Source organism: Nicotiana tomentosiformis, chromosome 10, assembly GCF_000390325.3.
Source record: "Nicotiana tomentosiformis chromosome 10, ASM39032v3, whole genome shotgun sequence".
Taxonomy (NCBI): Eukaryota; Viridiplantae; Streptophyta; class Magnoliopsida; order Solanales; family Solanaceae; genus Nicotiana; species Nicotiana tomentosiformis.
Window position 1 is genome coordinate 47093001 of NC_090821.1, and position 72089 is coordinate 47165089.

Genomic DNA, 72089 nt, shown 5'->3' on the forward strand with positions numbered 1-72089 from the left:
CTGGCATAAGGCCCAAACATGGCATTCAGCCCAATTTACAGAAACTCTTTCTAAAACATATAAGTATCATATAGTTTCAACAAAGCATGCAACTTTACAGATGCTACGGGACGAACCAATTCACAATCCCCAACAGTGCACGCCCACACGCCCGTCACCTAGCATGTGCGTCACTAAAAATAGTAGAATGATACAAAATCCGGGGTTTCGTACCCTCAGGACTAGATTTACAATCGTTACTTACCTCAAATCGGGCAAATCTCTACCCCGCAATGCTCTTGTCTCTGGACTCGACCTCCAAATACTCCAAATCTATTTACAATCAGTACAATACCATCAATATACGCTAATGGAATGAATTCCACAAGAAAAACTATCAAATTAGACCAAAACCCAAAATTGGCTCCAACCCAGCCCCCGGGCCCACGTATCGAAATCCGACAAAATTTACAAAACTAGAAAGCTCATTCACTCACGAGTCTAACCATACCAAATTCATCAAAATCCGACATCGTTTGGTCTTTCAAATCCTTAAATTAAACTCTTAAAAATTCCAAGCCCTAACCCCTCATTTTCACTAATTACAATGATTAAACAATAGAAAATCACCATGTATACAAGTATTAGGGCTCAAGCAACTTACCTCACAAATAGCCCTTGAATCACCTTTCGAAAATTACTCCAAAAGCTCCAAAAACCGACTTGAAAATTGTGGAAATGAACCAAAATTCGCGAAGTGCTATCTATATATTCTGCTCAGATTTTCGCACCTGCGGCCTATTCCACGCGCCTGCGGGACCGCACATGCAGTCAAAAATTCCCGCACCTGCGAGAATCACTTAAACTCTCAGCATCCGCACCTGCGCCTAGGTCTCGCACCTGCGGGCTCGCAGGTGCGTCCAAATCCTTCGCGCCTGCGCTCCAGCCTTGGCCTCCCATTTTCCGCATCTACGCTTCAAATTCTCGCGCCTGCGGTAGCGCACGTGCGCATTTCCTTCTGCTTCTGCGAAGCCTGCCCAACGCCCTCTTTTCCGCATCTGCGGACTCCCCTTGCGCACCAGCGACCTCGCACCTGCGACTCCTCCTTCCGCAGGTGCGGAAATAGCAGTAGCAGCAGCTTCAGCTGCATTTTCCAACTTCGACAAATTCGTTAACCACCCGGAATCACCCCGAGGCCCTCGGGACCTCAACCAAAAATACCAACAAGTCATATATCAATATACAAACTTAGTCGAACCTTCGAATCACTCAAAACAGCATCAAATAACCAAATTACCCTTGAATTCAAGCCTAAGAACTTCTAAATTTCCAAATTCGGCAACCGATGCGAAACCAACAAAAACCACGACCGAATGACCTCAAATTTTGCACACACGTCACAAATGACGCTACGAACCCATTCCAACTTCCGGAATTTCATTCCGACCCCGATATCAAATTTTTCACTGCCGACCAAGAATCGCCAAATTTCGCCAATTCAAGCCTAATTCTACCACGGACCTCCAAATCACATTCCGGACGTACTACTATGTCCAAAATCACCTAACAAAGCTAACGGAACCATCAGAATTTAAATTCGAGATCGTTTACACATAGATCAACATCCGGTTTACTTTTCCAACTTAAGGTTCTAAATAAGAGACTAAGTGTCTCATTCCACTCCGAAACCACTTCGGGCCCGAACCAACTAACCCGGTATATCATAATATAGCTTAAGAGCATAAAGGAAACAGAAATGGAGAAAACTGGGCTATAACTCCCGAAACGACCGTTCGAGTCGTTACACATACTTTATGTTCATCTCTTACACTATTTTACTATAGTAGTCTTCACTTTTTTGCATATAAAAGACTGTGTAAATGTCAGTGGAAAGACACACAAAAAAAAAGTGAAATACTCCTTCTTTCTATCTTTGTTTCTTATTTATATTTTACTAAATTACTTTTATTTTATAACACAAATATAAAAGAAAGACAAAACAAAACAATAAAAAAAACACAAAATGGAACCAAAAACAAAGAACGAAAAGAAAGATAGGTAACTGAAAAAGAAAAGACAAAATGTAAAGGGAAACAAAAAGGGGGATAAAATTACACGACAGGGGATTCAAACCCATAGTCTAGACAATCAAGGGGACACACAACAACAAACGGACCAAAGTGGTGTCTTGGCATTGGTTCGCTCAGGTATATTTAAGAATTTTATCACAAGAATTATAGTGCTATACACAATCTAGGGACGGGAGCATTTACACCTCCATGTAAATCCGCCCGTCCGTAATATTATATTTGTTTGTCTTTGTTGTACGTGTAATCAAATCTCGTGAAAAGAAAAGGATTGCAATTAATTAATAACTAACTAGCTTAAAACTTGCTAATTCATGAAAAATCCTCACAATATAAATAATGTTAGGACATGCAGTGACGCAAAATACGCTATGGGTTCCATCACATTGCACCTGGAAGTGAGAGAGCATGAGCTGGGGTTCCCACATCATGGACGGATGTGAGAAAAGTATAATCAATCCCAACTTAAGACATAATTGTTATGAAGCAGCGGAATATACTATATTTGCGGCTATATAGTCTAAAGAGGCAAAATCAAATGGAAACAAAAAGAAATAGTTTTTCCATACGAGGCACCTATCACTTCATTGAAACAAGAAACACAGACTAGAAATATTAGGGGCTCGAGTCATTTGCTTGTCCTACTATGTACATGAAAGTGGTAGCAGATAGACTGACTACTTTCAAAACAGTTGCAAAGTTAATAGTAACACATTAGTGCTACTACTACTAGATTTCACTAAGTTTCATTTTTCGGTTAACTAAGCTCGAAATGCTCTGTGAAACTTCAGGTCCTGAAGAAGCAATCCCCTGCTCTGCAAACCCTTTTAGATTAGCTACTATCATGCTATCTAGAACAGAAATATCGGTACTTTTGCTCACCGCATCATCTTGATTAGTAGTCAGCTCGGAGTTAACTAAACTTCCATCAAAAGTTATCAAATCCTCCAAAATGTTAGCTACCACCGGTGATTTTGCTGATTCTTTGCTTTCAGAGTCATCAAAATTTAAGAGAGGAGCCAGTTGTCTACGAGAAGTCTGGCATACTACTACTTTAGGACTAAACATTAGGCGCAGATGGGAGAAAGTAAGCAACACGAGCTTCCTTAAAAGTAAATAGATCTTTGAGTCAACAACTACGCTTCTGATGCCGAAGCAGAACATCAGAACTTGTCTCTCCAGACTGATTAGGAAGTGCTTCCATGTCATGTTGCGCTGAAGACGACTGCTGTGTTCCTGTCTAGAAAGTTCCATTAGAGAATATGTGAGCATTTGTCACATCACTGGAACTCAAAAACCGACTACTATTGATACTTACATTTGGGATAACATAAGGACGAATGACCAACCCGAGAATCAAGCAGACCAAGCAGGGAAGCCCCACGGTTAAGAACCATGTAGAAACTGCTCTTAGAGCTGGAAAATGTTACAAATGTTAAAGTATCTTATTTCAGGTAAAAGGAAAAATTGGCATTCAAAATCACAATGTAGAAAGTGAGGAACATCTAAGAAATGACACTAACAAAAGGTTTATGGAACACTCATAGTCATGTTGTGCACTAACCAATCCACAAGCTTTTAGACTGCAGAAACTGATGAGCAATTCCAACCTCAAAATCACAATAAGGGGACAAACACAATTCAAAAATGAGCAATGTATGCTTAGTTGAATGTATTACCAGAATGAGAATTTCTTGAGCAATCCTCGGCCTTAAGCTGTATTTCGCGGACTAACTTAGTGCCACGGTCAGAGATCATTAAAGTGCATCTCTCAGGAACAAAAGAAAGTTCAAAATCATCTGAAAATGAGGCATTTAATCCAGGTCCATCAGCACGGCCTGGTATTAGTGAATAACCTCCTGCTATTGTAGTAACACCTGATATCATCATTGATTAAGGAGTTTCATTCAGAATCCAACATGATGATAATAATAAAACAAATATTACTGAAGCAGCTTAACTTATAGTTACCGTGTAATATCACCACCATTTGACAGTTACGCAAGTAAACAAGCAAAATAATACACAATTGATCACCTTCCCTGAGGAAAACTCTCTCTGTACTATAACTCCCCCTTAATAGAAAAAGATTGTTGAAGAAGAGAAACACCAGAGAGTCATAGTAAGAAGTTGCTAAATAGGACCCTTAAAGGCATGCTTATAAACCATAGTGTACAGCATATTTTCAACCAACATGAGAAGCATAAATTGGGGTTGATTACACATTACACCACTGGCAGCTAACATGGATTAAAATTATAGTCAACAACTAGTGGCTGCATGCCCAACTTCTTTGTCCAAACAGTTATATTTACCCAGCACCCAGTTGCTGTCCTGGGGGGCATCATCTCTTGTCGCTTGAAATCAGCAATTCCAAGTGTATGCCTAGAAAGCTGTGTTAGAGGGCGAATAGCCAGCTTTCCAAGTAGTCTTCGAACAAGAAAGTCTGCATTTCCTCTTACTCATCCATGAAGTTTGTTGTTTCCTTTCCGAAGCAGTACTATTCTTGACCTTCAACAAACATGAACCAACACCATCTGACAGCCACACCAATTTCTAAAGACATACAGAAAATGTTCTAATGTTGTTTTTATCAACCTCATCGTTTTTCATAAGCCTAGCATATGGGTTCCCCTCAAGTCTCTCCACCTTATCCTGTCACTTGCGAATAGCCTGCTTTCCAAGTAGTCTTCGAACAAGAAAGTCTGCATTTCCTCTTACTCATCCATGAAGTTTGCTGTTCCCTTTCCGAAGCAGTACTATTCTTGACCTTCAACAAACATGAACCAACACCATCTGACAGCCACACCAATTTCTAAAGACATACAGAAAATGTTCTAATGCTGTTTTTATCAACATCATCTTTTTTCATAAGCCTAGCATATGGGTTCCCCTCATGTCTCCCCACCTTATCCTGTCACTTGTTACCCAAAATACGAAGATCCTATTTAGTATGACAAAATGTTTCCTGGCAGAAATGTTGCCATTGATGAAATCATATGTTGGGTTGAAGAACTCATTGAAGATGTTATCGCCATGTAAAAAAACTTACACTGACCAGGAATGGATAGCTTAGTGGTAGAGACCTCCACATTCAACCATAAGGTCGAGGGTTTAGCGGCCATCAAGGAAGCAGAGGAAGAAAGAGTCCCAGCAATAGGCTCTCGGATATAGGGGCTTTAGTGGTGGAGTTTAACATATCCCCCAAGAAATAATCTTCAATCAAATGGGGAAAACAACTTAGAGCGTTAGGTCATTTTTCACTTGCCCCTCTAAGAGCCTATTTTGGATAGGTTTAAAAGCTGGTCAAACTTAGTGTTTGTAGCTTATTGGGGTGTTTGGCAACCTTATAGCCCATTTGGCTTAGCTGAATTAAAGTAGCTTTTAAGTATCAAGTACTGAAAACACTTTTTAAGTGATGGTATTGGTTCTGTAAACAAACAGTTGCATGTTGGGATAGTATTGGTTCTGTAAACAAACATATGTACTTATTTGCTTATGCATGTAATGACCATTCTAGGAGACAATTGATATCAAATTAGTTTACATAAAAAAGGTGCACCTAAAATATATTACTAAATTGATTTTTTTTGATAAGGTAAATTGTATTAATCAAAAGGGAGAAAAAACTCCCGCATACAAGAAGTATACAAAAAGTAGAGAATTTACATCAGAACATGATTCCCTACAAATGACGCCCAATCTTCTACACAAGTAAGGGCTACATGTGCGCACCAAAAAGCGATCAGAGATAAAAGACTATTCTTAAGATGTGAAAACGAAGACTCAATCCCCTCAAAACCTCTCCTATTTCTCTCTCCCCAGACTAACCACATGAGAGCTAACGGGGCGAACTTCCACGCCTTTTGCTTGCTTCTTCTACGGAAATCGGCCCAGCTATATAGCATTTCCTTTACAGTGTTTGGCATCACTCATTGAACACCAAAGAGATTCAGGATTGCCCTCCATAGACCCCAGGACACAGGGCAATGCAGCATAAGATGATCAACTTCTTCCCCTGAGCTTTTACACATGTAGCACCAACTAACATGTGTAATTCTTCTCTTTCGCAGATTTTCAGATGTCAAGATCACTCCCCTCGCTGCTAGCCACGCGAAGAAACACACCTTCGTAGGCGCCTTAGGAATCCAGATCGATGAGTATGGGAAAGTAGCCTCCTGTCTCACCAACATACTCTGGTAGAAGAACTTTACGGTGAACAAGCCATCATCACGCAACCCCTATCTCCAAGAATCATAAGATGGATGGGGCATATCTTGCCCGTATAGCAGTGCTAATAAATTTTGGAGCTCCGCAATCTCTCAATCTTGCATGTTCCTTCGAAAAGAGAGGTCCCATACTATCCCCCCTTCATGCTTCTTGCGTATTTGTTGGACCATCAATTCCTTCTGGTTTAAAGCTCTGTAGACGTGTGGGAAAGAGACCCTCAGAGTAGCCTCTCCACACCACTTGTGATTCCAAAAGCTGATTCTCCTTCCATCTCCCACCTTGTAAGTGATGCTGCCATAGAAAGCTTCCCAGTTCTTCATGATGTTCCTCCACATGCCACACCCGAACGGTGTTGTGATTGCCTTGGTCCTCCAACCCCTCCCGTGGAATCATACTTTTCTGCTATGACCTCCCTCCATAGAGCATGCTCTTCTACCCCGAATCTCCACAGCCACTTCCCCAGCAAAGCTCTGTTGAATACCCTGAGATCTTTTACTCCAAGTCCACCCCACTTCTTTGGGGAAGTGACTGTCTGCCAATTCACTAGATGAAACTTTCTAGTTCCATCTGCCGCATCCCAGAGAAAATTCCTTTGAAGTCGCTCCAGTTTTTCTGTGATGCTCACAGGTGCTTGCAACAGGGATAAGTAATAGGTAGGGATACTTGACAAAGTGCTTTTAATAAGCACTTCCTTACCGCCTTTTGACAAATACCGTTTCTGCCAGCCTGCTAATCGTTTTTCAACCCTTTCAATGACTGGATTCCAAACAGTAGTATCCTTTTTCAAAGCACCCAACGGTAGACCCAGGTAAGTAGTGGGGAGAGAGCCCATCTTGCATCCGAGAACATGCGACAAAGCATCAATGTTAGCAACCTCACCCACCGGGAAAATCTCACACTTGCCGAGGTTGATTTTGAGTCCTGATATTATCTGAAACCACTGCAGTACCTGCTTCAGGCAGGTCAACTGATCCATATCGGCATCACAGAAAACTAGGGTGTCATCCGCCAAAAGCAAATGAGAGACCCTTCGGGCACTGAGCACCCCGATCGGAGCTGAGAAACCTCTCAAGAAGCCTCCACTCGCCGCACGATCCATCATTTTACTCAGAGCATCCATCACTAAAATGAATAGCATGGGGGATAGGGGGTCACCTTGCCTGAGCCCCCTGGAGCTGCCAAAGAAACCACACGGGCTACCATTAACCAGGACAGAGAATCTGACTGTTGAAATGCAAAACTTGATCCATCCCCTCCATCTTTCCCCAAAACCCATCCGTTTCATAATGAAGTCCAGGAACTCCCAATTGACATGATCGAAAGCCTTCTCAAGGTCCAACTTGCACAGCAATCCGGATTCTCTATTTTTCCTTCTGGAGTCTACAAGTTCATTTGCCACAAGAGCAGCATCCAGGATCTGTCTACCTTCCACAAACGCATTCTGGGAGGACGAAACAGACACGTCAAGAACCTTCTTTAGTCTGTTGGAAAGCATTTTAGAAATAATCTTGTAAATGCTCCCCACTAGACTGATAGGCCTATAGTCTCTGATACAAGATGCGCCTTCTTTCTTAGGCACAATGGTAATAAAAGAAGCATTGATGCTTCTCTCGAAAGCACCATTCACGTGGAAGTATTCGATGGCTTCCATCAACTCCCCCTTGACAGTGTCCCAACAGAGCTGGAAGAAAGCCAGGGAGAAACCATCAGGCCCAGGGGCCTTATCACCAGCACAACTCGATACAGCATCGTGCACCTCCTCCTCCTCGAAAGCTCTTTCTAGCCACTCATTGTCTCCCTCCCCTATGTGGTTGAACTCTATTCCCCCAAAGTAGGCCTCCAGCTAACTTCCTCTTTGTATAAGTTCTCATAAAACCCCACTATCGCCCCGTTTACCTCTTCCTCTCCCTCGATCCTTACCCCATCTACAACTAAGGACTCTATGAAGTTTCTCCTTCGATTTGCAATCGCAACCCTGTGGAAAAACTTAGTATTCGAATCCCCCTCCTTTAACCAGAGCGCCCTTGATTTTTGTCACCAACTAGTCTCCTGAGCTATTGCTAGCTCGACTATTTCACTTTCAACCTCCCCCAATCTCACTTTCTCAGTTTCATCTAGCTCCCTCGCTTTGAACTTGGGAGAAGAAGACTTATGAGTTGGATAGCATTTATGTCCAATCTATGATCTCTTAACCTTGTAGTAATTTAGCTTTCATATGTGCGCCATCAAATTCTACCCTGCAATCCTGTAAACATATACAAATTTAACTTAAGTATGTAGAAGTGAATGACAAAATTGTACAAACATAATAAAGTATGTTTAATTCAAAATCGTTGCTTATTTTAAAGAAAGTGAGATGTAATTACATGGCTTACGATCTCCACAATCATTATAATTTATGTATATTCTAATAATATCTCTTGCAAGATTGCCAATAACCTTTAAAAAACTATGAAAGCGTCTATGAATCATCTCTCCTGAGGTATGTCATCCTATTCTAAACTTGTCACTCCTTTCTCAACGGCTTAAAAAGAGTTCATTCGGGTTTCATGTAATCCGAATGGTAAAAAGGGATTATATGAAAGCCAAATGGATTCTTTTTAAGCAACTGGCGAAAAGGAGACAAGTTTAGGATGGGATGACATCAACAGAGAAACAATTCATAGACACTTTCATAGTGTTTTAAAAGACGTTACTAAGCTTGCAAGAGTTATTATTAGAACATATAAATTATAATGATGTATAGAAGATCACAAGTCATGTAACCGACGATATCTCCATTTCTATAAAGTAAATAACGTTTTTTAAATAACTATACTTTATTATGTTTTCATAATTTTCACACTGCTACAAACTTAAGCTAAATTTGTACATATAAATTTATAGGATTACAATGGAGTACTTGATTACACACATGTGAAAGCTACAATAACTTAAGGTCGAGAAATACCATATATTGGACATAAAGGCTACCTAACTCAAAGTATTCTTGTTGTTGTTGTAGACTTTAATATGTGCTTTATATTTGCGTGGGCTGGGTAAAAGTAGCTCACAATAGTCGCATATTTAGTGAGGCCCTTCATAGACCAGAGCTCAACTTTTTATATTCATTGGGAACAAATATTATCTAGTTGATGCAGGATATCCGCACATGAGCGGATATATGACTCCATACAAAAGAGATAAGATACCACATAGCAGAATTTTGTTATGTTGCCACACAACAATTGCGAACACCAATAGAATGTAAAAAGAATTTAATTATTTTCATTCTTCCTGTACAAATATTGTAGAAATATTTTAGAGCATACATTTGAGTTCGGAAAGCAAGATAGTCTATCTTAGGACACACGCTTTACTATCACATTGACACTCAAAACATTCAAAGGGATATCGCACTTGCTACTATGAATATTCACAATTATACGAGAAAGAAATATGATGTGAATATGCATTCCGAGCAGCTGAGGATGAAAGATATATTCGCGATGTTGGTACATCTACAGTAACTAAGAATATAAATGTGAAAAATTTGGAAGAACAAAGCGATAACTGTTAGATGACTTTTCATGGTATGATTATTAATAAAATTTGCAATGCTTGATGATTGTAATCATATGAATATTTTTCGTTCTTTGTATTCGAATCAATTTAGAAATATAGGTGCACCTTTTACGAAAACAAATTTGATATTCAAATATCTTAAGGTATCTGAATAGTCACCCCAAAATGATCATTATCACCCCATTAGCATTACAAGCACTAGCAAATATGTAATTGAACTAGACACTCGTTTATAAAATCAACTACAGCACTTAAAAAGTATTTTTTAGCTTGCTGCTTAAAATCTACATAAATTCAGCTAAGCCAAACGGGATATAAATGTGTCAAAGTTATTTTCACCGTTTGTTACAAATAAGCATCAGTAAACACCGGTCTAATGGCTCCCCACCCTCAACCCCCATCACTATCACAGTCTTACAACTGTTTACCCTAACCAAACACCAGATATGAATCTCTAGTATAACATTCTTACAATGGAAAACACTTTAAGCCAGATCAAACATGACCAATAAGACTAGACAAAATACCCCAAATAAGAAATTATCACGAGTATATCTAGATACCTGATTTGCTAATCTTTCTAATTGCATGTTTGTTCCTAATATCAGCAACATAAATATTCCCTTTTGAATCAACAGTAATGCTTTTCGGTTTGTTGAACTTAGCCTTATCCAGAGAACCATCCACATAGCCCGCAGTCTCAGTACCGGTTAACTTCGAAATAGAAAATTCTGCAAAATACCCAAATATTTTATCTAGATGAAATAACACAATTCTGCAACAATCCCACTTCTTAAAAATCAACCCTTCCCCCAAATAGAAAAAAAAAGTTACAAACTTACAATCTTTATCACGTTTGCATGAGTCTTTGTTACATGAAGTATACCCAAAAACTGTCCCAATAAACCAAACTAACCCCAAAAATTGTTCCAATAAACTGAACTAACCCAACTCAGCAACAATCCCGCTTCATAAAAATCAACTTTTTCTCCAAAATAATTTAATCAAAATCTAATCTTTATCACATTTACTATTTTTGGTACATGAAACATAGCCATAAATTACCCCAATAAACTGAACTAACCCAATTCTGCAACAACCCCCACTTCATAAAATCAAGCCTTTCTCCAAATAGTTCAATTAAAACCCAATTTTTATCACATTTACTATTTGTGATATATGAAACATACCCATAAATTATCCCAAGACACTGAACAATCCCACTTCAGAAAAATTACCCCTTTTCACCAAATAGAGGGGAAAAAATTTAATCTTTATAAAATTTACCAGAGTTTTTGTTGTATGATAATGTGTAAAAAGTACTGGCAGCAGAATCAAGAATGATGAAATTGCCAGCACCCAGTACAGGAATTATGGAGTGAGGGTTAATTTTGATCTTGTTGCCATCAATCACTGTCTTAACTGAGTAACCATCTTCAAAGATCACTTGAGCATGAACTGTAAAAAAGCAGTCAAAGTTTAGCTTTTCTTATTTTTTTTATTTTTTGTCTGAAATGTAAAGAGTAAAAAAAGTAAACAAAACTTACCTGGGTTAAGAATTATATTGAAGAAGAAGAAGAAGAGGATACAGAGGGTTGAAACCAGTGAAGCCATGAGATCACAGAGGTTGATGAGGAAATGGATTTTTTCTTTCTTTTTTTGGCTTAAGGGTTAAGGTAAATTTCAAATAGGTATTGGTTCAAGTGTTCAACAGAGGAATCCAAGGAAAGTTTATCATAGCGCGGAATACCCTGAAACCCCCTAAACCTTGGCATGAATTATTACTCAAGTCCCTAAATTATTGGTCTTAATTATCCCTTAATTTGGCCTTTTGAGAGTTATTAACCCGGACTTAATTATCCCTTAATTTGGCCTTTTGAGAGTTATTAACCCGGACGTTGATGTGGCAAAGAGTGTCTCTTTTAAACGCGTGGGAGTGAAAAAAAATTGAAAAATAAGTTTTCAAGTAAGTTATTTTTTAACTTTTAATTGTCATATAATCATATATATAATGATTTATTTTGCTACAACTATGTATTTTTTCTTGCTTCATCTTAACATACAATATGGAATTTTCTCTAACTTTTATTCTTTTTAATTTCTTCTATAAATATAATGTCTATTTGTTCCAACTGTATTTTTTTTTGGGTCAAATGTAAAAATTTTGATTGGAACTCCATCATTTTAGCCGGATGAAAAACTTTTAGCAAAAATAATGAAGTACTAGTTATGTATTTTCTGTTTTTTCTTTAGATATAATGTCTATTTATTTTAATTATATATTTTTATTTTCGAGTCAAATCACTAAAAAAAATTTGGCTACAACTCCATTATTTCTTACAAAATAAAAAGGTATAGCCAGAATAGTGATGTTGTAATTGTACTCTCTTTTTATTTCTTCTTTTGATATAATAGCTATTTATTTTAACTGTGTATTTTTACTTTGTCAGGTAAAATCTATCCCCAAAAAAATATATATTTTTAGAGCTCCATATAATTTAGAACTATATAAAAAATTATAGCCAAAATAATAAAGTTCAATATATGTATTTTTTATATATGTTTAAATGCCTTGACTATTTATTTCAACTGTATAAATCTTTATTTTCAGGTCAAATTCAATAAAGAATAACTAAAACTTTATTATTTTTAGCCAAATAAAAAAAAATTGCCTAAATAATGTAGTTTTAGCCAAGTTTTACTATAAATATTATCCGAAAAGGGATTATCTAAAAAGGAACACGCTTACAAAGGTAAAAAATATATTTTAATTTTCAAAAGTTTTCAAAAAAATGCCACATGGACAGGAAAATTCACGCGGCAGACGAGCTCTTGCCACTTTCCTGGGATGAGATAGTCTAAGGGGTAACAACTATCGAATAACTAAGTATAGGGGTAATTAAGATTACAGATAGTTCAAGTATGTAACCGATAATGCATACCAAATTTAGGGGGTTTAAGGTATTTTGCCTTTATCATAATGTCCGACTAGTAAAATTTATTCTTTTGTCCCTCGAAGTCACGTTGTTGAAATATTAACCCTATGATCTATTTTGTTTGACACGTTAGGACCACTTTGGATTTGGTTTAGAAGTTGATATACGATGTTCAACGGGTGTTAAAGAGAAGGTAAAATTCTTTTTGGCAAAATTTAACGGGAGAAGTGCACAGTTAACCACTAATTAGAGATATCTTTACTCTTTAGCCACTGTTTAAAATGTATTTACTCTTTAGCCAGTGCTTAATATATTTTTACCAGCCCGGGCAAAAATACTCCTATGCTAGACATGAGTGTTGTGTAAATATCAAGGACATATCGTCCTTAACTTCATGAATGTTGTGTAAATATTAAGGACAAAGTGTCATGTATTTGCACCTTCCGTTGTTAAACTTTAGGACATCATGTCCTTAACTTCATATGTCCAGTGTAAATGTTAAGGAAATGGCGTCCTTGACTTCATATGTGCAGTGTAAATGTTAAGGACATAATGTCCTTAACCTGTATTTGCACCTTCTGTTGTTAAACTTTAGGACCTCGTGTCCTTAACTTCATATGTGTTGTGTAAATATTAAGGACATAGTGTCTTTAACTTCATGTGTGCAGTGTAAATGCTAAGGACATAGTATCCTTAACTTTATGAGTGTTGTGTAACTATTAAGGACGTGGTGTCCTTAACTTCACGAATGTTGTGTAAATATTAAGGACAAAGTGTCCTGTATTTACACATTCCGTTGTTAAACTTTAGGACATCATGTCCTTAACTTCATATGTGCAGTGTAAATATTAAGGACATGGCGTCCTTAACTTCATGTGTGCAGTGTAAATATTAAGGATACCATGTCCTTAATATTTACACAGCACTCATAAAGAAAGGATAAAACGTCTTTTCTTATTAATTTTAATACAGTAGTGGTTATTTTTGCTCAGCATTAAAAATACTGGATAAAAATTAAATACTGTATTAAAAATGGCTATCCCATGCCATTTCTACAAATTTAGCTTTGGACAATAAGAAATTGTTCTTTTGAGCAACATTAGCACATGCAAAACTTATAAGTTAATTAAACATAAACAATTAAGTTACTAGTGGTCAATAATAATAAAAAATGTAAGATTTCAAAGAAGAAGACAACCCAAATTTTATACTGGTTCTATTCACCAATATAGTGCTTAATCTAATGTCTTTTCAACTTGAAGGGATTGTACTGTGATCAACTTTTTGTTTTATTGAGCACAAATAACATCTGATTTGATACACTTTAAAAAAAATATCAAAAATATATTTGTCCATGATAGTTTATAAGTTTTTTGAATATTTTCGAATTGAGTTTTTTCATACCACTTTTTAAAAATCTTCAGAAAAACTTTTTTCCGTACTCACAAAATTGCAATATTTTTCCAAATGAAACACATGTCCAAATATAATGTCAAATTTTAAATACTATTTTTCAATTTAACTTCAAATTAGTGTTAGAACCCGCGCGATGCGCGGATAGTTTGACAGAATATTAATCTTATAAAATTATGATCTAATATATAATATTAATTTAATAAGTTTTAGTTGTTATTTTATTATTTAATATAGTGTCCATAAATATAATAAAATTTATACAAAATCTAAAGATACATCATATAATAATCAAATAAATTATTTGTTCCTTATTTATTCTTTATTAAATTAGCAAGTACTTAGTATTATACATTTACTAGTGTAACTTTTTATTAACTTGTCAGTTGGCTTAATATCTTGATACTACTTCTCTTTTAATATAACATAAATATATATATTTTTACTCTAAAAATATTTTTATTTTTAAAAAACTTATGTTATACTGTTTAAAATTCTTCAATGGTCTAAATTTATCAATAATTATTTTAAATTTTATTTATTTATTTATTAATTCAAAATATAAATATCATAAAATTATCATTATCCCCATCTTTTCGTACATTCTTTTCTAGTGTAATATTTGATTAGTTTCTCATTTGTAGTTTATTGAAAATTTAAATAACGTAATATTTTTTTACTAAATTATGATTTTGAATTCATCAAAAATATAAAGAGACAAGCCTTTAATTATTTTTATAAAAAACCTACCAATATTTTTAATAATTATTAGTTTGTGTTATATACATAATATGCATATCTTATGTATAATATTCTAATAGTATCTTTATATTTTTTATATTTTTCATTATGAAATTATGAGTTCTATTTATTACCAGTATCTTATGATTATCTTATGTATCATATCTTGAATTTATCTTGTATGACTTTCTCGTAATTATTTCAATATTTAAATTTATCAATAATATTTTCGAATATTATTTATTTACTAATTAATTTTATCAAATAAATTTAAAGTGACGTTAGAGTCATATTATATCTATTCTCCTCTATATACATTAGTTTTTATTCTACAATATTTTAATATTCCATCTAGTGTTTATCTATAGTACGAATATTATTATATTATTTTTCTAAATGAATGGTGTTAAATTAGTTCAAATGTTAAATAGAGAAGTTCTTTTAATATGTCTTAAATCTTCTAATAATTGTAATTATTATTATTTTTGTATTATTTTAATTAAGAAATAAATTGAATTCTTCTTCCCATCTGTACTTAATATGAAAGTTTAATTTTTTTTACTACATAAGAAGTTAAATTATATCTTTATATATTTTGTTTATTTATTAAAATTATTTTTTAGTTTTGTCTTTAGTTTTATCTCATCCATATAGCATACAACATGACCACATGAATTATTATTAAAAAACTTTCTCATCTCAAAGAATAAATTAGTCTTATTATTTTATATATCTCTACATTGAAGTTATATATATATATATATATATATATATATATATATATATATAATAGTTTCCTTAAAATTATATAGATATTTATATTTTAAATTCAAATTCAAAAAGAGTAACTAATTATTAACTAAACTAATTAATTTTGTCCTAAATTTTGACACATGGCATCGTCACATTGATTTGCTTCTCCATTTGTACTTGATATGGAGGTTTAATTTTTTATTAAGATTACTACATAAGAAGTTAAATTATATCTTTATAACTTCTATTTATTTCTTTAAAATATTATTTATGTTTTGTCTTTAGTTTTATATTATCCATATAGCATGACCATATGAATTGTTGTTCAAAACTTTCTCGTCTAAAAAAATAAATTATATATCTCTACATTGAAGTTTTATATATATATATATATATATATATATATATATATATATATATATATATATATATATATATATATATATATATATATATATATATATATATTTTATAATAGTTTTCTTAAAAGTATATAGATATTTAATTATTTTAAATTCAAATGCAAAAAGAGTAACTAGTTATTAACTAACTTACTAATTTTGTCCTAAAATTTGATACTTATTGAATTTTAAATTGTGCCATTTGGAATCATCACATTGATTTGCTTCTCCAATTCTATATAGATATAGATTTTAAAACTCTAATGTGAAACTACTCCCAATTTGAATTGATAATTTATTTTATTTTTTTAGTTTCGTGTTTTTAAAAATAATTTTAAAACTCTAATTTTGTTGGAGTTTTGTCCTAAAAATATACACTTGTCGTCTTATGGTTACGCCACTTGGCATCATATAATTATTTTACAACTACTGCCCATTCAATTTGAATTTTTATTTTTTTATTTTAAAATTATTTTAAAATTTCAACTTGAAACTACTCCATAATTTGAATGGGTATTTTTTTTTATATATATTTTTGTTTTTTATTACAAATAACTATAAGATATTTATATTTATTAATTCAAATAGAGTAACTAATTAATTCAAAATTTAAAATTCAAAAAGGTTTTTAGTTAAAAATGTAGTTTATTTTGTCTTAACAATGCCACTTGACTTTTTTTGGTTATGCCACTTGGCTTAATGAGATTTTGTTTTCTTCTACATTTAATTATAGATAGATTTTTTCTTATTTTTTATTTTTAAAAATTATTTTAAAACTTCAACTAGAAACTATTCCATAATTTGAATGGGTAGTTTTTTAAAAATATTTATGTTTATTATTATAGATAATTAAAAGATGTTTATATTTATTAATTCAAATATAGTAACTAGTTAATTCATAATTTAAAATTCAAAAGTTTTTTTTAGTTAGAAAGTTAGTTTATTTTGTTTTAACAATGCCACTTGACTTTTTGTGGTTATGCCACTTAGCTTAATGAGATTGCTTTTCTTCTACTTTTAATTATAGATAGATAGATACTACTTTTTCCAAAAATTATAATTTTTATTTCCAAACGCCTACTTAGTTTCTTGATCACCGCGAATGAATATGCATCAAGTGTGGTTTTATATTTGCTTTACCACCAACAAACTCTTGCCTAACTCTTCTCAACGGTAGAGAGACTATAACTTCACATTTTTCTAATTACAATGAAGGGGTTTTACTATTCTAACAGATGAGATAGTTTTCTAAAGCACAGTGCTGAGAAGTGAATGCAATAGTGATAGAGTTGTGAGCTTTGGAATGAAAAAGTATTTTAGAATTTTTATGCCCCAATGCTTCAATTGTTGCTTTCTTTATTCTCTAGTATCTCCTTTTATAGTTGAGTCTTCGAGCTTTAATCCATCTTTTAGCAGTTGAAATTTTCATGTTTATGTTAATTTCATAACAACAAAGAGAGAAAGTAAGGAAAAAGAGATATAAGCATCAAACAGACTGGGGCAAATTTAGGGTAGCGGAAGGGGTCGCCGGAAAATTATGTTGGGCTTTTAAGCTTGGTTTAGCTTAATTTTAAGCTTGGTGTAGCTTAAATAGGGTGAATGGGAAATGGAGTGAAAATAAAATATTTGAGTTTCCCTCCTTGACAAAGGGACATTGTCCCATATTGGAGGAAGAAAAGGCTTTTGATGGGTATATATATACAAATTGCTCTTCTTCTAGCTCTTAAAGAGTTAAGAAGAAGGCAAGCCCCGCGTCGTCGTCGTCGCTCGCTCGGCTTCGGTCAAAGATCAATTAATCTTTTTGGACAAAATTCCTTTCAATTATTTATTTAATTAATTAAATTAATTAACGAAAATTCAATCCGGAATAATCCATGACCCGCGACGATTCAGATTCGGATTCAGATTTGGATTTGGATTTAGTCAAAGATCGATTAATCTTTTTGGACAAAATTCCTTTCAATTAATTAATTAAATTAATTAACAAAAATTCAATCCAGACAACCCATGACCCGCGACCCGGTCCGGTCATGCCCGTTTTCTTTCCCGGATTATTTTAAATTTGTTTTTCCGCAATATTTCAAACAGTCTGTTCCAGCATCCATGGTTGTTTTCTGAAAGGTTGCAAACCTTTTCAGAAACAGTGCAAGAAAGTCTATAAATATGCTTTGAATCCCATAATCTTTCCTTACGAAATTTTCTGTTCTTCTTCTTCTGCACAGAATCTTCAGTGTGTTTTATAACCTTCGAGTGGTTCGCTGTTACATCATCGTTTTTGGTACTAACACTCCGGTGAGTTAAATCGTTATATCCTGAGAGTATAATATTCCAGCACATCGGACACTTTAGGGGAATAATTTCCTTAAGGACACACTATGCATTTAGTGGGATAGATTTATTCCGAAATTATTTTTTCAGAAATTATTTCGACATTCTTTTCTTGCTAATTTTCTGTTTTTGTTTTCCTGTTTCAAAAAGTTTATTGTTTCATTATTTACAGAAAATACATATTGAAAAACAAATTACACTATACGTATAAGGCAAAATCCGATTTGTACCTCTATATTTTATATTTTAAATCCTGACTCAGCCCAAAAGCATAGTTCAATGGTCAAGGAGCTTCAAAACCTTTGTAAGGTTGTTGGTTCAATTCCCAGTGGCCACGGTGTCTTTTAATTGAAAACCTGTCTCCACCACCGCACACAAAATATCAAAGATCAAACATATATAACAATATTAAAGAGATAACAATATTATGATAAGAAGAAAACAAATGATAAAGTTAACAGATGCATTAAACAAAGAAATAAGAAGAAGAGAAAAGGGATAAGTAGCTACGCACTCAAAATGTTTTTTGACAATATTTGTACACATAGCTTCAAACTGGTTTGTTTTTAAGTTATGTTATTAACTCAACACTTATTATGATAAACAAAGTTGATAAATTCTTTTCTAGCATAATAATCATAGCTAGTTAAGTATGATAGTAATAAAAATCCTATTCATTCAAAAGAAACATAAAATGGTCAACAAAGAACATGCATATACAATGTAAAAACTAAAACATTCAAGCTTGAAGCTTCTATAGTCGCTTTTTTTTTTTTTTTTTCTTGTGAGGTTCGGTATTCGTTTGGTGATTCGACTAATTCAAGTATAAAGCTTATTAAAAGACTTTAGGATCCGATCAATTTGAATTTAATTTACATAAAACTAATCATGTCTAATTAAGAATGTATGAATCATGCCCGCCCCTCCCTGATTTTGTGGTCACTTATCATATTTCTTTGTCATCAGTTCAGAGGTTTCTTAACCCTTTTAAAGGTTGAGGGGAAAAAAACCTTTTGGAAAATATATCCGTAAAAGAAAATTGTTTGAATAGTTATTACTTAAAAAAAGATTCCTGCTTCAAAACATAAAAAAGTGCCTCAAAACTGACCCAAATTTCCTTTTTTCCTAAAAAGAAAAACATAGTGCTATACTAAACTTAATTAATTCGCACATATATATATTTTTCCACTCTGTAATACGTTCTCTCTCTCTCTCTCTCTCTCTCTCTCCCCCCCTGTTCTTGTTCTTATTTTCCATTTCCAGATCCAAAACTCTGCCAAGAACCCCACTGAATTCATTCTCAGATCCTTCAATTTTCATCTCCAATCCGAAAAATTTCCTTTCATCTCACAGAAACTTTTTCAATTTTATTGAGCCGTAATGGCGGGAGCCTAAAAACTCCATTTATTATTGTGGGGTTGATCAAGTTGGAGAGAAAACAAAACAGTTAAAAGAATCTATACACTTTCTGGATCTGATCGATAGATTTCTCTGCAATTTCACCAATCATGAATCCCTTTTCCTCCGGCACGCGTCTTAGGTACCAACACCCCCCCACCCCACCCCACATTAGAACTCCCTTTTCTCGTATTTGTTATTCGATCAAGTTTGCACATTTCTATCTGGCTCATTGTTATTTTGATGAATTGAAATGATTTATATGGAGTAACATGGTCAGTGAGGATTCATATAGCTGCCCCCAACTTGTTTCAGACTAAGATTTTTTTGATGTTGTTGTTATTATAGTAGTGTTGATATTTGTCTGTTTTCATTTTTGTTTTTGAGTTTCGTCGAAAGTTGCTATTGAGTATTGGAATGAAAGGGGTTCAAATGGAGGGAAATGGGTATTGAGGATTCATATTGTAGAATTCTAGTTAGTGTGGGATTGCAGGATGGTTGTTGTGTGAAAGTATTGGATTGTTAGTAATGGCTGGAAGATATTTTTGGGTTTGATGGTCCCACTTAGCTATAGATATTAGTGAGAATATGTTTTAGACTTAGCACTTTTACGGTCTTATGCTTTCTAGGAGTGCTTTAACCTTTTCCGAGATATTTATGTTTAGAAAATATATATAACTTCGAGTACTTATTATTTATATTTGCTTATTATTGGCATGAATGATTTAAATGGAGTAACATGGTCAGTGGGGATTTAAATAGCCGAACCGAACTTGTTTGGGACTGCAACAACTGCTCATAAGGAAAGGTCTCATTGATCACACCTCCCTCAACCACATGATTCCGAGTTTCCAACCTGGACATGTGATCGACCACTTGATTCTCTGTTCCTTTATGGTCTCGGATCTCCAAGTCAAATTCCTGCAAGAGTAAAACCCACCGAATTAGCCTCGGTTTAGCATCTTTTTTTCAAACAAATACCTAATGGCGGAATGGTATGTGTAGACGATGACTTTGGTGCCAGCCAAGTAAGCTCGAAATTTATCAAATGCCTTAACTACAACAAGCAACTCCTTTTCGGTCATAATATAATTTATTTGAGCAGGAGTAAGAGTCGTGCTTGCGTAGTAAATGGAGTGAAACACTTTGTTCCTCATTTGGCCCAACACGACCCTAATTGCACCACCGCTGGCATCACACATTAGCTCAAATGGCTCATTCCAGGCCGGAGCCACTCTAATTGGTGCACTCACTAGCTTCTATTTTAGCTCCTCGAATGCCTTCAGACAAGCATCGTCGAACTTGAACGACACATCCTTTTCTAACAACCTGCACAATGGAGATGAAATTTTTGAGAAATCCTTAATGAATCAGCGATATATACCTGCATGTCCTAGAAAACTTCGGACTCCTTTCATGGAAATTGGTGGTGTAACTTTTCGATTGCTTCCACCTTAGCCTTGTCAACTTCCAGCCCGTCTTTGTACACCTTGTGCCTCAACACTATGCTTTCGCACCATAAAATGACACTTCTCCCAGTTCAACACAAGATTAGTCTCCTCACACCTAGCAAGTACTTTAACGGGATTGGTTAAACATTCATAAAAAAAGGACCAAACATAGAAATATCATCCATAAAGACCTCAACAAATCGTTCCACCATATCGGTGAAAATTGCCATCATACACCTTTGAAAAGTCGCAGGTGCATTACATAACGCGAATGACATTCTCTTAAATGCACAAGTGCCATAAGGGCATGTAAAAGTGGTCTTCTCTTTATCCTCCGGGGCAATAACAATTTGATTATACCCCGAGTAGCCATCGAGGAAATAGTAGTATTCTTATCAGGCTAACCCGTCAAGCATTTGATCTATAAAGGGAAGGGGGAAGTGATCTTTACGTGTAGCATTATTCAACTTCCTGTAGTCTATGCATATTTGCCAACCAATTACCGTCCTAGTTGGGATTAATTCATTTTGTTCATTCACTACAGCAGTCATACCTCTCTTTTTAAGTACACATTGGACAAGTCTTACCCACTTATTGTTGGAGATAGGAAATACAACATATGCGTCGAGCCACTAATCACTTCTTTTCTTACCACCTCTTTCATGATCGAATTCAGGCGGTGCTGATGTTCCACGCTAGGCTTATGTACTTCTTCCCTGAGTATTTTGTGCATGCAGAATGCGGGCTAATACCATATATGTCAGACATTGTCCATCCAATGGGGTGCTTGTGCTCCCTTAGCACCCTCAACAACTTCTCTTCCTGGAAGTTAGACAAATGAGAAGAAACAATCACAGGTAAAGTGTTAGAACTTCCCAAATATGCATAATGAAGATGAGAGGGTAAGGGTTTAAGATCCAATTTCGGAGCCTCCTCAACGGAAGGCTTGGGCGGGGCACCACTTGACCTATCTAGAGGCTCAAATTTTGGTTCATCTCTAATGTATTCACATAATGCATCCAGAATGTGCATCATCTCCTCAACCTCTTCTTCAAGTTTCATGTGATTGAACAATATCAGTATTTTTTCTAGTGCATCATCTTTAAATGCACTCATCCTCAGGGCTGGTTCGTCTACTTTCACTACAGAAATCATAGCAAGATCCTCGTAATGACGAGGCAACTGAATGGCTCGGTACACATTAAGGACTACTTCATTGTCAGCCCTCATGATTATCTTACCTTCTCGAACTTTGATAATTGCATCTCCACTGGCCAAAAGAGATCGTCCCAAGATGATAGGAACTCGCTCATCAGCCTCATAGTCAAAGATGATGAAGTCTACTGGGAAGATAAACTTTCCAAATTTGTAGCAATACATCCTCAATTACTCCTTCGGGGTATGCATAAGATCTATCAGCCAATTGTAGCATTACCATGGTAGGTCGTTGAGCTCCTAAGCCTAATTGCTTGAACACTGATAACGACATCAGATTTATACTTGCACCTAAATCACATAACGCTCTGCCCATATTAACCTCTCCAATCCTCACACGGATGGTAAAGCTGCTCTGATCCTTAAGCTTTTGTGGAAGCTTATGTTGGATCCTAGAAGTGCACTCCTCCATGAGTGCGACGACCTCAAACTCAGTTAACCTTCTTTTCTTCTTAGGTGCCTCTACCAGTTCTCTCCCATTTCTCAAAGTAACTGCATTGACTTGAGGATTTTTTTTTCTGTATTGCTTGGGAGAGCTCCCGCAGATTTAGTGTTTGATTATTCGCCATCTGCCCGATTGCCTCTCTAGATTTCTGAACTTTGTTCGCAACTGTTGATTATTAGACATTATCTTCTGGTTATCGAGCAAGAGCCTTTTCATCATATCTGTCATACTTTCCTTTGCTTGTTGTGGTGGTTTCACCTTGAGGCCTGTTGTTGCACTGATTTCCACCCATGAGAAGTTAGGATGGTTCCTCCAATTCGGATTGTATGTGTTACCATACTGAGCGTTTTGATTCATCGAACATCTAGTTTGTTGTCCCACATATTAGATGGATTTGGGATTTATAGGACATTGGTCACCCGTGTGGCCTACAAAACTCATAATAAACTATTATTTGTTGCACATGCGGCACCAGTTGCACTTGTGCTTGAGAGAGCTTTCCAACATGATTAGCTATCTTGGCTACATCGGCTCTCAAAGCTGTGAAGGCATCTATGCCGATCATACCATCCGTCTTAGTCCTGATTGCTCTACTTGGTTCTCCCTCTCCTTGCCAGTTCCGGTCATTTGCAGTGAAATTGTTCAGCAAGGCCTAGATTTCCCCGTATGGTTTCTCCATGCACATACCTCTGCAGGCCGATTCTATGTACATTTTGGAAGCTTCATCTAACCCTTCTACGAAAGTATGGCCCAAAACCTCATCTGTCTGACCGTGGTGTGGGCAGTCTCTGAGTAACTTCTTAAATCGCTCCCAAGCTTGGCGAAGAGTTTCGCCTTCTTTTTGTTAGAATCCACAAATCTGGCTCCTTAGCGATTTTGTCTTCTGAGAGGGGAAGATTTTAATAAGTATTTCCGTGCCAAATCATCCTAGGTTCTGATTGAATTCACAGGCTCCTTTTGTAACCATTCCTTTGCTTCCCCCAACAGTGAAAAGGGAAATAATGCCGAAGAGACATTTGGAAAATTGTAGGTATCTGTTATTTCCAAAGAGTTCTGAATATGCCTCTGCGGATCCTCATTTGTCAATCCCACATATTGACCTTGGGATTATATCAGTTGCACCATGTATTGTTTTAGCTCAAAATGGCCGGTGATGGCCGGCTTAACGATGACTTGTGTCATATTTGCAAGGCTAGGCCTTGCAGCTGCGATCACTGGTAGTTCTTGATTTTCTGCCATTTTTACTGGTTGTGGAAGTTCAACAAGTGCTTGTTGGTTCTCGCTTTCCTTACCCTGTGCTGCCACCCTTGTTGCTTCTTTAGCCTCCTTCTTTTGTTGCGTTCTTATTTTTGTGGAAGAATCGTTCAAGTTCGTGCTCAAAGGGTTCAAGTTTACCTTTACCTTCGTCCTTCTTCCCTGATATTCACTCCACAAGCACCTGAGGTAGATCAGGTAAATCAAAAGATGACTTGTGTCATATTTGCAAGGCTAGGCCTTGCACTGCGATTACTGGTAGTTCTTGATTTTCTGCCATTTTTACTGGTTGTGGAAGTTCAACAAGTGCTTGTTGGTTCTCACTTTCCTTACCGTGTGCTGCCGCCCTTGTTGCTTCTTTAGCCACCTTGGCTTCTTTTGTTGCTTTCTTATTTTTGTGGAAGAATCGTTCAGGTTCGTGCTCAAAGGGTTCAAGTTTATCTTTACCTTGGTCCTTCTTCCCTGATATTCACTCCACAAGATCACTCCACAAGCACCTGAGACAGATCAGGTAAATCAAAAGGTCAAAACTTGAACAGAAAACTTGTAAAAATTAACTCAATTAAACAATCAATTGTTAAGTCCTCGGCAACACCGCCAAAAACTTGTTGATTCCCTAAGTACACGCAAGTATACGTAGCCGTCAAGTAATAAAGTGACTTGAAAGTCGGATGTCGAACCCACAAAGACTAAGAGTAATTGTTAACTAGGCTTAACTAATTCAATTGACTGCCCAAGGTAATCAAAAGTAATGATTTTTTTTACTAATCTACTTTTGCGAAATTAAACAAGTAATAAACTAAACTAACACGAAGCAAGAGATTGTGATTTGGACTTTAATCAGAGGAGATGAAGATTCCAGGGTTGTGGTTGATTTATCAATCCTATTGAGTTCGTAACTACACCTGTTAATCCGAATTATCTATGGTTACTAGTTGACCAGATCGTTTATATAAATAGCATATTCCCAAGTACTATCCGTCTATCCGCAATATATCAACCCTATATTCCTATAGTATTGAATCGGTCATGAACCAATATAATACGACATTCAACTGAGCAAGACTATTAGGTATATTCCTATCCTAACCGCGAAATCATTTCCCGAGCCACGAGTTCATAAACAAGCTCTCTCTAATTCTACTCTAATCTAAACATAGCTTTTCCAAGCATAGCAAAGATAGTGGGCAAATTGGTGGCCACACAATTCACAAATTGAAACTAGAATTAGAGAAACAACCAAAGATGATAATTCGTATTAACTAAGATGTAATTATAAAACTTCAATATTCATGACAACCACAACCCTAGAAAATAGAGTGCTTAGCCATTTCATAGTCATAACAAAAATCACACAAGTGTTTTGCATAAATAAATTACTAAGAAAGGATGAAGGAACGAAGAACTCGATGTTTTTTGCCTCCAAAGTTGCTCCACACGGTGTTCTTGCCTCCAAATAATGTCCAACCTCCAAATATTAGGTTTAGAAATCTTTTTATACTTATTAGGGACGTGTATGACCGAAATAACCTTCTCCAAGTAGAAATAGAAGAAGTCCCGCGGTTGGGTGCCACAGCTGGCGCGAGGCGCCAAGCTGGACTGTGAAATTTTTTGCCTGCTGCCTTTGCCGTTTTGAGGGGCGCCAGGCTCCCACCTGGACACCCACTTTTCTGCATTTTGGTACTTGGATGCCATCATTTTAGTTGGTGCCTTGCACCTTTCTGGACACCAAACACTTAATACCTCAAAATTCTTCCGTTTTGACTTCAAATCGCACACATTCTTTCCAAATCATTTCCGATTGACTCCTACACATATAAGCACCACAATTAAGCTCGAGTCATCCCATAACACGTTAGAATTAACAAGAATAGGGCGAAATGTAAGGCACTTCACATATAAAAACATGGATTTTTAGCCAAACATCAGGCATTGTTGTTGTTGTTATTATTGTCTCACTTTGCTTAGGGATATTATTAGGTGATGGTTTACTTGGATTTAAGCTTAAAACCTCAGAAAAGATTGATGGTTGTGCTGTTTGTTATTGGATTAATTTTGAAAGGTTCAACTTGGCTGTTGATATTTTGGAATGAAAAAGTGGACTTTGAGGATTCATATAGCTTACCTCAACTAGGGATTGAGGCTTACTAGTAGTAGCAACAGTAGATTTTTGTTTTTACTATTTTCTTAATTGAGATTAAGGCTAAGTTGTGTTGGTACACTGCATGAAATTTGGTTTTAGCCAGGAGTTATTTTAGTTTGTTTAAATATTTATCTCAGTAGAGAGCCTAGAGTACCGCTAGGTTTAGAGAACTTCTAGAATAGCTTAAGTTAACAAGTTTTGGATTGAAGCATAGTTGTCATTTGCGTGAGTTCTTGTTGAGTTTCAGTACTGACTTGCTTTGAAGATAGTCTGTTGGAAGACATTTCTGGTTTTGATGGTGTCTCTCAGTTGAGGGTCATGTTACGGAAATATTTTGGTCACGATGGATTTAAGATTAGAACATGTTTTCTAGTGACATGTAAAACGTGTTGATTTTGTTCAGCTTACTTGGAAAATATACTTTTTTTTACAAGTGCTTCTTGGAATTCTTTTTGTTTATATATATATGTATATATATATATATATATATATATATATATATATATATATATATACTGAATACAATAATTCAATGATCGTTCATCAGTTCATATTGGCTCCCGTACACGGTAAATTTTAAAGCCTAGAATCACTTAAAGAGGTCTGCAAATTAATACAGTGATGGAGGATAGAAGAAAAATAGAAATTATTGTTGTTTCTTAGCTCGTATTGCTTTCTCATAAAAATATGTTAGCTCGCACTGTGCTTATTTTATATGCCAAATCTTGAAATCCATGATTACTATTTTAAGAAAAGAATTCCGCGAGTAAATGACATGTGCAGCGTGAAAGGATGTATCATGCAAGTGTATGTGTGAGGTCACTTGAATACTGTATTAGAATGTTTAGTAGCATGAAATGCCCTTTCCCACTGGGAAGTCTAGTTATGAAGCTGATCACAGGTATTTCTTATTTTTTGATAGCCTTTGTTAATTTACAGCATGTATATAGTGTAGTATTGTCCCATATTGGTAGAAGAATAGTATGTCCTTGTATAATATAGCTATAAATAAGGACCTCTTGTATTGTATTGTTCATCCAATATCAATAACATATTTTCTCCCGTGCCTTCTCACATGGTATCAGAGCAATTGTGAGAGACTTATCGCTGTGCATAAATTCCAGCGATTCCGGGAAAGAGAAATCGCTGTGCATAAATTCCAGCGATTCCGGGAAAGAGAAATCAGTACTTTTTTAAGGCTGTTTTCTATCTGCTTCATTTCTGTTAGTGTTGTGCAAAATCCAACACTACCACAAGAGTCGTAACTGTCCGGCGACCAAACCCCAGTGAAAAACTCCGGCAGCAGCTCCTCACGCACCTCCACGCGCCACCAGAAGCTCACGCGCCGGCGCGTACGACCACTTCCGGCCGTTTTTTTTGAAAATTCCTTCAGAACAGTTGGGTCGCCTGGTAATTCCGATCCTACCCCTACTGTTTTCATTTCATTCCGACAACTTTGAGTTTTTTCCGGCAGCTACAGTACTATTCCGACAGCTACAGTAGATTCCGGCAGCTACAGTATTTCAGTATTCTATTTTTGTGTTTCCGTACACTGTTTCAGTGGATTACAGTTGATTCTTTCTCCTTTTTGGTAATAATTTACAACGTCTTTGGGATTTGATGCTTTTGGGTCTAGAAACATGAGTTCTGGAAGCTCTAGTGCTATTATTACCTCGGAACCTTTAATGGGAGGTTCAAACTACTTAGCTTGGGCTTCATCTGTCGAGTTATGGTATAGAGGTCAAGGTGTTCAAGATCATCTAATCAAACAGTCTAGCGATGGAGATGAAAAGGCAATAGCACTTTGGGCAAAAATCGATGCTCAGTTATGTAGCATCTTGTGGCGATCTATTGATTCCAAGTTGATGCCCTTATTTCGTCCATTCCAGATATGTTATTTGGTTTGGGCAAAGGCACGCACCTTATACACTAATGACATATCTCGCTTCTATGATGTGATATCACGGATGACAAACTTAAAGAAGCAGGAATTGGATATGTCTACTTACTTGGGTCAAGTACAGGCAGTCATGGAGGAATTTGAGAAGTTGATGCCAGTTTCTGCTAGTGTGGAAAAACAACAAGAGCAGCGACAAAAGATGTTTCTCGTTCTTACTCTCGCTGGACTTCCTAATGATCTTGATTCAGTACGCGACCAGATTTTGGCTAGTCCGTCTGTCCCGACAGTTGATGAATTATTCTCTCGATTACTCCGCCTTGCTGCAGCACCAAGTCCACTAGTGATCTCATCACAGATACTTGATTCCTCTGTTCTTGCATCCCAGACAATGGATGCTCGGGCATCTCAAACTATGGAGCATAGACGAGTAGGAGGTCGTTTTGGAAGATCTAGACCCAAGTGTTCTTATTGTCACAAACTTGGACACACTCGTGAAATGTGCTATTCCTTACATGGTCGTCCACCCAAAAATGCTTACATTGCTCAGACCGAGACTCCAGGTAACCAAGGATTTTCTTTATCTAAAGAAGAATATAATGAGCTCCTTCAGTATCGAGCAAGTAAGCAGACATCTCCACAAGTAGCCTCAGTTGCTCAGACTGATACTTCTGTTACTGGTAATTCTTTTGCTTGTGTTTCCCAGTCTAGCACTCTTGGCCCATGGGTCATGGACTCAGGCACTTCTGATCACATCTCTGGTAATATATCACTTTTGTCATATATTCACAGTCTCTTCCCACTGTTACTTTAGCCAATGGATGTCAAACTAAGGCAAAAGGAGTTGGACAAGCTAATCTCTTGTCTTCTATCACCCTAGATTCCGTTCTTTATGTCCCTGACTGTCCTTTTAGTCTTGCATCTGTTAGTTGTTTGACTTGTGACCTCCATTGTGGTATATATTTTATTGACGATTCTTTTATTATGCAGGACCGCAGTACGGGACAGACAATTGGTACAGGGCGTGAATCAGAAGGCCTTTACTACCTTAACTCACTCAGTCCTTCCACAACATGTCTAGTTACAGATCCTCCAGATCTAATCCACAGACGTTTAGGACATCCGAGTTTATCCAAACTTCAGAAGATAGTGCCTAGTTTATCTAGTTTGTCTACATTAGATTGTGAGTCGTGTCAACTTAGGAAACATACCCGAGCCTCCTTTTCGCGTAGTGTTGAGAGTCATGCAGAGTCTGTCTTCTCCTTAGTTCATTCTGATATATGGGGTCCTAGTAGAGTCAGTTCATCCTTGGGATTTCGTTACTTTGTCAGTTTCATTGATGATTATTCAAGATGTACTTGGCTTTTCTTAATGAAAGATCGTTCTGAGTTATTTTCTATATTCCAGAGTTTCTGTGCTGAAATCAAAAACCAATTTGGTGTTTCTATTCGCATTTTTCGCAGTGATAATGCCTTAGAATATTTATCTTCTCAATTTCAGCAGTTTATGACTTCTCAAGGAATTATTCGTCAGACATCTTGTCCTTATACCCCTCAGCAAAATGGGGTTGCTGAGAGAAAGAATAGGCACCTTATTGAGACTGCTCGCACACTTCTAATTGAATCTCGTGTTCCGTTGCGTTTTTGGGGCGATGCAGTTCTCACAGCTTGTTATTTGATTAATCGGATGCCTTCATCTCCCATCAAGAATCAGATTCCGCATTCAGTATTGTTTCCCCAGTCACCCTTATACTCTCTTCCACCTCGTGTTTTTGGGAGCACGTGTTTTGTTCATAACTTAGCCCCTGGGAAAGATAAGTTAGCTCCTCGTGCTCTCAAGTGTGTCTTCCTTGGTTATTCTCGTGTTCAGAAGGGATATCGTTGTTATTCTCCAGATCTTCGTAGGTACCTTATGTCAGCTGACGTCACATTTTTTGAGTCTAAACCTTTCTTTACCTATGCTGACCACCATGATATATCTGAGGTCTTACCTATACCGATCTTTGAGGAGTTTACTATAGCTCCTCCTCCACCTTCGACCACAGAGGTTTCATCCGTACCAACCGTTGAGGAGTCTAGTGTTGTTCCCCCTAGTTCCCCAGCCACATGAACACCACTCTTGACTTATCATCGTCGTTTGCGTCTTCCATCAGGCCCAACTGGTTCTCGTCCTGCACCTGACCCTGCTCCTGCTGCGGACCCTGCTCCTAGTACACCGATTGCACTTCGGAAAGGTATACGGACCACACTTAACCCTAATCCTCATTATGTCGGTTTGAGCTATCATCGTCTGTCATCTCCCCATTATGCTTTTATATCTTCTTTGTCCTCGGTTTCCATTCCTAAGTCTACAGGTGAAGCGTTGTCTCATCCAGGATGGCGCCAGGCTATGAGTGACGAGATGTCTGCTTTACATACAAGTGGTACTTGGGAGCTTGTTCCTCTTCCCTCAGGTAAATCTACTGTTGGTTGTCGTTGGGTTTATGCAGTCAAAGTTGGTCCCGATGGACAGATTGATCGACTTAAGGCCCGTCTTGTTGCCAAAGGATATACTCAGATATTTGGGCTCGATTACAGTGATACCTTCTCTCCCGTGGCTTCAGTCCGCCTTTTTCTATCCATGGTTGCGGTTCGTCATTGGCCCCTCTATCAGCTGGACATTAAAAATGCCTTTCTTCACGGTGATCTTGAGGATGAGGTTTATATGGAGCAACCACCTGGTTTTGTTGCTCAGGGGGAGTCTCGTGGCCTTGTATGTCGCTTGCGTCGGTCACTTTATGGTCTAAAGCAGTCTCCTCGAGCCTGGTTTGGTAAGTTCAGCACGGTTATCCGGGAGTTTGGCATGATTCGTAGTGAAGCTGATCACTCTGTGTTTTATCGGCACTCTGCTTCAAGTCTCTGTATTTATCTAGTAGTCTATGTTGATGATATTGTTATTACTGGCAATGATCAGGATGGTATTACCAATCTGAAGCAGCATCTCTTCCAGCACTTCCAAACTAAGGATCTAGGCAGATTGAAGTACCTTCTAGGTATTGAGGTTGCCCAGTCTAGCTCAGGTATTGTTATTTCTCAAAGAAAATATGCTTTAGACATTCTTGAGGAGACGGGGATGATATGTTGCAGACCTGTTGACACTCCGATGGATCCGAATTCTAAACTTATGCCAGGACAGGGGGAGCCGCTTAGCGATCCTGCAAGCTATAGGCGGCTGGTTGGAAAATTAAATTATCTCACAGTGACTAGACCCGACATTTCTTATCCTGTGAGTGTTGTAAGTCAGTTTATGAATTCTCCATGTGATAGTCATTGGGATGCAGTTGTCCGCGTTATTCGATATATAAAATCGGCTCCAGGCAAAGGGTTGGTCTTTGAGGATCGAGGTCATGAGCAGATCATTGGATACTCAGATGCTGATTGGGCAGGATCACCTTCTGATAGACGTTCTACGTCTGGATATTGTGTTTTAGTAGGAGGAAATTTGGTGTCCTGGAAGAGCAAGAAACAGAATGTAGTTGCTCGGTCTAGTGCAGAAGCAGAATATCGAGCAATGGCTATGGCAACATGTGAGCTAGTCTGGACCAAACAATTGCTCAAGGAGTTGAAATTTGGTGAAATCAGTCGGATGGAACTTGTGTGCGATAATCAAGCTGCCCTTCATATTGCATCAAATCCGGTGTTCCATGAGAGAACTAAACACATTGAGATTGATTGTCACTTCGTCAGAGAAAAGATACTTTCAGGAGAGATTGCTACAAAGTTTGTGAGGTCGAATGATCAACTTGCAGATATTTTCACCAAGTCTCTCACTGGTCCTCGTATTGGTTATATATGTAACAAGCTCGGTACATATGATTTGTATGCACCTGCTTGAGGGGGAGTGTTAGTGTACAGCATGTATATAGTGTAGTATTGTCCCACATTGGTAGAAGAATAATATGTCCTTGTATAGTATAGCTATAAATAAGGACCTCTTGTATTGTATTGTTCATCCAATATCAATAACATATTTTCTCCCGTGCCTTCTCACAGCCTTTAATTCTCTTTGCGAGATAGAGTCTTAGTTATTGCAATTTGGACCGATAGACAACAAACAAGACTAGCCACTTTTCTCCGAATTTCGACAAGAGGCATTGTGAAACTTTGTCAAGTATTTTGTTCTAGCACAAGAAGCTTCTTAGTAATCCTTACTTTGCTGCCAAAGTGATATTCATAATATATTCCCCCGGTTCCACATTAGCCTATAAAGTCAGTAAGAGTGGTATAGATCTATGGTTTGGTTTTGGTGATTTGACTTGATATCTGTAAGTTGAACCAAAGTTTGGATGAAATTCTGACACAATATCAAACCATTACACACAACCGAAAGCAGAACCCTTAAGGTTTGGTTTTGCATGTCATGTTTCCTTTGTCATATGCTGTGCATTTTTTATTTTCCAATTTTCTTTGGAACCTTAGAGAGAATTACTAAGTTCAAATTTTGATACTGCATTGTTTGTTTGGTACTTATAAACTTATGATTTTGTTTAGCTGAGTTGTCAGTTTTGCTGTTTTCATGAACTCCCTTTAAAATTGGAGTTTTTGCCAGGGACTGGCAGACTGCAGTTCTGCATATTTTCGAAGCCAACCCAAACCGATGCCATTTTAGACATTATCAGCGACCTGATGATCAATCTATAACTATGTATTCTGATCTAGCTTAGTGCTGTTTTGTCATAAATAAAGATTATTATCACTTGTCCAAAAAAAAACAAAAAAAAAACACCAAACCAAACAGTCAAGCCAAACAAAACTGATCTTTTCACTCTATAATTAAACCTTTATCTTTGATACACCCTTGATCTACAAAATCATCTTTAGGATCACAAAGATGAGAAGCATGAACGCCTTAACTCATCATACTAATAATAGTAGTAGCAGTAGTTACTAAAAGCTGATATAAGCTAATGCATATGCGTACAATTCCCAAACTCACCACCATGACTATGAAATTCAGTTTGTTCGATAAGTTTAGCCAACTTCAATTGCTTGCTACTCCAAGCCTCCATTAACTTTACCTCTTTAGCATATGCATCTCTCTCTGTAAGGCATTGAGTTGATCTCTGTGTTCCCTCTCCATCCTTTGAAGAAAAGCCATTTCCTTTTCACATAAACACCTCATCGTTTCTTCTATTTCCTTCATTTCCCTCCTTTTTCTACCCTTCCCTGACTCTAGTTGTTACTCCAGCCGGTTCAGCCTCCATGTTGTGCCTCCTTCTTATGCTGTACCCAGTTCTGTCTTCCTTCTTACATCTCTTTGCAATACTGGATTAAGGTACCCCGTTGCTGAATCGAATAGAATCAATCCTGTCAAACCCAAATTCGAGTGAACCACCTCATCCAAATGTAACACAGATTCAGTGTGTAAGGGCGAGAGTAACAGAAGGGGATATATCAGAAGATGATGAAGTATGATATCCACATCGGAGAACAGATGAAGGTGGTGGAGTAGTGGTGGAATTCACCGGTTCATTCACAGCCACTGGACTTGAAGATAGAGCTGGTGGCAGTTCAAGATTTGGCATGATATATGGCTGGCAAAAGCAAGGGGGGTTGAAATTTGAAAAGCAAAGATCTCTGGCTGCACGTATTTCTCTGCAAAAGTCTCCAATATGTGATCATACTTCCCTCAGATTCCTCCTTGCGGTGACCCACCACCAAAGACGGCAGGAACAGAAGGCGGGTCATGTATTCTTGACGTTGCTGGGATTTCTGAAGCTGCTTAAGCTATTTTTCTTTGAGAACTTCAATCCCTTGCCTAAGTTTTAGCAGTATGAGAAGGGACTTCAGTGGGAATTTTCTTACTTGTTGTCGTGCTTTGCTTGAAGGCAGATGACAAGATTTTGTTCTTCAGGATTTGAAGATCCCTTCTTGATCCCAGGTTTCAAGTAGTTTTTCCAGTGTTCAAGGCAAGATTTTGGCTCCCTGTCAGGAGTTTTTTCCATGCGTTTAGAAATGATATTCCATTCTTTGGGTTAATATTGCTTCATGTAGGCACGAAGTAGTGCAGCTTCTTCTGGCCGCCACCTTTGACTCTCCTTCATCTCCAAGCCGTAACCATGTCTGCTATGTGCCACAGTCTTCCACAACCCCAAATGGCTTAATACAAAATTTGTTGTTTATGCATTTACTTCTAAAGCTAAGGTTCATGTATAGTCTCAGTTAAAGAGTGGCACTTGTGACACCTTTATACCCCTGAAGCAGCATTGGTGCTTTGCAAATTATCTGTACCAGAACAAAATTTTATTTTTGATTTTTTTTCTTTTGCATAAGATAAAATATTGTAAAGGGCGAGGTGGTTCAGCCATATAAATCTTCTTAAGCTCTTCCAGAGGGAGTATTCACAGGTTGTGAACTGCCTCGATTACTCTATTTGTCTGCTTAGAGAAGTTTGATATTTTTCGTTTCTGACAATCCCATTTGAATTTCTGCTCCCTTTTAAACTCACTACCACAGAAAAAAATGTGGGGTGGTTCCCAAGTTTCCCTGTCAGAATTTTATTATGTCAACTGATGATGTCATGAGATAATAAGAGCTTATAATAGAAGATTCCTGAAAAAAGCCTACAATAGAAAATTATATGCGCTTATTGGTCTAATGCAGGGACATGATTCGGGCTATCCGTGCTTGCAAAACTGCAGCAGAGGAGCGTGGTGTAGTAAGAAAAGAGTGTGCTGCTATTAGAGCTGCAATCAGTGAAAATGATCAAGATTATAGACATCGTAATATTGCGAAGCTAATGTTCATTCACATGCTGGGTTACCCCACACACTTTGGTCAAATGGAATGCTTGAAGCTGATTGCTTCTCCAGGATTTCCAGAGAAAAGAATAGGATATCTTGGCCTAATGTTGTTGCTTGACGAAAGACAAGAAGTTTTAATGTTGGTTACCAATTCTATAAAGCAGTATCCTTTTCTTGTGTTTCACTATTTCCTCTTCAAAAGATGTCTCTTTATATGTACTCGAACCAGATTAAAGGGCATATATGAAGAAAGAAATACTGGTGAAGGTCTTTTTCTTTTACCTTTTCTTTTTCTTTTTTCCCCAAAGCACTTTCAGTTGATTAGGCTATTGCTCTTTGATCTGTACAACTTTTAAAGGTAATAGCTATTGTCGCTCAGTTTATTTCAAATTCACAATTACATTCAGATACCTTAACTTTTGAATAGAGATCTTAACCATACCAACCAATATATTGTTGGACTTGCTCTTTGTGCCCTGGGGAATATTGGTTCTGCAGAAATGGCTCGTGACCTTGCACCTGAAGTTGAAAGGTTGCTAAAGTTTAGAGATCCTAATATCCGAAAGAAGGTAAGTCTCTTAAGAAAAGGAGCTGCTATTAACATTTCTTCTCCTTATATCATTGTGCATTTATGTATTTCTTTCCACAATCAGCTCATTTAAAGTTTTCATGTGAACTCTATACTTGGCCCTCATTGTTGTTGTTGGCTCTGCCATTTTCTCTATGGGTATTCACTTAATCATGCATTTGTTGTTTACACCAAACTAACTTCCAAACACTCTTTTTCAACTTTAACTTCCGATACTCTTTCAGTCTTTCTTTTCTACTTCAACCAACCAAATATTGCCCAAATGCCTACAAGTCTTTTAATTTTTCTCATGCCATGAGTATTTGACTCAGTAGAAATCTGATGTTTCTTTTGTGCTCACTGGCAAATGGTTGCTTTTTATCAGTGTATTCACTCTACTTTGGTCTACTGTAGGCAGCGCTTTGCTCTATAAGAATTATAAGGAAGGTCCCCGATCTCGCTGAAAATTTTATAAACCCTGCAGCAGCCTTGTTAAGTGAGAAACACCATGGGGTTCTCATTACAGGCGTCCAGCTTTGTATAGATCTATGTAAAATTAGTACAGAGGCTCTTGAATATTTCAGAAAGGTAAGTCGACCACTCATTTAAAGGATGTAATCAAAGAGCTTCATTCCCAATGTACTTGTTCCAGCCTCCTTTTAACTAAAACAGCATTAGTGTAAGCTGCACCTACACATGCTGGAGTAGATATTTGAAATTTGATAAAATCAAGAATCAAAAACTTTATCTTCTATTTGATGTGGCATTCATATTATTTTTAATTTTCTTTTTTTCCATGTGTGGTTCTAGAAATGCACAGATGGTTTAGTCAAAATTCTCAAGGATCTCACGAACAGTCCATATGCGCCTGAGTATGACGTTTCTGGCATTACAGATCCTTTCCTCCATATAAGATTGCTTAGGCTCTTGTGTGCTTTGGGACAAGATGATGCCGATGCCAGTGATGCTATGAATGATATTCTTGCTCAGGTTTGTTGTGCCTCTTTGTGTCTTGATGTGTATCATATCATGGAGTTGTTAGATCTTGCAGTTTTTTAAATGCCTTCCTGCTAGTGATTTTTGTCAATGCTTTAGCAGTGCATCACTCAACTCTTGTCCTTAGCATAGATGAAATTTAGTTAACAGTTTACTCTATGAATACAGAAGCAAGAGTATGGTTAGTTTGTGCACTGTGTAGTTTAGGTTTGGAATTGTCTTTTTTGGTAAATAAATCTAGACTTTTTTGTTTTTCTTTTCGTATTCTTCTGCGTGCAATATTGACTGGCAGAATTATACTCCTCTCAGTTTGGGCTTAGCTTCACTTCTTTTGAAACTTTGCCACGGCAAAGGCTTCATGTGGTCCTTGGCCCGAAAATATCTGAATACATTTAGGTGCCGTTTGCTCCCCCCCCCCCCCCCCAAACTTTTTGTTAAAACTGTGTTCAACCAAACACCAAGAAGGAAAAAAATTGTAATTTATGCAAAAACTGAAAAACTTTTCTTTTTGGTCTTTGGTTGAAAAATAACTTTTGCCAAAAACTGTTTTGGTTGAAACTCTTCTTCAAGTTTTTGAAGCAAACGCTTACTTGCTTTGTTGTGGAGATCTAATGAAGTTTTCTCAAAGAGGCTTGTACTATTTAAAACATGCAACAAAGTGAGAAATTCTCTTTGATAGGTATGCAACAAAGTGAGAATATTCACAACAATAATAGTGTGCCTGAATGGGTCTATAAGCTTATGCAACACAATAAGGAGAATCTTTTTTTTTTCCACTTCAAGTGCTTGTTCTCTGCTTACTATCACGGTACAATCATATCAGATGTATTTTATGAGTAAGTAGCAGTTTCTCTGGCCGTATTTCAACCCTTAAGAAGGTTATACTGTATGATGAAATATAGATTTCCCTAACAAGTCTGAAATCTTCTCTAGGTGGCAACAAAAACTGAATCAAACAAAAATGCAGGCAATGCTATTCTTTATGAATGTGTTGCAACTATCATGAGCGTTGAAGATAATGGCGGCTTGAGGGTACTTGCTATTAATATTTTGGGAAGATTTTTGTCCAACCGTGATAACAATATCAGGTTATTCTCAATCTTCTATTTTTGCATATTTCACCCGCAATATGCTGGGGTTATCTTATTTGGTGACTTTTTCTTGTGGGTCCTGGTGTGATGACCAGTGGTGTCATACACTTGAGAAATTGCTTAACCAAAGCAAAATTCAGTTGTTATAAACAGCCTCTACATTCAATATGCACTTCTGTGTCCAAACCCTATTGATCTCGTATGTATTTAGCAATTAAGTGGTTTATACTATGCTTCTACTTGTTGTGTGCCTTCAATCTATAGGGTATTCTTGTACTATAGTTTTCCAGGTGTTAATGGTGATTAGAAATTCTATTGTCTCTTTGAACCCCTTGTTTAGTGTGATTGTGATATACAGGTTTTTCTTTTGGATGAGAAAATACACGTGGCTGTTCACTGCTTATATTTGCAGAATTTGGTGCTGTGACAGATCTTTGGCATGCCCCTAAGTCTGCACCACATGCTAAATACAGTCGCCTGTTTATTTCTTTGTTTTTGCCTTTTTCTTTTGAGGCGATAGAAAGGAGGGGTTTCTTTCCTAGTCACTTCTCTATATGATTCTTGTACTGTTAGATATATCTGTGTGATAGTCTGTTGCTATTTGTCTTGCTAGCATGGGTTCTTTTTTAAACTTAGTGAGTGAGGTCCAATTATTTCAGATATGTTGCACTGAACATGTTGATGAAAGCTCTGGCTGTAGATAGTCAAGCAGTGCAGAGGCATCGGGCAACAATTTTGGAATGTGTGAAGGTATTTGACCTTTGCAGTCTATTCTTTCTAATAGTTTTTCCACTTCTTCGTACTCTGTGTTCTTTCCCTTTGACATGTGAACTACCTCTGTTCAAATATTTCTAGAGCATAAATTGTAAATGATACCCCGACTAGCCGGATCATGTATAGCATGTGCTTCCACAGATTGATAATGGCATTTCTACTTGTCAGATTATGTGGCTTTTAAACTAGCATATTAGGAAATACTATTTGCTGATGTTCCGCTTATATCAAACATACAGCAACTTGTGGCTTGTTCAATTTTCAGGATACCGATCCATCGATTCGTAAAAGAGCCGTTGAACTTGTGTATCTCTTAGTAAACGAAAGCAATGTGAAGCCTATGACGAAGGAGTTAATTGAATATCTAGAAGCAAGTGATCCGGAGTTTAGGGGAGATCTCACTGCCAAAATATGTTCGATTGTGGAAAAGTAAGTGAACACTGAAAATGTTTGTGGGAACTATGATTTTGATTCTGAGAATTCACAGAATGCTTCTGCTTTTACTATTAGTGAGGGACGATAGACATGTTTTTTTGTTCCTTCTCTTCCAAGACATCTTCAAATGCATTTCCAACTTACAACTGCTTATGGTACTCCAGGTTCTCACCAGAGAAAATTTGGTACATTGATCAGATGCTCAAAGTTCTCCCTAAGGTATGCATACGCTGATAGATTTCATTGTATTATGATCTTTCTGTTTGAGTTTAAGACTATTTGTAGGCCATATGGTCTTTCTGTTAATTAGGCAACATAAGTTTTATTTAAAACTGTACGACTCCCACTCACGTGAGGGCCTAATCTTTTTCTTGGGGCAAGCACTGGAAATACCTTTTGCATGGGTAGCAGCAACTAGACTTGAATTGAGATATATACTTACTTGAATCACATGTTGAATAGTGACTGCCTCGTCTAAAAGCTTGAGTTGTTATTGGGGGGGAACATTTTTTGGGTTCAATTTAGGTCTGCAACATCCTCTAGATCATGATTCTCTATACTCAAATATCATGTAATGTTACTTGAAATGCTTATCAGCTGTATCCTCACACCAAGATCCAACATTTTATGTTTATCCCTATACCCTAACTTTAAAGGCTTTGAGAAATACAACAACAACAACAAACTCAGTATAATCCCACATAGTGGGATATGGGAAATCTGACTAACAATTCAAAGAAGAAGAAAAAAAGGAAGAAGTTTTCAGAAAATATGACTAACCATTCAATTCAATTTAAGAAGCTTCGGACAATCTGACTGACCATCCCAAGAAAAAGGCTTTGGAAAATCTGACCTTATACGCACCCATGTCTTGCACTATGTCCTGGTAGTGTAGGAGAAGCTTACACTTCTAGAAATGTTTATAGTTGTACTAGTATTCATCCCAAGTGTAGACGATTATGTGCAAGGTGATCTATTCTTTTCCTTTTTATTTATGAAATTCAATCTTTTCTGCACAAATCTGCAATCTTTGCACAAAGGTATGACAAAATTATGTTACTGTAAAGTGAAAAGGTTGCGTGTTGTCTTGGTGCTTGGTAGTTATCCAGCTAATCTGTTTGGTTGGTAGACTGTCTTCGTTTAAAATGTGCGAGTATTCTTTTTGGTTGGTAAACCGTATTCACATAAAATGCATCAGTATCCTTTTGGTTGGTAGACTGCCTTCACATAAAATGCCTCAGCATGTAGGAATAGTAATTCATCAGTATATAGGTTATGTTGCATTACAGTTAGGATATTTCGCATGGAAGGGTAATGTTTAAGATACTCTTTATAAATGCATATCTTTATTGCGGTGAAACCATAGTAGTTACAATTTTTAATCAGTTACAGCCTACTTTCAAATACCCACATATGGCCAAGGTGTATCTTTCACTTAAATTATGAGAAATATCATCTTGGTCCTAATGGCTATGATCATTCTGCATTAAGCTTTTATAGAACCAAACTCAAAATCAAAGGGATGTAAATACAATTGCTCATTAATGTGTTTATACTCCTGACTGTAGTTTGGTCACAACATGTTTGGAGATTCTCATTGTAAAAGTTTGTGATGTATCAGACTTATGCGTGTCAAAGAGCCACATTTGATCCCTGTTCCGATTTTGATGGATGTACTCTTTCTTTTGTTTTTTCTTAAAGAGTCCTAATATGTCTTCTATCCAATAGGCTGGAAATTATGTGAAGGATGAGGTGTGGCATTCTCTGATTGTGGTGATAACAAATGCTTCTAACCTCCATGGTTATGCAGTACGGTTGTTATACAGAGCAGTGCAAGCAGCAGGGGAACAGGTACTTCAACAATTGCCTAGATCTCCTATTTCCTTTTTTTCCCTTTTGTTCCTTATTGTTTCTTACAAATTGATGATCTTTTCTTGTTAGGAAACTCTCGTTCGAGTTGCAGTTTGGTGCATTGGAGAATATGGTGACATTTTAGTAAATAACGCTGGAAGGCTTGATATAGAAGAACCACTGACAGTGAGTTCATGCTTTCGAACAATTACTCTTTTAAGTACTAATTTTGATCTCTGTATTTCCATTACATTTTTGTCCTTGATAATTCTGCATCATATTCCTTGGGCTGCAAGCCTCTGATTTATTTTCCTGCATGATCTAAATGAAGTGTCTCACATTATGAGATGTGTGGTAGGCACGCGTGACGAGTTCGATTCTTGACGGATGAACCAAGTTTGGTTTTTCTACCAAGTACTGAAGTCGGAACAACAAACTTCTTGGTTATGGAAAGAAAAAAAGTATTATATGAAGCTTCCTTCTCCTACAAACCCCTCACTCAAAAATAACACCCCCTCAAAAGAAAGGACAAGCTCTCAAACCTAACATTTTTTTCATTTGCTTAAGGTGTTTCTTCGGGATTCTACAACTTCCACAAATTCCAGTATTGTTTCATTCTCTTAATGAACTATAACACATAAATTCTAATCGTATATCTACATAATGTGGTGCTATTAATGCAATTATAAACCTTGGAAAAACTCGACTCCATGCATGTTGACGCGAAGCTAAGGTTGATTAACTATGAAGAATAATTTTTGCTGTGTGGAGATTCAGATGCACTCAACAAAGTAAAGACGTGATTCCGAAAATGAAATGATAGATGCTACTAAACAAGTTAGCTAGTTTATAGTTTGATTTGAGCTGTAAACAACAATATTATCACCTCAATCCCATAGCAGTTGGGGTCAGCTACATGAATCCTCACGGTCCATTTTGCTCCTGACTTGAACTATGTTTCATTAAAAGAAAACCATGAAGATTATTGGAGTTTGCCACATGCCATCATCAGTTTTAATCATTTCTGCATAGAAATTGTTTACTTGGTTCTCTGATATAGTTCTTTGGAGCAGGTAACAGAATCTGATGCTGTGGATGTTGTGGAGACTTCCATTAAGAGCCATTCATTTGATCTCACTACTCGGGCGATGTGTTTGATTGCTTTGTTAAAGCTGTCGAGTCGCTTTCCATCTTGTTCACAGTATGTGTTCTTAGGCGCTTGGTTACTCCGTCCCATGCATTCACAGTTACTTATACGTAGCTGACAAACTACTGTCGAAATTTAACTACATATATTCAGTTGAATATCTTTTTGCAGGTTGACTGTACTGTATTTTCTGTCATGTTACATTTTATGAAATTCTCGTTCCATTATGGACATAACACCAAGTTTGACACACTTCTATAAATAGAAAAAACCGCTAACGTAGCTAAAGGAAAAGGCTATGGTGAGAGATCCCGAAGAAGATACCCTTGCTCACACCTTAGCTGAATTCAAAACGAAAAGTCATTGCGCCTTTAGCCGTCTGGAAGGACTCCCTAGTTATTTCTTGTTTAGAGAAAGCTGTACAATCAATGAAAACATCGGAAAATACGATTACTAAGAGTGAGCAGTCTCACATACGCACAGTCCACAAGACCACAACTTGCTCTACCATTATCCCACATGTCTCCATTTTTACTTGTTTTGTTTTCAAGATGATGCATTAAGCCTCCCAAAGAGTAAGAAACTGATTAAATGAGTTCTTCAGAATAAGTGAGTAATCTGTAAATATCTGATTTGGTGTAGGCGGATAAATGACATCATTGTTCAGTACAAAGGCAGCTTTGTGCTTGAACTGCAGCAGAGAGCTATTGAATTTAACTCGGTAATTGAGAGGCATCAGAATATCAGGTTTGTTTGATTTCATTTAAAAGGTTGTTCGATGCCTCTACTTTTGTTATAGCTCACTCATAGGAGTTTCTGGATCATGGATGCATGTTTTCAGGCCTTCACTTGTCGAAAGAATGCCAGTTCTTGATGAAGCAACCTACAGTGGAAGGAAGGCTGGCTCTTTGCCAGCAGCTGGATCAACATCTCAAGGAGTATCAGTTAATCTTCCAAATGGAGTTGCCAAGCCTAGTGCTGCCCCTCTTGTTGACTTACTTGATCTTAGTTCAGATGATGTCCCTGCACCTAGTTCTTCTGGTGGAGACTTTCTTCAGGATCTTCTTGGTGTTGATCTGGCTCCAGTGTCTTCACAATCAGGTTAGTGTTGCTATGTTCCATTGCATGAATATGTTTGCCTGATTTGTTATTCTGATTTTCCTCATGTTCTCATCTTTCCCCTGTATAGCATTTAAATGTGTATCGTTTGACCATTCTTACCACAAAAAGAACCATTGTTTAAGGAAGCTGTTCGGACACCACCGTCATTTAAAAAAAAAAAAAGAAAAGAAGAAGAACCTTTGTTTAGCCACTTGAATCAGCATGTCTATGAAGAGAAATTGAAAATAAAATTATTTAATATTTTTTATTTGAGCAGGCGGAGATCTTGGATTCAATTCGCATCACCATCCATTGTTAAAAAGAATTTCCACATGCTTGGTCCTATAAAAAGAGTTGGGTCTACACGTGAGGGGGCGTGTTGAAGACCTAGTATAAATAAATAGAAGTTTTCCCACTCACACAATTTAAGCTTTCAGATGAGGTGGTCAAACAATTCAAAAGAAGGAACATGTGAGGGTTACAAATCGGCTTTTTTGGAGAACAGAATAAAAAAAAAGTTGGGTGAAGAAAAAGAGGGCCTAAGCTGAATATTTACTTGTTATAATTAACATAAAATTTACTAAAAGTTGCTCTCAAGGGAAGTGGACAATATTTGGATTGACCGAAAAGGAAAGTAGGAGTTCTTTCGGGAACAAGGGACTAACTAGCTTTTCTCAGATAGATTCTGTTGTTATCATTTAGTTGACTCAAGTTCTAGCAAGTCAAGCCCGCTAGTTTTATGTGTGAAATTTGCATTGGCATGAACTTATCCCTTTTACTTTCCCTTTTTCATTTACTTTGTTGTGCTTCGGTAAGCGGCTGCCAACCGCTAGCTTTTTGGTCCACTTGGGCTGGCTTAGTAGTGGTTTAACATACAAATGCTATCTCTCCTTGGCGTCTTTTGCAAATACTTGGTGCCTCATTAAGTAGGCAAGTTAGAGTTGGAAACTGCACATGATTCGTGATAGATTCAACATTTACTTAGGGTTGTTGGTTGACATGTTAGTTATGTGGGAATTATATAGGCATTGTTTATGTGTGAATAATGAAGGAATTATTATTATCTTTTTTTTTAATGACCGAGAAATTGCTTTGGGTTGTTGGCTTCACATGTTAGTTATGCGGGGATTATAGTGGAGGCATTGTTTATGCGTGAATAATGAAGGAATTATTATTATCTTTTTTTAATGATCGAGAAATCCGCAGCCTTCAAAACTCGGGGATGATGGGCATGCACCTCTATCTTTCTCCACTTAAATACCTTAAGTTAGTTCACTTGGAGCTAGGGGTGAGCGTTCTAGCGGTTCAGATTGGATATGAAAATTTCTGTTTGGATTTAAAGTTTTCCGGTTCAAGAAATTACAATCCAAGTTCTATCCAAATAAGTTCAGATTGAATCGGGTTTTTTATGTTCGATTTCGGATTAATCGGTTTAGTTATTTCATATTTTCGATTTTAAGCCTATAAGTTGAGCTTCTTCTTCTTCTTCTTACAATAATGAACATCCAAATAAAGTACTCATGTTAAATTGCCTTAATAATTCCTCATTTCCGCCACAATCATACAAATAAAATATTTATGCAAGCAATAATACAATTATCAAGGAAATTCCTGGCAATAGAAGCATTAAGGCTTGAGAATTAGTAGGATATTGGACTTAGCATTGGGTAGGGGCTAAATGTTCGGATTTTCGGATCCCAAATCTAAAATCCGAAGGTTTCAAAAATTAAATCCGAATTCCAATCGTAATCCGAAAATCCAAAAAATTTGGATTTCAGTTATGCCCAAACTTCCTACCCCTACTTGGCACAGGGCTCAAACATATGACCGAAGACACAAGTCCCTCAATCTTTGCCAATTGATTTAACCCCCGGGGGCTATAATGAAGGGATTATTGTGCGGTGATTAATATTATGGGGGTTGTTATTTGGTAATTAATAATGAAGGGATTATTATGCAAGGATTACTTACTTTAAGGACAGTTTTGTCTTTAATGAATTTAATCCCCATATTGCTAATAAACATATTCTATTCCATATTAAATTATACATAGATTTGCACCCGCATAACTTAATGCAATATTATTTAATACAAAATAATACACTCAACCAAAAACTGCATATAAATTATGCAGGAACTATTTTTCCTTATACAACCAACCAAACTCTGCATAAGTTATGTGGAGATTGTTCTTATCCTTTTAACCAAACCTAATATTATCTTATGGAGGATTTTATGTTGGTATTATTTTTTATATCCTTCCAACCAAGCAACCCCTTAATGTTTCTTATAAATTGATTGCTTGGGCTTGTGGGAACTAGAAAAATATTTTTGTCCTTGGGAACTAGAAAAAGTAGTTTTGGTCCTTCCTCATGTACTAGTGATTTTCATGTAATATCCTAAGGGCATAGATGATTTTGGAAGACCGCAGACAGTGAAGGATTAGAGTGGCTTACTAGGTTGTTCAATGTCATTTTTAAGACGACCAAGATGCCTGATGAATGGAGTTGGAGTACGATGATTCCGGTGTACAAGAATAAGGGGGATATCCAAAATTGCAACAACTATAGGGGCATCAAGCTGCTAAGTCACACCATGAAAGTTTGGGATAGGGTGGTGGAAGTTAGGGTGAGGGGTAGTGTGTCTATTTTTGAGAATCAATTTGGGTTTATGCTAGGGAGATCGACTACTGAAGCCATTCACCTTATTAGGAGATTGGTGGAGCAGTATAGGGATAGGAAGCTTATGACAAAGTCCCAAGGGAGGTTCTTTGGAGGTGTTTGGAGGTTAGAGGTGTGCCCGTAGCTTATACTAGGGTGATCCGGGATATGTATGATGGCGTTAAGACCCGGGTTAGGACGGTGGGAGGCGACTCGGAACACTTCCCTGTCGGGATGGGCTTACGTCATGGATCCGTGCTTAGCCCATTTTTATTTGCCTTGGTGATGGATGTTCTGACGCGGCACATTCAAGAGTAGGTGCCATGGTGCATGTTATTTGCGTATGATATAGTACTAATTGGCGAGACGCGAGGTGGTGTTAACGCGAGGCTGGAGGTTTGGAGACAAATCCTGGAGTCAAAAGGTTTCAAGATGAGCAGGACTAAAACAAAGTACTTGGAATGCAAGTTCAGCGACGCGACCCATGATGCGGACGTGGAAGTGAGGCTGGATTCACAAGTCATCCTTAAGAAGGGGAGTTTCAAGTACCTCGGATCTATTATTCAAGATAATGGTGAGATAGACGAAGATGTCACACATCGTATTGGAGCAGGATGGATGAGATGCAGGTTCGCTTCGGGGTTTTTGTGTGATAAGAAGGTGCCACCGAGAATTAAGGGTAAGTTCTACAGAGTGGTGGTTAGACCTACTATGTTAGGGCGGAGTGTTGGCCTGTCAAGAACACCCATGTCCAGAAGATGAAAGTAGCGGAAATGAGGATGCTGAGATGGGTGTATGAGCATACCCGGTTGGATAAGATAAGAAATGTTGATATTCAGGAAAAGGTGGAGTGGCACCTGTAGAGGACAAGATGAGGGAAGCTAGATTGAGATGGTACGGACATGCGAAGAGGAGGTGCATAGATGCCCCAGTGAGGAGATGTGAGAGGTTGGCAATGGGGGGGCTGAGAAGAGGTAGAGGGAGGCCTAAGAAGTATTGGGGAGAGGTGATTAGGCATGACATGGTGCAAAATCATATGGATACGATTCTCATTTTGTATATTGATTAATTGGATCGCGCTACTTCAACTTACTGCGGACATGGCCCTTGATAGAAAGATATGGAGGTTGAGAATTAGGGTAGAAGGGTAGTGGTTAAGCGGGCATGTCTTATTTTTATGTCTTATTAGTGTTACTCTCATACTTTCATTTTTTCGTATCCGTATATTTCTTTTACTATATGTCGTTTTTTTCGCTCCGGCTATTTTATCACCTTTGCTTGCTATGGTTACTAGTTATTTCTGCTTCCTTTTAGTTTTTTCTTCTTGAGCCGGGGTCTATCGAAAATAGTCTCTCTACCTTCGTAAGGTAGGGGTAAGGTCTGCGTACATTTTACCCTCCCCAGACCCTACTTTGTGGGATTTCACTGGATTTGTTGTTGTTGTTGTTATCCTAAGGGCATAGATGCAAATGTTTAATGAACATATAACAGTAACATGCACTTGGAATTACTGTTTACGAAGTCAAATTGTGTCGTGGAAAAGCTTTGCTAGTAAATTGTAGAACAAAAGCACAATAATTTGGATCACTGAATGTTAATGTTTAGTAAGTCGATTTGTGTGAGTTTTTGCTAGTAAATTGTGGAACAGGAGCACAATTCTTGAGTTTAGATTCCAGATTTGGGATGCTTTGTGTTTCAGACTGTACTTCCTACACGATATCTTTGATCAAAAGTTAGGGTAGTATTAAAGTTCTACTTTAAGATTTTTATTCTACCCTAAAACTAGATTTAGGCAACCCCACCAACTTGTTTTGCCCAAGAACATCACCAGTAAAAAAGGAAAGAAAAGGGGAGAACGGAAAGGTGAATGGATTTGCACGAGCTTGAAATTATTCTCATTTTGCTCTTTGAATTTCAGGTACAAATCAGGCTCAAAAGAGTGGCACCGATGTTTTACTGGATCTTCTGTCAATTGGAACACCACCTGCTAATAGCAGCCCATCTACAACTCAGGTGTCGCCCTCCAATGTTGACGTTAGAAGTCCGGTGGATCTATTAGATAGATTGTCTTCACCTTCGGCTCCTTCAGTTCAAGTCTCGTCTACAGCTGGAAGTTCTCCTATGTTGGATTTATTGAATGGGTTCCCTTCCAGTCCATCAATTCCTGGTATGGTCTCTGTTCTATGCTTTAAACTTGGGTACAGTCTAATGCTTCTTCTAAGTTGACTCTTTTTTACTTTTCTCAGTTACAGAAGGCAATTGTCCAGCATATCCATCAATAGTTGCATTTGATAGCAGCTCTTTAAAATTAATGTTCAACTTCTCAAAGCAGCCTGGAAACCCTCAGACAATACTTATTGAAGCTAGTTTTACAAACAAGTCACAAGAAGTTCTCACAAACTTTATTTTCCAAGCTGCAGTACCAAAGGTAATTGTATTTTTTTAAAATAAAAAATTCTTTCTTTCACTTGGGAGCGGGAGTTGGCATAGAAGGATTGGTTTATGATTAACCAATAATTTCCCCTCCTGAGCTTGCATCTTCTGTGATGATTCTAAATCATTTGTTTGGCAAAAATCATTTTAAAAGCCGGTTTGGCCAAGCTTCTTTTTGGGCAAGTGCTTTTACTTTTTCAAAGTTAAGGTATTTGGCCAAGCTTTTAAAAAGTGCTTTTGAGTAGAAGCAGAAGCAATTTTTTAGAAGCAGAAAAAAGCAACTTCTTCCCAAAAGCACTTTTGAGAAAAATACATTTAGAAGCACTTTTTGAAAGCTTGACCAAACATTAACTGCTGCTCAAAAGTATTTTTTGGATTAATTAGTCAAACACAAACTGCTTCTCACAAAAAATACTTTTTGGGAAAAGTGCTTTTCAAAATAAGCTGATTTTAGAAGCTTGTCCAAACAGGCTTTGTCATTCATAGAGTAATTTTCTGAGTTTTACTTACCTATTACTTCATCTATTGCAACTGTCACATATAATTATTTACTTGTTAAAACTTTATTCGGTCTAATTTTAAATCATGTACCATGTTCATCATCTGTCAACTATGCTTATTTCGTCATTTTGCTGTAGTTTCTTCAACTGCACTTGGATCCAGCAAGTGGTAATACGCTACCTGCAAATGGTAATGGATCAATCACGCAAAAGTTGAAAATCACAAACAGCCAACGTGGCAAGGTATGTGATATCTGATTCCTTTTAATGGATATCTTCCATGCATTCGATGACTGATCACCTTCTAGCAATTTGCATGATCATTCTTTTCCAAAACCTGACTATAAAATAAGCACTTTTTCCACATGCTCTTATTATTATTGCAATATGTATGCACATCCATCGTCCACAGCTTTTTGGAGCACTGTAAGACATTTTTCAAGTGCAGGTTTATAGCCGACCTTACTATTTATAGCCTGTGAACATTGTCAACCTTATTGCAGTTTTAGCTTTTCTAATATTTTCCTCTTTCCCCAGAAATCCCTTGTCATGCGCATACGGATAGCTTATAAGGTGAATAATAAAGACGTATTAGAGGAAGGCCAAATCAACAATTTTCCTCGTGATTTGTGAGGTCGAATGGCCTTATAAGAGGATGATTTGCGAGATCTTACATTGTTAATCAGTACGCGGAAGCTTCAGCTCATTGTTTGTATTGTTGTGGGAGATGTAGCATGTGCTAGTCGGATTCAAGTGGCTTCACTCCTCAAGTCATCCTTCTCTCCTTCCTTCAAAGATAGCCAGTGTACATTATTGATCTGAGAAACCCAAGTATGCCATTGTGTAAGTCAAATTTTGCCTTTGTTGAGGCACATACACAGGAGACCTTGTTGGACTCCTTGTTAAAAGTTTTGATATATGTAAGTCTCATTTTTTTCTAGATTTTTGAGTAATCACATTCAAGAATTGTAATATAGGTTGAGTTGGGACCTTGGCTATATTTTAGACATTTCTTTTTTGAGTTATATAAAATGCGCTGTTTTTACTTTATCCACCATCAAAGATCTGCTGCTCACATGTAATTGGGATACAACGTAAACAACAAAGTTTACCTATGATTTTCATGGCAAATTATGTTGCTTGGATCAGCCAAAAATATTATTGCACCTGTGTAGGATGCTCCAAACATTATAACAATTTTGAAGATCCGTGGAAAATGGGAGTAGGAAAGATTAGAGTGAAAGTCTATCAAGTTATTATGTTGGAGAAATTTCAATTGATTCTCAGAAAAGAAAAGCATATCAATTATTGATTCCACTATCTGGTGGGTACGATAACATATAAGTCTTCTAATAATTCAACGGTAAAACTTACAGAAAGAAATTAAATGAAGGAGCTAGTGGTTAGGATTCGAACTCATGCAAAACGGTTAGATTTGTAATATCTTGGTCAGGCACTCTTTTGACATTTATAATGTCATTTTATGCTAAATAACTTTTTTCATTATTTCGATCTGTTAAATGAATTTTTTCATTTGGTTTCTTTCTTTATTTAAACAAGCCTTGAATGAACTGTTCATTTGGTAGTTCCATTCGTTATTTGTAGTTTATGATCTGTCCTACCTACAATTATTTATAAGTTCAAAACACTGTTAAGTTGTCAACTTTGAACTTATATATGTCTTAAAATACAACCCTGTCCTATTACAAAATATGCATTAAAAAGTAAAAACAGTGGAGTGGGTAGCTTAGTCGACAAAATAATTAGAAGTGTGTTCATATTTTTCAATAGGTCAGCACCCCACATAGTTTCTTGTAATTTAGTGCAACAGCAATATAAGCTAAGAGTATAAGGAAGACTTCAATGTCCCCACAGCTTGGAAACCATCCAATTCATAACTAAAGTCTCCCACATCACTTTTCACCATTATCAGACTGAAGAATATATTTTGTGGGGCTACTACCATTTTCTATAAATTTAATCAATTGGGAGAGGGAAATTGTCATTTACTAGAGCATTAGTAGGTCCTACTACTGCTTTTGTATTCCTCCTTTTTTTTGGGAGGCAAGATTTATAAGTTAAAAGATTATATCACACAATACGAGTGAGACTTACTCAAACGTAAAATACCTCGCTCATCAGTAACTTTGCTGATAATAAGTGAGAATATTACTGACCTCTGGATGTAGGGTAATAAATTAATTAAAAAAGAAAACAAGAGGTAAGTGTACACCAATCTTGATTACTAGTGGGTGTACAAATTGATCATAGATCAAGAATCCTACACTTCAATCATGTTTAAGTGGAAGGAGCTTGACATTAATAGAGTTTATGCTCTTCACTTTTTCAGCCATAGGTTAATGAAGTAGAATTTAGTAGCCTAAGGGTCAGATTTAATCAGCAATTTGTTGTCCTTGTGGCATTGTTCAAACACCATAGAGCTTCAAAAGAGACAAAACAGGATAATAGGGGCAATTGGATTTGAAACTGTGGAGAATCTTTTGGGAGACACAAACAGGATTATTAAAATAGGAAGGAAGAGTCCCAAAAGTTGATCTAGGTTTATTTTTTCTTGAGATTGCAGCATTTAAATGAGTTTGAAAAATGTCACTGCAGGAATTATATTAATCAAATATTTAAACTTTTCAGCAACCCCAAGTGGTCCCTTGAAGCATAAGAAGTCTTAGAGGTAATATTTTCAAACCATAAGTTAGCAGGAAAAAGAACTTTCTCAAATCTTGGGTGAATTTTATGGGATTCTAATAGAAAAAAGATAAAAGTGGAACATGTTATCCTTCTTCCACAAAAGTGGAAATTGGAAAGAAGCATCATTCAAAGCAGAAAAGTGAAAAAAGAGAAAAGCAAAAGCACCAAAAGAACTTATGACAACTGAATAATCAAATAAATTTAATTAACCAAACTACAAGGCAATTGAAGAAAGGAAAAAGAAAAAGATTGTATACTAGTTGCCTCAGGTTGACCAGGATGAGGTCACGAGTTCATGATGCGGAAAGAGTCTCTTGTAAGAATTTGGGGCGTACATCATGCACAATGCAGTCCGGCCTTTCCCCGAACCCCGCGCATAAGCTTAGTCTCTCGCTACCCTCTTATACTATCTTCAAACAGGTGGAGCTCTATGATGATCCGTCCATGGCAAACTTACATTGTCAGCAGAATTATGAAATTTATCCTTCTTGGACCAGAGCCAGATCTTGGAAACAGAAAAACTCTCCCCTCTATTTCCAAGATTTATCCTTTTCCCATAATTATCCCCATCATTTGCAGAATTTCCATTTTGTCCACTTTTCCCTTTCACATTTCCCCTCAATTGATGACCACCACCATCTACACCATTACTTTTAGCACTATTGGGACACAATGCCACTTGCAATTCTGAATCAGCCACCACATATTGGAAAGACCCCATTGAAAAACACCTTCTTGAATCCAAATTACTATTACTAGTCTCTCCCATTTCCCTTTTCTCAATTTCAAGAATACCATTGTTTGTGTTCTTGAATTTGCCAAGTCTAACAGAAAACACCCTTCTTGAACTGATCTTACTATCAATATCCTCATGTAATTTTGGACCAACAATAACACTTCCATTTTCTGAAACCCCACCACCACAACATTCATCTCTTGTTGTATCATCAAAGTAAAAGATTGGATTTTCAATACAAAAACCAGGTGTAAAAAGGCTCCCTCTACAAAGTGGGCAAGTAGAATTTGACAAAAGCCATGTGTCTATACAACTTATATGAAAAGCATGACTACATAAAGGGAGCAGCCTTAACTTGTCTTGTTCTGAGAATTCACAAAGACAAACAGCACAATCAAATGGTTCTTTTAAACCCATTATATCTTTGTAAAGAAACACAGGGAGTGCATCAATAAAGGACTGATCTAAACCTGAATCATGTAGATTAAAAAGTTGTTGTAATTGCCTTTGATAGGAACCAGAATCAGACATTTCAGGGTCTCTAGCAGATTGTGAAGAGAACCTATGTTTCATTAAATACCTAACTAACAAATGGAGAATACCAGAAATAAAGAATATGATAGCTAATATTACTATGATAAAAAGAACAGCTGGGCTAATTTTATTTCCAGATGAAGATGATGACATCTTTTTTTTGGCACTTGAACATAGGTGTACTAAAAAGACAGTATTTTGCTCATACCTTATTTTCTTGAATCAGACAGTATTTTCATTTGTTGAAGAAAAGCATATAGTACTACTTACTTGTGCTGCCGATGGCACAAAGACAAAGCCAGCTAATATATTTGAGGAGTACAAGAAATAGACCCACCCCCCATTTCTTTACATTTACAAGAAACCCAATACCCAAAAGTGCTCAAGAAAGAGAGAAAATCATAAATTCTTGAGCTGGGTTTGTTAGAAAATACACCTCTTTGCAGAAATTGAATTGAAGAGGATTTGATTTTTTTTTTTACGTTACCTTATTCTAGTAGCAGAGGCTAATTTGTTAATTTTGTCAGATGACCAAATGCTGCAAAAAGGAATAAGGAACAGGAGTAATTAAACTCTCTGATGATGGTACTTGAGAGTACTTAGTGAAGCTTCCAAAAATAGGTCAAAAGCAAAACAGAACACCCTAGACCCCTTAGGGGATTTATTTAATTTTGAACAAAGAAAACAGAGAAGCAAAAGATTTAGTGTATCCCCTTTTGAAAATACGCTTTTACCCTTTTTTTGGGGGGGGGGTTGAATTTGTAATTTTTCTTCGAAAAAATAACATTGTATAGTTGCTCTCAAAATAATATCAAAAAAATATATATGTTTTGAATTTTTTTTGTATATATATACATTCTATATGTTATTTATAAAGATTATACATATTTTATATATTTTTTTAACTACCAAATATAAATAATTTCTAAAGCGCATTAAAAGCGATTTTTTTTCTTCTCGATGAATGTTGTTTGGTAATTAAGCTTGAAAACTGGATTAGTTATGCAATACTTGGTGGGTGCTGCATGGGCCCAATAAGGAATTGTAGAATTAAACTTCATCGCGGGGAAAGAATCAAGACTTTGGAATTACGTATACACACGCGCATGCACCCCTCATCACAAATGACAATGTTAGAGCTGTACATCGACCTACTAATGCTAAAATAAGCTCAGGTACATATAATTTAACTATTAAATTATTTGCAATAACATTGTGACGATCAGAAAGTATTATAGTCGTTGAGGGCCAGTGGTTTGAGGTAGTTGAGACATGATTTTCATTAAGGTGTGTCAAAATTTAAAGAAGTAAATACAAGAAAAGACAATGAGATGTAGTACATAGAATATATACATAAAAGAATAATTTTTACCTACCTAAATAGTGTATTTTTGAGAGCGAAGGAGTGTCAGTTGACATCCCTTGGAGTTACGTAGCTCCGCCACTCCGGCGGAGGTAAAATGGTGACCTGGGAAAGTAGTTGAGGTTCCATAGCCATTTGCATCGATTTGTGTGTTCATTTTGTAAGTATAATGAGAACGAGAAATTGTGGTAGAGTAAAGGTGGCTTTCAAGTGGTAGTTTTTAGAGTGAAAAATCAATTGTCATGGTGGTGATGATCGATTTAAAGACATGGGGATGATGATTGAGTAAAATGGTTGTAAATCTGGATTAGTTCGCAAAATTAATGACAAATCTAGTCCATTTCACACAGTTAAAGGAAAATTTTAATTATTTTTACCGGTGAAGAGATGTTCGTGTTGAAAAGCTTTTACTCTTTAGTCAAAAAGAGTAAATTTAGCTCACTTTTATAGCAATAACACTAGATATGACTCCAACCATTAACCGAGTACAATGTGAACCATATTGCAAAGTTTAGGGACACACAAAATTCATCTTATTTTGAGACCGGTGACTCTTATCCTGCTAATTAATCATAGTTTAAAAGTATTAAATGTTCACATTCGTCGATCATTGAGCTTATTCCAATGTGTTTTGCCAGGGTTGATACTATAGTAAATATTATTGAAAAATTGGATATATATATATATATATATATATATATATATATATATATATATATATATATGTGTGTGTGTGTCACGACCCAAAATCCAACTAGCCGTAATGGCACCTAACTTCACCCGCTAGGTAAGCCAAATAAAAAAAAATAATTCGATTAAATTAATATTTAACTGACTCTAATACACTCCCCAAGGACTGGTAGTACAAATCACGAGCTTCTAAGATTAGAATTTACAAAACTGGTGTGGAATAAAAATACGGCATATGTCTGAAATATACATGAACAGATTAAAAATTCTAAAGCTACCATGAACAAGAGCCAGCAATGACTGGAACGCATGTACATCTTCAGATCCAACTCCTGCTGTACGCAGTTACATCAGCATCAGAAATCTGCACACAAGGTGCAGAATTGTAGTATGAGTACAACCGACCCCATGTACTCAATAAGTAACAAACCTAACCTTAGGCTGAAAGTAGTGACGAGTTGGGATAAGAGTCAGAGTCCAACTTCAATAACCAGCAACAGTTCATAATAATATAATTTAAAGCAGCACAAGTAATAACTCAATAATAAAATGCTCAGCTCGTATAAAATTCTTGAAAATAAATATTTTCTTTTCAATATAACAGTAAAACTCAAATCCTTTGCCGAAAGTCACCGAAAATATGAGTAAGTCTGAAACCTGTAATTTTTCTCAAAACTTTAACGACAGATAAGAAATCTCATTATCAGATGGCATGCGGAAAAATACTTCTCTATGCATACATATCAAGTATGCAAGTCTAATGCAATGCAGCACAATGATGAACTCATGTACTCTCAATTTCACAGTACTGTATATGGTCAATCCAGCCTAGGGAAGATCCATCTCAAATATATATACATAATAACTATCATTCAGTCATTCAGTACTGTACATGGCCAATCTAGCACAGGGAACTCCATCCCAAATATAAATAAATAAGGCAACTCCATGCCTAGGGAACTCCATCCCAAATGTAAATAAATGAGGTAACTCCATGCCCAGGGAACTCCATCCCAAATATAAATAAATGAGGCAACTCCATACCCAGGGAACTCCATCCCAAATATAAATAAATGAGGCAACTCCATGCCCAGGGAACTCCATCTTAAATATAAATAAATAAGACAATTCCATGCCCAGGGAACTCCATCCCAGAAGTGAATATATATGGCAACTCCATGCCCAGGGAACTCCATCCCAAATATAATATCCATTGCGCTCACTGTGGGGGGTGCAGACTCTGGAGGGACTCATTCAGCCCAAGCGCTATAATAAGTCAATTTAGCCTGCTGCGGTGTGCAGCCCGATCCCCATAATAATAAAGTATATAAAGTCAATATGGCCTGCTGCGGCGAGCAGCCCGATCCCATAAATATTCTCACAATCAGGCCCTCGGCCTCACTAAGTCATCAATCTCTCCAGTCTCTCGGGCTCAAAATATCATAAAAATTAGCCCAAAAATAATAATATGATGTATCAATAATTAGCAGCAGAGACTGAGATATGATATGAAATGAATAAACATGACTGAGTATGAAATTACAATTTAAACAAATAATTCAACAATAATATGACCTCTGTTGGTCTCAATAATAACGGCATATAGCCTCAGCATGATATTTAACATGATTCTCAGCTCAATTATTTTAACACATGAAAGTACATGGATAGCGCCAAGATTATTTGATTACAAAATTCTACGGAATCAATTACGTCACAAATTTTTACGGTGCACACCCACACGCCCGTCACCTAGCATGTGCGTCACCTCCAAACAATTCATATAACACGTAATTCAGGGATTCATACCCTCAGATCCAAGTTTAGAAATATTACTTACCTCGAACAAGCTGAATCCAATGACGAGCAAGATAAGCAATACTCCAAAAATTCCATTCCGCACGTATCAACCTCCGAACGCCTTTATATCTCCTCAATTCCAAGTTAAACGATTCGAAACTAGTCAAACAACGTACAAATTAATCAAAATATACTCCAATGCTTACAATTTAACAATTTACAAAACTTTTCAACTCCACTCGAAAGGTCGGCAGTGTGGCCCACGTCTCGAAATCCGACGAAACTCACTAAATCCGACAACCCGTTCAATTACCAGTCTAACCATACTAGTTTCACTCAAATCTGACTCTGAATCAACATTCAAATCCCAAAAATTCGTTTTATGAATTTTCTACAATTTTTCCCAAATTTCTATCTCAAAATACTGATTAAATGATCAAAACAATGATATATTCATGTTTATTAACCAAATCCGAGTTAGAATCACTTACCCCGATGAAATTTCTTGAAAATCCCACGAAAAATCGCCACAAACCGAGCTCCCAAGGACCAAATATGAAATATGAGATGAAACCCTCATTTATATGATACCAATCTGATCTCCCCATGTGCTGACCGCACATTTTTTTGTGCGGTCCGCACATTTTAAGTTCTGCGGCCGCAATCCAAATTGTGCGGTCGCACCTCAGCGGTGACTGCACCACCAGGCTTCAGTAAATTGGCCATAACTTTCTGTACAAATATTCAAATGATAAATGGTTTAATTTTCTGAAAACTAAATTCAAAGAGCTACAACTTTCATTTTTGGATCATCTTCAAATATCTTGTAGATTAAAAGATATAAGCTTCCGAAATCGGACCATCAAATCTGCATAATCTTCTTTCTGCGGTCCGCACATTTCCTCTACGGTCCGCACTTTTCCTCTGCGGTCCGCACCTGAAACTTTGCCTCATCACTCCAAAATGTGCCCCCCGCACTTCAAAAGCTTCAGAACAACATTAGAGTGCCGAAATGCCCAGACTCGCTCAAAACTCACCCCAAAACACACCCGAGCCACTCGGGACCCCGTACGAATGTACCAACAAGTCTCAAAATATATTACGGACCTATTCGAGACCTCAAATCACATATAAAAACATTGAAGTGACGAATCGTACCATAATTCAAACTTAGAAATTTTTAAACCTTTCGATTTCCAAAACTCGTGTCGAACCATATCAATTCAACTCGGAATGAACTCAAATTTTGCGTACAAGTCATAAATGACGTAACAAAGCTACTGAGATTTTTAGAACTACAATCCAAACCCGATATCATCAAAGTCAACTTGCGGTCAAACTTATGAACATTCCAAACCTTCAAGTTTTCAACTTTCACCAATTGGTATCGAAACCTTCTAGAAATATCCAAATGAAATTTCGGGCATACGCCCAAGTACAAAATCACCATACAGACCTAACGGAATCATCAAAACTCCGATCTAAGGTCAAATACTAAAAAGTCAAACTTGGTCAACTCTTCCTAAAGCTTTAAACATGAGATTCATTCTTCCGAACTAATTCCGAAACACCTGAAACCCAAAACTGACAATTCACACACGTCATAATACAAGATATGAAGCTATTCAAGACTTCAAATAGTTAAAAGGAGTGTAAATGTTCAAAATGACAAGTCGGGTCGTTACAATATATATTTATTATCGTCTTCTACTAGTAGTACTTTAGACTCTTCTTCTATTTTGCAACACGTATCTTTATTTTTACATTCTTCACAACATTCTTTTTGTTCTTTTTGCAGGTCTTTCTGGTTTGATTTCAGGCGTGTTCTTATTTTAGTTTCAGCATTTATTGTTTATACAGGTGTATGAGTAATATTACTCTGTCTATACTTAGCAGACAACTATTATTATTATGTAAAATAAAACTTAATCCTAATATAAAATCTGCATTTATATTTAAATCTCTTACCCATATTTTGTCTACCTTGTAGCTAGGCTTGTAAAAATCTAGACATGTATTTACAAAATTAATTTGTGATTTATCTTCATAATGTCTATACATATTATGTGTTCCGTCCATTTGTATTGCTGCTATTGGTTTATCTAAAGTCTTAATTAGATTTGGTGGGACTATTCTTTTATTTATTATATAGCTTGCACATCCAGAATCTACTAAGGCTGTTGTTTCTATTTCATAATCTTCTATTTTGATTCTCGCAAGTATTTTTATTGTACTTAATTTTTTGTCTTCATTACATATCAATGCATCATAATTGTCTACGCTCATTAGTTCTTTATCGTGTATGAGTGCTATTATATTTTCTTCCAATTTTTCTTTTCCTTTTTTGAATTTCTGTATTCTCTTTTCTAATTTATTTATTCTCATTTCTAATGTCATTATCTTTAAATTGAGTGTGTAATCTTTTATTTCTTTACATTCTTCTTTATTTAATTTTATTTCACATTCTTTTTCTATGCATATAATACATCCTTCTAAGTAACATAATCTGCACTTAGCTTTATTATTTTTTCTAGGATACCATATACATATAAAACATTGATTACTGTCTAGTATTTATTTCTTTCAAACTTATGATTACACTTTTCATATATATTTACTAATGTAGTTGCCTGTATTTCTTCTAAATCCATATTTTCTGTTCTTATTTTATTTATTAATTCTTCTTCTTCTGATTCCGAGGAGTCTGGTTTATTTCGTTCTTCTATATCTATACTTACTATAGAGTATATGCTTTCGTTATTTGACATATATTCGTTGACATTTATTAACGTTTCCTGAAAATCTTCTATTAATTGTGAGTTTCTTATCTTGCTATTAATCCTTTTTTGGTATGTATTTGCTAAGTGTTCTATGCTTCCACAAGTAAAACATTCTAATTTATTCTTATAGTTTCTCTCTATCCTATATTTTCTAACATGTCTATTTCTATCTAAGTAAGGTTTTCTAGCTGATGATTTTCTTAGATAATAGTTTTTCTAGTATATCCCTATTATATTGAGGCTTATATTTTTTATATTTTATCTTTTTGTAATTGTCATAACTTTGAGTTGTATATATTACACTCTTAGAGAAACTCATATCATTTTATTTTAGTTATTTTTGTATTTGTATATGTGTATATTGTTCATATAATATTTCCATTATATGCTGTATTTTGTGTCCTATTGACCATTTTGCATTCGAATTTTGTATTACTCCTTCTCTTTTGTACCATCTTTCTTCTATTTCTCTACCTAAAACTCCTGATAATTTATTGAATAAATTTTTACCTAAGTCTTGGTCAAACGCATTTTCACTAATAGTACAATAATAGAAATAATCGTTTAAGAATTTTTTTATAGAGTGCCAACTACTTATGCTTAATTGTTCTAGTCTTATTAATGCATTCTTTTGTAATATGACTAATCCACTATTTGAATCTTCTCATGTTATTAGATTATGTATTTTATTTGTAAAATTATAAGGATTTGGTCCCATTGCTGTTATTAGACTATGTATTTTGTTTGTAAAATTATAAAGATTTGGTCCCATTGCTATTAAGGCTTAAAATTCTTGTGGGAATTCAGACTTGTATGATTCCCATAATCCTTTTTTTGATTCTCCTAAGAAAGTTTCCATGTATTTATACATTATTTTTGCATTTGTCTCATGATAGGTTTTTATATAGTCTGCTACTACTATACCTTTGTAACGACCCGGTCAGTCGTTTTCAAAGTTATAGCCACGTTCCCTTATTTACTGCTCATTATGTGCTTTAAAACTGTTATATAACTTGCAGGGGTAGTCGGTTCGGGTCCGAAAAGATTTTAGAATGAATTGGAACACTTAGTTCCAAAGTTTAAAACTTAAGTTGAAAAGGTTGGCTGGATGTCGACCTATGAGCAAACGACCTTGGAATAGAATTTTGATAATTCCAACAGCTCCGTATGGTGATTTTTGACTTAGGAGCGTGTTCAGAATTTTATTTGAAAGTCCGTAATTAAATTAGGTTTGAAATGGCTAAAATAATAATTTAAGTTTGAAAGTTTGACCGGGGAGTTGACTTTTTAATATCGGGATCGAAATCCAGTTTCGAAAATTTTCATAGTTTCGTTACTTTATTCATGACTTGTGTGCAAAATTTGAGGTCAATCGGACTTGATTTGATAGGTTCCGGCATCGAATGTAGAAATTAAAAATTCTTAAGTTTCATTAAGCTTGAATTGGGGTGTGAATTGTAATTTTAGTATTGTTGGATGTGATTTGAAGACTCGACTAAGTTCGTATGATATATTAGGATTTGTTGGTATATTTGGTTGAAGTCCCGAGGGGCTCGGGCGTGTTTCAGATGGTATTCGAATTATTTTCCTTCATTTTGGCACTGCTGGTAGCTGCTGTTTGCTGGTGTTTCAAACCTTCTTCGTGATCGTGAAGATTGGGACACGATCGCGTAGGCTTAGTTGAGGCAGTGTTGATTTTGTTCTTCGCGATCGCGTGAGGTCAATTGCGATCGTGTAGGTTGAGCCAGTCTGTGCATCGCGATCGCGTGGCATTGTTTGCGACCGCGTAGGGGAAAACTTGAGAGGAAGCTGGGCCACGCGTTTGCTCTATGAGATCGCGTGAAGAGGGATGCAATCGCACAGAGATGGAATCTTGTGCATCGCGATCGTATGGCATTGTTTGCGATCACGTAGGGTTAAACCTGGGCAGTGGAAAATTGTGCTTCGCGATCGCGTAGAGCAAATATCTGGGCAGAGAGTTTAAGTTCTGAAAATGGGACTTCATCCCATTTTTCATTTTTGACGGATTGGAGCTCGGGAAGAGGCTATTTTTGGGAGATTTTCAGAGAAAACATCGGGGTAAGTATTCTTAACTCAATTTTGGTTAGATTACCCGAATCCATCACTGTTTTAATATTTAATTGGTGATTTAAGTTGGAAAAAAACTTGAAAACCCTCTTGGATAGATTTGAAGATTTGAGGGTCGAATTGTTATCGGAATATAGTCATTTTGGTATGGTTAGACTCGCGGTTGAATGTGCGTTCATATTTTGTAACTGTTACATCTCGCGTTTTCATACGTTAAAGTTTCATCTTCAGTTAATCGACGTAGACGCGGGGATGAGATTATTTTGAGTTTAACGTATTTATTCTATTTATAACAAACGATAAGTAAGTGCCATGAAGGATAAAGGGTATACGAATTAAAGTAAACGAGTTTCGTTGAAGGTTATCAATTTGGGATAAAATACGGTTCGAGCTATAATACCCGATATTTATGGACTAGTACCATACAAGGTATCATATGACCATAATAGTATGATGTATAAGGTGTATTAAAAAATGAATAAAATTTTAAGTAATTCGAGAAAATTCTTAATTATGCGGATAATTAGTTAATTACCGTGTAACAAAATATTACCCAATTAGTTAATAAATTATAAGATAAGATTAACCCCCCCCTCCCCTCTCCCCCAAAACGTGGCAGCAAGCCACTTTCCAAATAAATGACTCATAGTCACTTTGGATTATGTGGCAACCTAGTATGTTAGTTACAAGACATCTCATGCCCAATATTTTTATTTTCTAACAACACTTTAATTCTAAGACTTTTAACAAAAACTTTCCATAACTTCAGTAACTCATTTCTCTTAACGTTTCTGTTAAGCATAGTCATAATCTCTTCAAACTTCACCAAGACTTTCCTAACTCTTTTCATAGTTAAGAATACAAGACATTTCATTTCTAACCTTTTCATTTATAACAATCAGACGTGATTTCTCCATTTCTAACACCACAATGTTATTTCACATGATTCATTTCTAACACTACAACGTGAGATTTTGTGATTCTAAGGGAATACGGTGCAACCTTTTCCAAGAATATCATACGGATTTTTCCCTACTCCATGTATGTTAAGGCTATCCCTTCTTTTCTTTTGGCGTGATCCAAATAATACAAATGAAACGAGCAAAATACGCAACTTTCATAAATGACTCTATTCATAGAAATACTAAGGGTGTCTATATTCCTCGTGTGAATTATTATTATATCTTCTGTTCATGGGTCTCAGAAAAATATGTATTTGATAAAGTATCCGAAAGGCATATTGATTTTTATGACATTCCGAGAAATCTTATTAACGTAATTCTTATGGATTTCATGCATTTATACATGTACATTAACCCATGAACAGATGGCGCTATATACGCATATATTATATGTATATGGGATATGGGAAAAGGTTATGGCGTTATATACGCACCACCACCTGATCAGTTGGTATATGTTGATGATGTTTCCCACAGTGGCCGAGACGATAAGATGGGATGCCCTCAGAGGCTTGATGATGATATATATACACCTATACCTATGCATGACACGACATTTATATGCACGTGCATGACACTATAAATATTTCAAAATTTACAAAGTTATCCAGACTTACAGGTAGATTTCTTCATTCCATGTTTTATTTATGTCTTTTATGTACTGATTTTCATGCCTTACATACTCAGTACATTATTCGTACTGACGCCCTATTTCCCGGGGCCTGCATTTTATGCCCGCAGGTACAGGTAGGCAAGCTGACGGTCCCCCTTCTTAGGATCCTTGATCAACGAGAGTTGGCGTGCTCCACTTGATCAGTAGCTGCTTTTGATTTTGGTACGATATGCTTGTATACATATATGGGTATGACGTGGCTCAGTCTCGTCTTTGTACAATTTTATTTCTATTAGAGGTCTGTAGACAGTTATGTATAGTTGGGGTAGTATTTGGCCTTGTCGACTTCCAGTTTTGGGTATATAGCTATCTATAGCAGCCTTGACGGCTCGCCCACTATATTCCGCATGTATATGTACATATGTTTTTTGGACAGGTTTCCCTCGCGTATGTTATACATGTTTATATCTTAGACGCATGTTTAAGGGTGTTCGACAGGTAGGACTCGGGCACCCGATGCGGCCCATCGGTTTGGGGTCGTGACAAAAGTGGTATCGGAGCAGTTCTGTCCTAGGGTTGTCTACAGACCGTGTCTAGTAAAATCTTATTTATGGGTGTGTTGTACACCACACTTATAGACATAAGGCTACAGGACATATATGATGTTATCCTCTCTTCTTATCTTAGATTGTGCGATATAAGAATTCATGTTCCTAATGATATGTTGCGTTTTTAGTGATGCCTCCGAAGACTACAACTGCTAGCACGGGTCAGAAGGATACGAAGGTGTTATAAGGAGATATAAGTTACACTATGGAGTCAGATCCATCAGAGATCATGGTTCTATCGAGGAGGATCCATCCGAGGATCCATATGAGTCATCCGTTCGAGTAGTTTCGATTTCGCCGGCAGCAGATGAGGTGAGGGAAGTTTCGACCTCACCAAGGCCCTTAGTTTCATTATCAGGGTCCACTGATCAGGGTATAAGGGGAGTGGTTCATGGATTGGCACAACCGGGTTCCCCTCAGGCTCAAAACTATGTCAAAGTATTTGCGGACACCAACTCTTCTGAGGTTCCAGATAGTCCATAGTCTTGGGAGTCCGTCAATCAAGGTTTGTTAGTGTATGTTATGGGATATGCAGAGGAAGAGGATAATAGTAAGGCCAAGAGGAGGAAGGTAACTAATAAGGATATGAAGATTCCACTTCGAAGTGTGTTTGATCGAGACTCTCATATAGGATGAGGCAAGGATCCTCTACTGTAGACTTCCTCCAAATGTCAGCTTTTGGTTGGTGAGCTCCACTTCTTCTTGGAGTATTACCAATTCAGGGTTCTGAATATGTTAGGTTGTTTTTTAGGATGTAGGGAGTCCTGTCCCGACTTGCATATATTATGGTTATGTTTACTTAGAGTTTTTGCAAACAGTATCCTGTATATAGTTTTGGGTATGATATGTCTACGGCCTTGTCGACCCCTATGTATATAAACCTTTTTCTAAATTAGTTATGTGAGTTAAGTCTTAATATTGTTACTTATATATATGGATGTTGCCCATAATGGCCCGTGATAGATTTGATAATAAACAAGGATAAGGTACGTGTTGTTCGGTTGGGTAGAATTTGATATTATAATGGGTATGGCTTGGTTGGATTTTTGTTATACTAACATCAAGTGTTGATCAAAGATGGTTCCTTGCGGATGCGTATTGATTATAGACAATTGAATAAGATGACAATCAAGAATAAGTACCCCCTCCAGAGGATTGATGATTTATTTGGTCAGTTGCAAAGTGCCAAGTATTTCTAGAAGATAAATGTGAGGTCCGGTTACCCTCAGGTAAGGGATAAGGAGAAAGATATCCCGCAGATAGCATTCAGGACCAGATATGGGCACTTGAGTTTCGTATCATGTCATTCAGTTTGACTAATGCCCCAACAGTATTCATGGACTTGATAAACCGAGTGTTCAGACCCTTTCTAGATCTATTCGTGATTGTATTATTTGATGATATATTGGTGTACTCTCATTAAGAGACTGAGCACGTAGATCATTTGCATATTGTGCTCAAAGTTCTACAAAAAGGGAAGTTGTATATAAAATTCTCTAAATGTGAATTCTATAGCTTTTCTTGGGCATACTATTTCAAGTGAAGGTATTCCGGTTAATACACAAAAGATTTAGGAAGTAAAGACTTGTCCCACGACACCGACGGAGGTTCGTAGCTTTCTCGGTTTGGGTCATTTCTCGGTTTGGCAGACTATTATAGGAAACTTGTAAAGGGATTTTCTTCTCTTTCAGCACCTTTGACAAAAGTAGTGTGATGACGTGATGTCTCGCTTGATATTACAGAATAACATAAGGAAATCTATGGTGAAAACAAGTTGAAGGAAGGTTGCGAATAAGTATAAATAGATATGTGTATCGCAAGCTAAAGTATGGTAGAGCGACAAGGTTTTAGGAATACATGAATAAGGATAAGAAAAGGTGAGTGAGAAGGTGACAAGAATGGATAAGTCCTTGGGATTAAGCCCATGAAAATAAGAGAGCTGATGGTTTCTCTAAGTCATAGAAAGTTAAGTATAGCCTGAGTGAACTCAAAGGAGTCTAAGACCAGTAGCATTTAGAAGAGATGAAATGCTGCCCTGGTAGTGGAATAAGGGCGTAATTATGATAGATAAAGGATAACGTTTGGGCCTTTAAAAGGAGGAATTTCATGAATTGTAAAAGATTAGAATACCCGTGTAAGTTAACTCAAAAGGGAGCTAAGTTGGACTGATGCTTGCGAACGGAGTTTTCAGGCATTGAAGGACAAATTAACTTCAGCATTGGTTCTAACGCTCCCAGAAGGGACCGATGGTTATGTTATCTATTGTGATGCTTCAGGTATTGGATTGGGTTACATGCTGATGCATCATGATAAGGTTGTAGCTTATGCTTCTAGACAACTAAGAAAGCGCGAGAAGAATTACCCGACCCACGATTTAGAGTTAGCCGTAGTAATTCATGCACTAAAGATGTGGAGGCACTACTTGTATGGCATTCATGTTGATATCTATACGGATCATAAGAGCCTCCAGTATATCTTAAAGCAAAAGGAATTTAATTTACTTTAAAGGAGATCGTAGGAGCTACTTAAAGACTATGACGTTGATATTTTATACCATCCGGGGAAGGCGAACGTAGTAGCCGACGCCCTCAGCTGTAGATCTATGGGTAGCCTGTCTTATTTACAGCCAGAAAAGAGGGGAATAGCTCATGAGATTCATCAGCTAGATAGTCTTGGAGTTCGGTTACTGGACTCAGGTGATATTGTAATTACTATTCAGGATACGGCAACATCCTCTTTAGTAACTGAAGTAAAGGAATGCCAGTACGAGGATCCTGTGTTAGTTCATTATAGGGATACCACCCCTCAGAAGGAGAAGACACCATTTGAAATTACAGAAGATGGGGTCCTCAGATATCGAGGACGATTATGTGTCCCTAATGTCGCAGGGCTGTGTCGGCAGGTTATGGGAGAAACTCACTATTCTCATTATTCTATCCATCCAGAAGCAACAAAGATGTATCATGATATCAGGGAAGTATATTGGTGGGACGGAATGAAAAAGGATATAGCGAAGTTTGTTGCTCAGTACCCTAACTGTCAGCAGGTCAAGATTGAGCATCAAAAACCCGGTGGATTATTGCAGGCTATAGAGATTCCAACTTGGAAGTGGGAAGTAATCAATATGGATTTCATCGTAGGCTTACCTCGTACCCAGCGTAAGTTCGATTCGATATGGATGATTGTTGATAGGCTTACAAAGTTAGTCCATTTTCTGCCCGTTAGGACTACATATTCCGCAGAGGATTATGCAAGGCTTTATATTAAGGAGATAGTACGACTGCATGGTGTCCCTGTATCTATTATCTCGGATAGAGGAGCTCAATTTACAGCTAACTTCTGGAGGTCCTTCCAAAAAGGATTAGGGACTCAAGTAAATCTTAGTACAACATTTCATCCCCAGACAGACGGACGGGCTGAGCGTATTATTCAGACACTTGAGGATATGTTACGAGCTTGTGTGATAGACTTCAAAGGTAGCTAGGATGATCATCTGCCGCTTATTGATTTCGCATATAATAATAGCTACCATTCTAGTATTCAGATGGCTCCATACGAAGCTCTTTACGGACGGAAGTGTAGGTCGCCTATAGGGTGGTTCGATATTGGGGAAACTATATTAGTAGGACCAGAATTTGTACAGCAGGCAATCGAGAAAATTAAGCTTATACAGGAAAGGCTATTAGCAGCTCAAAGCCGTCAGAAGTCTTATGCGGATAATCGACGGCGAGACTTGGAGTTTCAGGTTTACCACTGGGTATTCCTAAAGGTATCACCGATGAAAGGTGTTATGAGGTTCGATAGGAAGGGAAAACTTAGCCCTCGGTACATTAGACCATATAGGGTCATACGCAAGGTAGGCCAGGTAGCATGTGAGTTGGACTTGCCTTCGGACTTGGAATACGTACATCCAGTCTTTCATGTGTCCATGCTCCGTAAATGTATCGGAGATCCTTCTAGAATCGTGTCAGTTGACGACATTCAGGTCACAAAACAGTTATCATATGAAGAAACCCCCATTGCTATACTAGACAGATAGGTTCGGAGATTGAGAACTAAAGACATAACTTCGGTGAAAGTACTTTGAAGAAACAACAATGTGGAAGAAATAACTTGGGAGGCCGAGGAAGACATGAAGTCTAAATATCCTCACTTATTTCCTCTTCCAGAGAAGGGTCCGACTGAGACATCACAACCTTAAGGTACGTGTATAGATTCGTGTGTTAGTTATGGTCATTGGTCGTGTGAGGCCATTGTCTTTATTGATAATTATGGTCCTATATGGCGTTGAATTATTGAGTTTCTACAGGAAGAGTTGGTAGTAATATTGTTACAAAGGCAACTCTACCAAAGTTATATAGATCCCGGGGACTTAAACATTCGAGGACGAATGTTTCTAAGGGGGGAATGATGTTACATCTCGCATTTTCATACGTTAAAGTTTTGTCTTTAGTTAATCGACGTAGATGCAGGGATGGGATTATTTTTAGGTTAACGTATTTATTCTATTTATAACAAACGATAAGTAAGTGCCATGAAGGATAAAGGGTATACGAATTAAAGTAAACGAGTTTCGTTGAAGGTTGTCGATTTGGAAAAAAATACGGTCCGAGCTATAATACCCGATATTTATGGACTAGTACCATACAAGGTACCATATGACCATGATAGTATGATGTATAAGGTGTATTAAAAAATGAATAAAATTTTAAGTAATTCGAGACAATTCTTAATTATGCAGGTAATTGGTTAATTACCGGGTAACGAAATATTACCCAATTAGTTAATAAATTATAAGATAAGATTAATCCCCCCCCTCCCCCAAACGTGGAAGCAAGCCACTTTCCAAATAAATGACTCATAGTCACTTTGGATTATGTGGCAACCTAGTATGTTAGTTACAAGACATCTCATGCCCAATGTTTTCATTTTCTAACAACACTTTAATTCTAAGACTTTTAAAAAAAACTTTCCATAACTTCAGTAACTCACTTCTCTTAACGTTTCTGTTAAGCATAGTCATAATCTCTTCAAACTTCACTAAGACTTTCCTAACTCTTTTCATAGTTAAGAATACAAGACATTTCATTTCTAACCTTTTTATTTCTAACAATCAGACTTGATTTCTCCATTTCTAACACCACAATGTTATTTCACATGATTCATTTCTAACACTACAATGTGAGAATTTGTGATTCTAAGGGAGTATGGTGCAACCTTTTCCAAGAATATCATACGAATTTTTTCCTACTCCAGGTATGTTAAAGCTATCCCTTCTTTCCTTTTGGCGTGATCCAAATAATACAAATGAAACGAGCAAAATACGCAACTTTCATAAATGACTCTATTCATAGAAATACTAGGGGTGTCTATATTCCTCGTGTGAATTATTATTATATCTTCTGTTCATGGGTCTCAGAAAAATATGTATTTGATAAAGTATCCGAAAGGCATATTGATTTTTATGACATTCTGAGAAATCTTATTAACGTAATTCTTATGCATTTCATGCATTTATACATGTACATTGACCCATGACCAGATGGCATTATATAAGCGTATATTATATGTATATGGGACATGGGAAAAAGTTATGGCGTTATATACGCACCACCACCTAATCAGTTAGTATATGTTGATGATGTTTCCCACAGTGGTCGAGACGATATGATGGGATGCCCTCAGAGTCTTGATGATGATATATATACACCTATACACGTGCATGACACTATAAATGTTTCAAAATTTACAAAGCTATCCAGACTTACATGTGGATTTCTTTATTCCATGTTTCATCTATGTCTTTTATGTACTGATTTTCATGCCTTACATACTCCGTACATTATTCGTACTGACACCCTATTTCCCGGGCCCTGCGTTTCATGCCTGCAGGTGCAGGTAGGAAAGCTGATGGTCGCCCTTCTTAGGATCCTTGATGAGCGAGAGTTGGCGAGCTCCACTTGATCCAGACCTGCTTTTGATTTTGGTACGATATGCTTAGCGAGAGTTGGCGAGCTCCACTTGATCCAGACCTGCTTTTGATTTTGGTACGATATGCTTGTATACATATATGGGTATGACGTGGCTCAGTCCCATCTTTGTACAGTTGTATTTCTATTAGAGGTCTGTAGACAGTTATGTATAGTTGGGGTAGTATGTTGCCTTGTCGGCTTCCAGTTTTGGGTATATAGCTGTCTATAGCAGCCTTGCCGGCTTGCCCACTGTATTCCGCATGTATATATACATATGTCTTTCGGACAGGTTTCTCTCGCATATCTTATACATGTTTATATCTTAGACGCATGTTTAAGGGTGTTCGACATGTAGGACTCGGGCACCCATCGTGGCCCATCGGTTTGGGGTCATGACAGTAACTTTCGTCGTATTCCGAGACGTGAGCCCCACATGCGATTTTTGAGTTAATTTCGGATTTTTATTGAAAAATATAGTATTTTCTCATGGAATTGATTCTATAATTTTTATTTACTGTATCAAATTAATTATGACTAGATTCGAGTCGATCGGAGTCGGAAAATCGAGGAACATGCATATTACTCGATTAAATTGGAGCAAGTCGAGGTAAGTGACTTGTCTAACCTTGTGTGGGGAAAATTTTCCCTAAGATTGGTATTGATGTGATAATTGTAATGTGATAAAAGTCGTGTACACGAGGTGACGAGTGTGTACACGGGCTAAATGTGAAAGATTATATTTTTAAATTATGTAGATCACTGTTGCATATTAATTAAATTATTTTATCTTGTTATATTCTTTATCATTGATCTGATTTATATACTTTAAATTTGCTTGACCTTCTTCTGCTAATTGTTTTTACTTGTTTAGTTGAAACTTGATTTCTTTTATTCTTTGCATTATTTGAAGGTAAAATTTTCTTTAATTTAAATAGTATTAATATGAAGTATTTGATATTTTAAATTTGGAACTTAGGCAACGTATTAAAAAAAAATTAAATATTATTTTTGCTTAGTTATTTATTTTCGAATATTTTTGTGAGATTTTGTACTCGTTGTGATTGAGCCGTGAGCTCCGTGTTGTGGAAAGTATTGCTGATGTTGTTTATTTTGGTAAATTGAGTTGTTTGGGCACTTGAGGTCCAAGTTGTGATATATTGTGATATTGATACACATGCGGTGGTATAAGGTCTGGGTGTTGAAACACATGCAGTGAGATAAGGGTGGCTTGATATGCGTGGCTAGTAGGGAAACTACTAGAAGTCATGCGGTGTGATAAGGGTGGATAAAACGCGGGATGCTATTTCGGGAAAAATGTTTTCTTTAAAATTAAATGTGAAGGCTCTCGCGGTGATATAAGAAAATGAGTTATTGTGAATTTATTTATGATTTGGGACTACGAGGCGGTACCTTGGGAGTGCCCGTGTTGATATTTATTTATGGCCGATGTTGCCTTTGATTATTGTCGTGATTTTACTTGAAGTTGTAAATTTCTATTTTCTTTCCACGAGGTATTATCTGCCCTTATTATGTGCAATTTAATGGTGACATCCTACTTACGTGATTCATTTTTGTTGTCATTTATTGTTATTATATTGTTAAACATGTCACCATGTCTTTTATTATTCTAGTAGGGCCTGACCTAACCGCGTCACTACTCTACCGAGATTAGGTTTGGCACTTATTGGGTACCGCTGTGGTGTACTCATACTACGTTTCTGCACATGTTTTTGTGCAGATCCAAGTACATCCTTCCAGTCCAGACATCAGTGAGCTACCGTGTACGGAGACTTCGAGGTATATCTGCCAGCGTCCGCAGATTCCTGAGTCCCATTCTATCCTTGTTATGTTGTTTTCTTATTTTCTTTAGATTCTGATGTATGAAGATATTCGTGATACTTCTTAGAAGCTTGTGACTTATTTCTACCGGATTTTGAGAGTTATAATTATGTGAGTTTGCAAATTTATTTACTTCATATTTCTATTGTTATTCCACATTGATAGGCTTATCTAGTCTTAGAGACTAGGTGCCATCACGACATCCTATGGAGTAAAATTTGGGGTCGTGACAAGTTGGTATCAGAGCTCTAGGTTCATAGGTGTTATGAGTCACAAGCAGGTTTAGTAGAGTCTTGCGGATCGGTACGGAGACGTCTGTACTTATCTTTGGGAGGCTATGGAACTGTTAGGAAAATATTCACTTCTTTGATTCCTTATCGTGCGCATTTGTTTACTTCAAAGTTCTAAACTATTATCTTTCTATTTTCTCACAGATGGTGAGGACACGCACAACTGGATCCGATGATCAGACACCCGCGCCTCCTGTTGGAGCCGCAAGAGGCCAGGGTCAGGGCAGAGGCTAGCCAGAGGCCGGGGTCGGGGCAGAGTCCAGCTAGAGGACGATGAAGATCGCGTGGTGTGGCCAGAGCACCTGCACGAGCTGCTGCAGCAGAGCCACCAGTAGCTCTAGTTGGAGAGCAGGCACCTGAGACCTGTTACTACTCCTGCACTCCAGGAGACCCTTACCTAGTTTTTGAGCATGTTTGGAACTCTAGCTCAGGCAGGGTCGATTCCACTTGCTCCTGCCACATCTCAGGCCGGGGGAAGAGCATAGACTCCCGTCGCCCCTACTCCCGAGCCATGGGCCCAAGTTGACCATGCCCCA

The 72089-nt window shown here is 36.8% G+C and overlaps 3 protein-coding genes and 1 non-coding gene across 6 annotated transcripts; 2 read left to right on the forward strand and 2 right to left on the reverse strand.

The window, feature by feature from the left end:
- Positions 1-2605: 2605 nt before the first annotated feature.
- Positions 2606-11615, reverse strand: LOC104095416 (uncharacterized). Of its 3 annotated transcripts, none has more exons than XM_070187216.1 (6): positions 11408-11615; positions 11148-11318; positions 10424-10591; positions 3746-3943; positions 3385-3482; positions 2606-3302 (listed from the first exon to the last, which is right to left on the reverse strand). In XM_070187216.1, the coding sequence occupies exons 1-6, from the start codon at positions 11472-11474 to the stop codon at positions 2796-2798; spliced, it is 1209 nt and encodes a 402-aa protein (XP_070043317.1). In that variant the 5' UTR covers positions 11475-11615; the 3' UTR covers positions 2606-2795. The 3 variants fall into 3 exon arrangements, with proteins under 3 accessions (XP_070043317.1, XP_070043319.1, XP_009599850.2); XM_070187218.1 differs by having other exon boundaries at positions 2606-3306; XM_009601555.4 differs by lacking the exons at positions 2606-3302; positions 3385-3482; positions 3746-3943; positions 11148-11318; positions 11408-11615 and adding an exon at positions 4900-8541 and having other exon boundaries at positions 10424-10560.
- Positions 11616-19614: 7999 nt separating this feature from the next.
- LOC104104529 (AP-1 complex subunit gamma-2-like) lies at positions 19615-49622 on the forward strand. The gene is made up of 18 exons (XM_070187408.1): positions 19615-19972; positions 34877-35179; positions 35444-35585; positions 35999-36172; positions 36395-36574; positions 37514-37668; positions 38331-38421; positions 38711-38874; positions 39045-39099; positions 40609-40731; positions 40822-40917; positions 41805-41932; positions 42521-42625; positions 42720-42979; positions 47558-47806; positions 47886-48067; positions 48711-48815; positions 49110-49622. Exons 1-18 carry the CDS (start codon positions 19941-19943, stop codon positions 49203-49205), a joined length of 2640 nt encoding a protein of 879 aa, XP_070043509.1. The 5' UTR covers positions 19615-19940; the 3' UTR covers positions 49206-49622.
- LOC117276579 (small nucleolar RNA R71) lies at positions 23709-23815 on the forward strand. The gene has a single exon (XR_004506840.1). It is a non-coding gene; the product is annotated as a small nucleolar RNA R71 (small nucleolar RNA).
- Positions 49623-51452: 1830 nt separating the features above from the next.
- On the reverse strand, positions 51453-53191 carry LOC104104530 (RING-H2 finger protein ATL46-like). Its single transcript, XM_009612638.4, has one exon. It carries the CDS (start codon positions 52699-52701, stop codon positions 51691-51693), a length of 1011 nt encoding a protein of 336 aa, XP_009610933.1. The 5' UTR covers positions 52702-53191; the 3' UTR covers positions 51453-51690.
- Positions 53192-72089: the final 18898 nt, after the last annotated feature.

Excerpts from the sequence above, each read along its gene's own strand:
- LOC104104529 (XM_070187408.1), top strand. The coding sequence starts at position 19,941 with ATGAATCCCTTTTCCTCCGGCACGCGTCTTAG. Across the intron at positions 35,180-35,443 it reads GTTACCAATTCTATAAAGCA|AGATCTTAACCATACCAACC; the intron begins GTATCCTTTTCT and ends ACTTTTGAATAG. Across the intron at positions 41,933-42,520 it reads CGCTTTCCATCTTGTTCACA|GCGGATAAATGACATCATTG; the intron begins GTATGTGTTCTT and ends GATTTGGTGTAG.
- LOC104104530 (XM_009612638.4), bottom strand. The coding sequence starts at position 52,701 with ATGTCATCATCTTCATCTGGAAATAAAATTAGCCCAGCTGTTCTTTTT.
- LOC104095416 (XM_009601555.4), bottom strand. The coding sequence starts at position 7,947 with ATGGAAGCCATCGAATACTTCCACGTGAATGGTGCTTTCGAGAGAAGC.